At 46.4% G+C, this 71101-nt stretch overlaps 2 protein-coding genes and 1 long non-coding RNA gene across 6 annotated transcripts; 2 read left to right on the plus strand and 1 right to left on the minus strand.

Annotated features, from left to right (window-relative positions):
- The first annotated feature begins 28241 nt into the window (after positions 1-28241).
- olig4 (oligodendrocyte transcription factor 4) lies at positions 28242-29555 on the plus strand. The gene has a single exon (XM_076027459.1). The coding sequence runs from the start codon at positions 28423-28425 to the stop codon at positions 29206-29208; it is 786 nt and encodes a 261-aa protein (XP_075883574.1). The 5' UTR covers positions 28242-28422; the 3' UTR covers positions 29209-29555.
- A 3075-nt stretch (positions 29556-32630) lies between these two features.
- Positions 32631-39668, plus strand: bsdc1 (BSD domain containing 1). Of its 2 annotated transcripts, none has more exons than XM_076027573.1 (11): positions 32631-32771; positions 33323-33377; positions 33691-33807; positions 33942-34109; positions 34918-34972; positions 35216-35331; positions 35502-35570; positions 36032-36116; positions 36520-36984; positions 37595-37698; positions 38139-39668. In XM_076027573.1, exons 1-11 carry the CDS (start codon positions 32761-32763, stop codon positions 38166-38168), a joined length of 1275 nt encoding a protein of 424 aa, XP_075883688.1. In that variant the 5' UTR covers positions 32631-32760; the 3' UTR covers positions 38169-39668. The 2 variants fall into 2 exon arrangements, with proteins under 2 accessions (XP_075883688.1, XP_075883687.1); XM_076027572.1 differs by lacking the exon at positions 32631-32771 and adding an exon at positions 32834-32871.
- A 15059-nt stretch (positions 39669-54727) lies between these two features.
- LOC142889032 (uncharacterized) lies at positions 54728-59826 on the minus strand. 3 transcript variants are annotated; one of them, XR_012926785.1, is made up of 4 exons: positions 58894-59150; positions 56297-56535; positions 55950-56135; positions 54728-54766 (listed from the first exon to the last, which is right to left on the minus strand). It is a non-coding gene; the product is annotated as an uncharacterized LOC142889032 (long non-coding RNA). The 3 variants fall into 3 exon arrangements; XR_012926786.1 differs by lacking the exon at positions 54728-54766 and adding an exon at positions 59402-59826 and having other exon boundaries at positions 55939-56135; positions 58894-59000; XR_012926784.1 differs by lacking the exon at positions 54728-54766 and having other exon boundaries at positions 55939-56135.
- Between the last annotated feature and the right edge of the window lie 11275 nt (positions 59827-71101).

Below are 71101 nucleotides of genomic sequence, written 5' to 3' on the forward strand. Positions count from 1 at the left end.
TGCATCCTCCCGTAGCATCTGCCGGCCTCTTTTGGGTACTTTGCCTCATTAGCAGGCTGACTGGAACAGGACTTCCTCCATCTGGCAGCCCTGAGCAGCAGCACACAGCCCCCTGCTTAGCACACCACAATGCCCATTCTGAATACCCGGACGGTGCTGCAAGCATGCATGCAGCTCTGCTTGTGCATGCAGAGCAATGGATATCATGCTTGGGTTCACATGTTAGGCGTGAAGGCTCGAAAGAGGTTGCCCAGAATACAGATCCAGTGGAAATACAATACTGTTCATAATGCACCCCGCAAAATGTGTTGGTATTGCCTAATTATCGGGCAAATGCCCTTGTAGCTGTTGCAGCAAGCTCAAGGATGCCATCAATTGAGGCGCCACCCTGATGCTTCAGCAAAAGCACAAACACCAGCACAATAACAGCAGCTCGGGACATGTTGTGTTTCAGTCTTTGGGGAATTTATCTCCCGGTGGGGACCCAAAGTTTTGTTTTCCAGCATTACAGTTTTCTTAAAATGACTTCAGAAAGTTTCACAGCTAATGCACGTCAGTAAGGCAAGGTGACAGTAGAATGGAGCGGCCCTGTAATTGCAAGTGACCGCAACCATTCCATTTCTCCTTTTTCTTTTTTTTTTCCTCAACTGCAATTTGTCAGAACATGAGTGCCAATGCAACACCAGCGCGATGATTCTGAGCGAACGGGCCAAAGTCCTGAGCAGCATGACATGAGAGAACCCACAACGTGTGCATTTTTCCCGTTATTGCTCCCACCGAGACGGAGCCACCAAACCTGGCTGGACTTAACGACGTACGCTGCGCGACACAAACCTGCTTCCGTATGTGTTTTTCCAATTTGCAAATGCAGTATATTTGAGCTCGGGGGTGGAGGAGGGAGGAGGGAGGGGATGTGTTGCCCCAGCCTTTACCTTGAACAGCAATCTGAATGCCACATTCAGGGCAAATGACATGTCTGCTATTTTCTGCCTGACGCGACAACATTAATAAGGCGCTGAGGCAGACAAATGAGCCGCTCTTTTGTGAGACTTCTCCCTTGAATGGCTGCTCAAATCAAGCAGCTCATTCGGGCCTGTCTGTCATCCCACTCCTGCCAGTCGCCTATCACAGCATCGCAAAATCGTGTCTTCCACATTCTGACGGATCTGACGGCAACGCAGCAACTGTAATCTTTGGCATTTTCGGGGAAGAGCCGATGATCCGTGCAAATAACGGCGAGCAGCGGCGGCGGAATCGAATCAGCTCACGTGCGGCGGAGCATCGCGTTCTCGCGGCTTAGCTCACCTGCGAAGCTTTTAGCGCCGCCGTGTTTATATAACAGACATGACACATTTTCAGCCGGCACAAAGGAGGAAGAGAGGAGAGAAGACACAAGGCCCAACATGTGACGGCGCGGACAATTCCCTGCACAATTCATGTGACACGGAAGCAGGATTAGCGCGCCTCCATTCACTGAAGGGATTACACGCAGGGAGGCGGCGCAGACTATATCTGCCTGCGCCGCTGCAGAGACTCTTCTCACGCGCTTAAAAATGATTTATGGGCTGGAGAAGGTTGGGAGCAGCGAGCGGGGAAGTCGGCGCGGCCGAGGCGGCATTGGGAGGAATGTCTTGGGAATGGGACGGAAGTTCAAAATGAGGTTGGCTTGAGTGACGGATGGAAGGGGCGTGCGTTCAGTGTGCAGAACGGTCGGTGGATCCGGGCTATAATTACATACGGTGAAGGCATTTACTTCCTATGAATATTAAAGCGTATGATGACATCCATCTCCTGCTCCTCACGGTTACTTTCTTTGCTCCGCTCATGTGAGGAAGCGAGTTTTAGACACGGGCGTCAGCGTGTGCACATGTGCGCAGTGACGTGCACCAGGTTGCAATGATACTGATTAGCAGGCGTCACACGTGCGCCACTCTGAAGGTACTGGTTTAGCATGGCCACATTTTATCTTTTGTGAATTTAGCAGTAGGCGCTAAATACAGCAGGCTAATGAGAGTTTAATTAGCTCTGTGTCATAGACCAAAGCTGGAAATGGAACTTGTAATGAGTTTCACCCATAGCTAGCGTTGGTGTGTTATTGGTTTTCACACTCACTTTTTCTGCTCAGGGTGAAAAGAAGTCTGATTGGCTTGTACTGAATGTTTGTTGTTGAGGGGTCTCCAATTCCAATTAGATGGACACGTGAAATGTTCAACCAAGCAAATCTCTAGTATCAATAAAACAAAGGCAGTGTCGTGACTGGTCTCAGAATCAGAATACTATATTTATCAGTTTTGAGACCACTCTAACATGGTCTAGGTCTTGTCTCGCCCTCGTCTCGGCCTTGACACTCTTTGGGCTTGTGTTGGTCTTGAAGGCATTACTAATATCAGGTGCTGTTGCAGCATCAATATCATTGCACACTGTTCTTCAAATGCAACCAATAAGATGCATCTATTGCACTGAATCTTTTTGCTCCCATGGGGCCACTGTTGCCTAAATTCTTCTTCTGTCTGAGGTGGACTGTGTGTCCTGTCATGTCTTACAATTTATGCAAGTGGTTGCATCCGGTCAATTCTCACACTAACTCTTGACTATGTCTTGGTCTTGGTCATGACATGGTCTGTCTTGTTCTTGTCTTGGTCTTGGTCTTTCTTGGTCTTGACTATGTCTTGATTTCAACATGATCTGCTTTGGTCTTGATCTTGATTGGTCTTGGTCTTAACATGGTCTGCCTTGGTCTTGTTCTTGATTGGTCTTGGTCTTAACATGGTCTGCCTTGGTCTTGATCTTGATTGGTCTTGGCCTTAACATTGTCTGCCTTGGTCTTGATCTTGGTCTCGGTTTTGGTGTTGTCTCGTGTGTCTTTGTCTCAGTTAAGACTTGACTACAACACAAAAATGTCCAAAAATGTGTAAAGTCCAGGCTTGAATTTATTACTTGCAAACACTTACATGCAACTTGCATGCATATATAATTACATACTCATAATGACATGCTGGGATTCTTTTGAGCCTCTAAATATTTTAGAAAGGCACAAATCTGACATGCCACTGCACCATCCACCACTGCTTCAGCTGAGGAGTGGCAGGTCAGTGGCTCCGAGGTTTTTAACCCCTCCGCCTCCTCCTACCATTCAACACATCAAAAGGCCTCTGTGTTGGACACAGCCCGGATGGGTGGTTCCTTATTGATGAGCTCTTCACACTGGAGGAATGGATCGATAGACAAGGCAGAGAGGGAGAGAGAGGGAGAAAAACATGTTTCAGCACTGAATTTTGAACAGCATGTGAGAACAAACTGCATGATTCACTCCCTGAGAGCTTGTTATCGTGCACATTATCAAGTTAAATATTTACTGCCATGGATTGGCGGCCTCTGGTTTTCCTTGGCCTGTTCTGAACCTTCCAGCCAGTGTCCTCAGTGCTTCGGCACCAGGAGACCCTAATGACAAATTAGCAATTAGAGGAGAGCAGATTTAATGGCTTGAACAGGCCCACAGCCCTGCTCAGCTTTATTAAATTCAGTTAAGGCAGTGGAGCGGCCACTGCTGTTCGGTGAGTCCCGATCATTTATTTATCGTGACACCTGATAAATAAACAGACGTTCACTTTTAATAGAATTACTGACGTTTTTCTCCAAATGAGAGTTACAGACAGATATCTTTAATCTGTTTGGTACTTGGGATTATGCCACTGCGTCAAGGTTTTTTTTTTTTCATTATTAAATGCCGTTCATTGATCTTTCAAAAGCAGGCGCAAAAAGATTTAATTAGAAACGCTGCTCCTGTCACTGCTGGAAACACAATTCTGTGAATATATGGGACGTTGTGCCGAAACATGAAGTAGTTCCCGTACAATTTGAGAATAGGCGTATTGGTTTATGAAAGGCATAAACCAATACGCCTTAGGAAAGTCTGGTAAAACACAGTGGTTAAAACAGTTTTTGACAATAAGACGGCAAAATAAAGTAGAAAAGTCAGAGAGGATGCAAATGAAATATTTGGATGAATAAATATCCTGGGAGGAAAGTGTCTGTCTAAAAGCCATGCAGTGCAACGATCCACGTGAAACTGTTATGATAATGAAGAAATGTCCACATTGTTGCGGAAGCTTGCAGGAACAGCACAGATTTTGCTGTGTTCCACAATAGAACATGTGACAACCTCAAGGCCAGGTGTCATTTTATGCCGCCAGCAAAGCTTGAAAGGTGCAAGATTGAATCACAAGATGTACAAAAAAAGGAAAAGGTCGTGTTGAAGGAGGTCAATTTAATGAAAGTTTGCAAGAAAATCAATGTAATAACTTGTGCTTGGTGACATTTGTCTTTTTTAAACTCACCTGAAAAGTTTGATCTTTGATGGACGCAACCATGCAAGGTTTCTTCAATTCAAAGGATTTATAATAACAAAAAACATGTGCTTACTCTGTGTTTGCGCAAATACATTTTGAGAAGTTGAATAAATAACAATCAAACAACACGGCTACTGTACAGTTTGTTCTGGAGTTCTGGCAATCACACAATCTTACAGTTACAACTGGCTTTTTGAAGGCAGACGTGGCGGGGAAAAAACAAGTGTCACCCCCGCAGTACAAGTCTGTGCAGGAGTCCGGCTCTGGTCGATGATCAATTATCTCCCCTTCATCAGTCTATAGTTTGAGGTTGTGGCTTGTTGGTGTGTCTGTGCGATGCAGGCTGCTGAAAATCTCTCACAGTCAACTCAGTGTACCAGGAAATTGATAGCCGAGCGTGTTTTTCCTCATGAAAACACATTTACCACGGCGGGCAGCGCGGCCGCGTTGAAGCGACGACACGATGGAGGGGGCAGTTTTTCCACTTCAGCCATTGATGGATTTTAAAACACATTTGCAGACAAGTGGCTCTTTATTCAAAGCATGCGGCTCTCGAGCAGAGACGACAGAAGACGCACTTTGTCGTCCCGCTGGTCTTCATCCTGAGCTTTGACACTGGCATCGGTCGCGTGTGCACCAACATCCAATGGATCCTGTTTACACAACCATTAGTTGAGCATCTCCATGAGCATCTGTTTTGGTTTTCATCATCCTTCCAAATAATATCTGTTTTTATTGGAGTTTTTCCCTCCTGGGATCAATTCTGCCGTCTCAGAATGAAAGTCCTGCAGTTTAAAGCACTCACACTGCTTCATGCGTTTGCACCGCCACTGGATAGATAGATAACATACTTTATTCATCCCAGAGGGAGATTTCAGACATCCAGTAGCACACATACACACATAAGAAATAAGCTTAAACACTCACAAGGTACATAAAATTACGTTTAATGAAGACCTAAAATACCTTTAATGAAGACCAAAGCAGTAGCACATTGCAATGTCCATTTATTTCATAATAGTGTCAAAATACACGATTATAAAATACAAAATACAAGCAGTGAGAGTGACCTCATTAGTGCAAAGTGGTGCATTTTCTTCTATCACATTTAGGTTGAAGTCGTGCAGTGACTTCAACCCTAACGTGGCAGAAAAAAAACCCTTCTCTTGATATTTCTAAAGAAAAGCCAAATGCTGCCTGCAAAAACAGTGCTGACAAAAGCAAAAGAAACACCAAACAACAAACAACAAGGCTCATTAGATGTAATTTGTGTTTTTAAGCGACTCGATTTCACACTTCGACATCTGACTGAGCTTTAAACAGCTGATGCAGTGAAGGTCGATCAATAAGGCTGCAGGATCTCACGTGCTGGTGTGCAGAGTGAGCAGTTTGTTGTACAGTTACATTTCAAGACCTTTTTTAGTACATCTTTTTAATTTACTAGAATTGCTTTAATCATTTTGTGCAACAGAGTGAAAACAATACTCGGCTACATGTGAGGCATCTGCTGAAGTGCACACAAAAAAAATGTTACGATCACAGACAAGAATGAGCCAAAAAAAAAAAAAATCCTGCCGGCTAATGGTGCCATTTGCCGGACATCAGCAGCCATCACCTCTCAGCTCTACACCTGCCTTCCCCTCCAGGCCTGGTTGAAGATCATCTCTAATCATCACACTGCTCAAAGGCATGTTTGGTTCCCCCGCGGTTGGGAGGCTTCCAACCTTTCCAAAATAATATCCACCTCCCTCCATCCGTGGCAAATATATCCCAGCACTGACACTGTCATGAATTGACATTAGCCGAGATAAAAGAGCTTAAGTTTGGATATCTGGCCTGACAGTGTAAGGAAATGCATTTGCCTGATGTAAGAATCAACACATTTTGGTTTCTTATCGAACAAAAGATAAGACCACAGCGGAGTTTAGAATCCCTCCATCCACATGATCAGAGGCGTATTTGAGCCATCGCCGCCCTGACTGCAAATGTTGAGAGGAAGGCTGGTGGATCAGGCTCCACATTGATCCGACTGAACACTGATTAGAAATGTTTATGTCTATTTTTAAAGACACACCTGGGGAAGGGCACCAGAGCCAACATGATTCCTGGTATGTGGGAACGAAGAAATACATCCACTCTGTGTTTTCCATCTAGTTTCCTCCTCTTGCTGGAGTTATTAATGTCGGAGCCTTAATTACTTTGCTGGCCGCGGCCGAGTCAACACTTTTATCCTGAGGAGGGGCTCGTTGCCCCCCCCCCCTGCTATTTTGCCCTCTTTCAGCACTGTTCTTAAGCTGTCGGGCTTTTTCTATTAGTATGCGAGATGCTTTGTCACACCGCACTTCTCTTTGAGCGTTTGTGTGAGTGCCTTTCGAATTATTCACGAGTGACACAGTCATGTTATATAAATTCCCTGCCATTTGTAGCATAATGGATAGCCGTCATTAGCTGGCTGGGCCTAAATCACCCTCGGCCTGTGTAATTGTGGGGGTCCCGTGATGACTTTTGGCTACTGCATTACCACACAGCAGCGACCCCGTAATTATCACAATTCCTAAATCGATGAGGCGTCCATTCGGCCTCTCCAACCAACTAATCGACTCCTTAGCCTGCGGCTCACCCGCTCCTCCTGCTCTGGATGCTCCAGATGAAAGAAGAAGAAGAAGAAGAAGAAGGAGAAAGAAGGAGGAAAAAAAGACCCAGCTTTTCCCTTTTGTGCCACATTCTGTGTAATCTCCCCACTTCCACAGCTCCGGGGTGCGCAGCCCTTCCCGAGGAAATAGCATCGGATTGTTCAACCCGAGCATTGATGATGTGGCTCCCGGCTGCTCTCATTGGGAGCACAATAATTCCATTAAGGGCTCAGCTCCAGCATCAGCATAGAGACAGACACTGGCTTCCTCAGCCTCCTCCACCTATTTATCGCCGCCGCCTAGTGAAAAGATGCTCGTTCTGACCTCCACGCGCCGGCCCAGCAGGGACGCCAGATAAACGCACCTCGGTGGAAGTGGAAGCGGCCACGGTGATTAAACGGCACCTCCGTGTCTTTGGCGCACGCCAACTCAGTGACCTGCTCGCGCTGACCGTCGCCGAGTTCCCGGGGCTGAGCTCGCATTTTATTGATTCACTCGGAGCAGAGTTGGGCTTATTAAGAACCATGTCATGTTCTGTGACTGCAAAGATCCGGAGCAATTATCGTGTTGTTTCGAACCAGCTCCTAATCGAAATCAAACCCATGTTTTGCACGAGTGACGTTCAATTCATACATTCAACTCTCTAGAAGGACCCTTGTGCAAAGAAGAAAATCCTGTGAAATCATCCTGCAGCTCAGGAATCTTCTTTCTTTAACAGTTTAGTGTGTAATATTTGGAGATTTTGAGAACAAACAGCGACATCAAGTGGTTACGTTTTAGATTGCAGCACCCACCTCCCTCTCCTGAGCTTGTCAGTGGCCTGCACACACAAACCTGGATACCTCGTCCACCTTCTTCTTTGTTGGTTTATTTGAGGACACGAGCATTCAGGCAAGGCGGTCTGGATTGTCCACACCAGGCTTCCATAGAAATATGGTGGTGCAAGATGGCAGCTAACTGAGTTGACCCCGTGTGTTCTTAAAACCCTTATTTGCACACGTCGACAGACTGTATCGACAGCATCCCACTGACCCGGCCCTGTGTGAGTGTCGCTTTACACAGCGGCTAACATCTTGTGATACCGGCGCTGCAGATGGCTTATTAGCAAAGCTTTTGATTCAAAACCCCCGCTCCCCCTCCCCCACTGCTCCCCAACCCTCACCTCCTTCCCCCCCCCCCACCTCATGTGGTTGCGCTCCAGCCTGCTGTCGTCACCCTTTTATGTGTGTTACACTCCAGCTGTTTGCACCTGACAACCAAAATGTCTTCAAGTCTTTGCACGGAACAAAACAAGCTTCTTTTTTTTTCTCCATTATTTTAAACACACAAATGCAATAATTTTAAGATTTTCATTTCCCCTCCCCCTTCCTGTGCCCAGCTTTGACTGGCACCTTTACCAAGGCCACTCATCCCCGACTCTCAGCTGGATTCGCACTTGTGCTGTTAATGTCATACATCGTAAAAAGGAGTGAAAGTGCGCCTCGGACTGCGTGCTGTGCCGCAAGAGCCATAAAATAGTACGCTGGAAGTCTAATTAACAGTCCTGGCGGATTAAACACAGAAAATAGGCCGCATTAGCACGATCTCCGTAAAGTTTCCCTGCCTGCAAAGCGTCCGTGCGGCGTCTCGTCGTGCGAGATCCATTTTATCCTGGTGATATGAATTAGTCACCTGAAGGTTTTACGCCTCATGCGCCGGTGGGTTTGTCGGAAAACGGATTAAACGTAGCCATCGACGTCCATTTTTTTTATGACATCGGTAAAGCAAACCATTTTTATCTCACCGCCTCATTACTGATCACTCATGTCGGCTGTGTGCGGGCGAGCGCGGGCGATCCTGCCGACTCCTCCTCAGACAGATTTATCTTGGTCGATTTAACCCGGTCCTTGAGAGAAACATGGGCATGACGATAAAGACCAAGAGTTTGTCCTTCCCTGCCAGCGCGCTGCCTTTTATTGATCTCCTCTTTGTTTATAGTGTCCGCTTTATTACAACAGTATAAATCTCCTTTTTCCCCCCCCTCCGGCCATTACTAAAATTGATTCATTCATGGTTGTGTTGCGACGGTCCGATGCACAAAAACAATCTGCAGATGTTGCGCTCAGCCTGTTTGTGTCCGAAGAGCTGAAGATTTACATTGTCGCCGTGTTGGTTTCCACACAGCCCTGCAGCAACAATCTCGACAAACATCTAATCCCCCCCTCGATGACACTGACGTGATGGAGTTGCTCAATACCACATGGTGAAATACTCCCCTCTAGAGGCGAACCGCCAGGGGGCAACAAACAAAGTGGCCATAAATGGCATTTACACAAAAAAAGGCTTTTTTTTTTAAATCGAGGTGTAACGGTCAACGTCAAAGTGTTTCCATGACATTTTTGCGATCCACCTCTAAATTCCTCTCCTCTCCTTCCCTCCCTTCCTCCCTGTACTCAGAAAGTGTTGCCAAACCCTTGGCTCACCTTGAACTTACGCTGCACTTGGCAGTGGAGGGGACCGAGCCTTGACTAAAGGAGCTTTTCCCCTCAAGGGCGATAGAGGGTTCAGCGGAAAGTAAGCAGCGTTTCATTTTCATTCATGAATAACTGTGCGGCTGTTATGTAAAACATCTCCCCAGAAAAGTGTGCAGATGCAGTTGGTGGGCGGGGGGGGTAAACGAGTTACATAAACCAGCCAACCTGTGGGTGGCGCCAGGAAGGGGAGATGACCTTTTGCAGGACTGCCCTTTACTATCTTATCCCCTGTCCTGTCCTCCACACAGAGCCGCAACACAACCCATCGTCAGCGTCACATTTCCAGGATTTAAAAAAAAAAAATCAACTAATCTTTCAACTCAGGCCAAGCTGTCGTAAAAACAGATATTGGCCCAGGTGTTGCCATCACATTTACTGTCGCTGACGTTTGATCCCTCGGGAGCATTTGGTTTCCATCAATCAATAATTGCCGGCCGCCTGCTCACTCTGTACTAAACACCCCCCCCCCCCCCCCCCGCCCCCCCTCTCTCTTCAACATCGTCCCTGCTTTGCTCGACTGTCGGCAAATATGCCCGTAGACGAACTTAAAAAGCTGCCGACCGTCCTGGAAATTGACTTCGGCGTGTGTTGGCGGCCGGCGAGGGAGCGCCGCACTGATTCCATCTAGGAGGAGCGGACTGTTTGGGTGCAGGTAATGCGCCCGAGAGGCGGGGAGGGGGCTCCAGGGACGGCTTCACAACTGCATTGTTACGTTGTGTAATGAAAGCCTCATTTTCTCTGCCCCTGGACGGAGGGTGAGCTCATCCATCAGCAGGAGCCCATCAGTGTGACGCGCTGGGGGGAGAAAAGTGAGGAGCCTGTGGGAGTCCCTCTGTAGCCCCCTGTCCGAAAATGAGAAAACTAATAATAGGACACGGCCGGGCGTTATCGCAGATGGCATCGTGGTGTTGGCTGATTCCCTCCTGCTGGAGCCAGATATTGTGTGTCTGAGAGATGAGATGTGGTTCGCAGGCTGGATGCGACTGCCACGCTACCCCTCAACTTCTCCTGTACTTCCAACCAGCAATTTCTTTTCTCATTTGCTCAGGCATATTTGTATTTTTTTTTTTTTTTTTTTACTGTATTTTCGTCTCGGAATTCACGTGCAGCAAGCGGCTGCTTCAACACCAGGAGACTGTGTGAGGTGAGGTTGGAAGGAAAACCTGCAGATCCTGGTGGGAAAGTGATGGAGGGTCTGCTGGTAATGACCACTGGGTCGGCTGACAGGTATCAGCTCTGCAGAGCGCTGACAGTCACACACAGTGCAGCCAATTAGGCGCCGCAGAGACAGTGAGTTTGTGTGTCTTGCTCGGTCTGAGGTGGTATTGCAGTGACACCTAAGAACACAACTTCAGCGCCTGCACCAACATTCACGTAACAGCTTCACCCCCCTGCTGCTCAAGATACATAAAATGCGAAAAATGGCTTGAACCTTTCCTTCTCAAAACTATGGTTAGCAGCTTTTTTTTTTTGTTTTATTCTTTTTCTTGCTTGATTGTAAAGTTCTCTTTGAATCACGATTGGAGCAGTTGTGGCCGTTTTCATCAATATTTTCAAACCTTTGCGATATGAGAAAGACACTGTACCGTATCGTCACGTTAGCCCCCGAATGCCTCGTCAGCAAACTTCAACAAGTCACAAGTTGATTGAGTTTGAACCTCTACGGTGCCTCAGTGTGTTCCTCTGTTTCACTTTCACTCTGTTTCACACTTCCAATTTGAAACCGGTGTAGCTTTTGAATTTGCAGGTTTTCCTGGATTTTGATTGATTTCGTCTTTGAAATTTTTCATTTCTTTCAATTCACAAGTGTCGTTTTCAACTGTTTCCATCACCATCGTCTCGACTTTATGCCCCTACAACAAACAGACTGGAAGTTGCTCTGCTTTGATGCTTGCAGAGGAGAACATCACCATAGCAGACATAAAAATGATCCTAATCTCTTGCGTGACATTCTATATTTTATTCCTCCCATTTACTGCTGTGCTATCAATAACTGTAATAGGCCTGAAAATAACAGGGAATTTAATTTACGTGGCGCGGCAAATTGGCTAAGGTGTGAGCCATTAAACTGCCTCTCACAGACAAATTCATCAATGGAATCCGCCACTGGGAAGGTAGTCCTTTGGACAATAATGTACAACACGTCTTGTTATTTCCTTACGCGGCTGTGGGATTGAACGCTGGACTGGACGGCGCTGCGCTCCGCACATCCTCACACGGAGGCATGCAGGTTACTCCTGGGACACTTTTATCGGTAAGAGGCTTAAGAGCTTCTCCCTGGAGACCCATCTTCACCCAACCTTCACAGTCAAGCGGTAGCTCACGGCTTGAAGAGTTGTGTTTGAGAACAGCAGCGGACAGCTGAACATTCGCAGTGGGTTTAGATGCTGGTTGTGTTATGGCTCCCCGGAGACTGAACTGTGCATGAAAACTCATCGTGTGTACAGAACTTACAGTGAGCTTGCACTCCATCAGGTCCATTGGGAAACATTTTTTTTGTAGAATGCTCTCTGTGGAGCTAATTTTCAGTCACGGTTGTCTAGTGGTTGTGATTGTTGATGTCATCCTCTTGATTGTCACGACTGTGTCTTGTATGTTGCACTGCTGACTGAAGTTTTCCTTTGAGAGACAAAACTGAACTCCACCAAGAACTTTCTTTCATAAACATGAAACAGAACAGAAGTGGATGGAAGTAGGTCCAGGATAAACAGCGTTTACTTGCCTGCCTGACTAGTTTGAAGCCACTAATCAATACACGGCTGACAGCTGGTATTGCATCTACACCCAATTCCCTCCCTGGAAAATCTAATCGAACCGCTTCTTCTCTTCCTCTTCTGTTTCCCTCGCTCTGAGATGGGTTTTTTTTCTTTTCGCTCCGATTATTTATAATACGTCCTCTCAGCTTTTTGCTGCTGTGTTGGAAAAATGCTCTGCAGGAGTGAAGGGGTGTAAGCCTTCAGTTTTACAGTCCCATAAAGATAGAGGCGTAGTGGCTGTGTGACGCTAAGTGATTCGGAAGGGGGAGTTGTGATGAAAACGTGGCCTGACCTGGCAACATATCGAGCACCGGTGCAGAGGAACGACGCAGAGACTGAAAGCAGTCTTTACATCGAGCATCGTCCTCCTTTTTCAAATCCCTGAGGTCATTTCAGTGCAGGACTTGAAGCGCTGCCAGATGTCTTTAAGGTCAACCTGACTAACAGCTTTGCCTTTTCGGCTGAAAATCACAAAGAAAAGATGCAGTTCAACATGCCGCCCGCGTATAAAAGACATCACATTTGATTATTGTCCAGACCAATTTTGGTCAGAGAGCATTATAAAAAATAAGTTTGCCACCTCTTTTTAACCTTAACCATAAAATTAGGAAGACAAAGGTTGCAGGCTTGCGATTATCTTAATGGCTGTGGAACAGGGAAATAACTGGCTCGTATCCAAGGAGAGCTACCACCAAACTATGATTTAGGGACTACTCAATTCAGAAGGCCAGCCAGATTTGACATTAAGGGAAGTTTTCTTATTTACTGTCTTGTAATGACTAACCTGGCCCATCCTTCATTTTTTTTTAAATTCATCTTGCGTCTCTCTGGCCCATAGAAAGCCTTAGCGGAGGCAGAACTTGGAGGGTGATGGCCTGCTGTCTATCACATTCAAGCAGACAAATCAGGTTCAGGAGGATTTCTGTTCATGCAAATCTTGTCAACTCTCAACCTCTGCCGTCAGACTTTCCAGACCTCACTGTGGCACAACTGAGCGACCTTTTAAGGTCAGAGTCTTGGTGTTTTGACGGCAAGTCATTTTAGTGACAAGGTGATGTGAGAGCACGCTAGCAGCTCACTTGGCCTTGAGCTCCCCCCACCCCCCTTGATCTCGCAGCACTCTGAGCGTCTTTGTAACAGAAGCTGAGGCTCACGGTCAAGTCTTGCTTTTCTTCTTCATTCACTTCGGGCCTTTTTCCAGGGCAGCTCCAGCAGTCGCTTCCCTGTTTTGTTGCAAGCACAAAGACTGCTCATTTCTTTTGAAATCAAGTGGGTAAGTTGAGAATGCTTCCTATCAGAGACTGTGCAAGAAGGACGAGTGAGATGATGGGGTTAAATACGAGGCGATCCACTTGCTGTGCAAGATCAGTGCTCATGACGAGACAGCTTTGAGCAACTGTACAAGTCGGCTGGAGAAAACAAACACAGAAAAACAGAACAGGCTGCTGTGGTTGGCACAGATGAGCACATGAATGCTCGCTTCACAGGTATTCTGTCTCTTTCTCTCTCTCTCTCTCTCTCTCTCTCTCTCTCTCTCTCTCTCTCCCACACACACACACACACCACACACAGACTCTTTCAAGGGTTGTCACACAGCATGTGGCAGATTCTGATAACATGTCAGCTCTCTATCTGCTCCTGCTCACGTCGCGTCAGGAGGGGGAAGATCCACAGCGCCCCCTGTCTGTAACTGGGTAAAATGCATGATGTAGGAACACTGGGGTTGTTTTTCATCCCAAATTTAATGCTGGAACTGTAAGATTTGCTATGCATGCACGCATACGCATACGCACACGCACACGCACACACACACACACACACACACACACACGAGGAGACATGCGCGCACACAGACACACACGCGTGCACACACTCTCTGGCACTCCACCTTCAGCAGAAGTTCTTGGACCACCTCTCCATCCTCCCTGAGGTCAGTCAGACAGTGACTAATGTTTATTCGCCCATAAACACGCCGTAAAATAGGTCCTGGAGTCGGGATGGCCTCTGCAAAGTCAGTGTAACCTCGATGAACCAGGGCTGCTGACGGAGGAATGAGATTACAGTGGTGGTCGGGACCAAGGTGACGGTGCCGCTGACGTCTTTGAATTCTCTTATCCTGGTCCTCCTGATTGTTGTTTGGTTTAATGTGGTGTGCACCACACACACACACACACACACACACACACACACACACACACACACACACACACACACACACACGCACATTAATTATTTAAAAAACGACCCCTGCATCAAATCCTTTAGCGACCAAATCTGTTAATTCTGTGGATGTGAGCTGTATTTATTCACCTGTCAGCTACACAGCCTTTAATACGTTTAATTTTGACCCCCTATACTCAGCTGTTATCATGAAACAGCTGCAATTGCAAGCAAATCTACTGCAAAAGCCTATAAGTGCAGAAAGGGAGAGGAGAGGCCACTGCGAGCCCCTCATCAGCGTCTTCCTCTCCTCCTCATGGCTCTTCCTCGCAAGACAAACCCGCTGCGGTGGAGTGAAGCTTCTTTCTTTCCGGAGAGGAGGAGGAGGAGAAGGAGGAGGAGAAGGGAAAGAGGGAAGGAGACATTTCCTCCGCCCCGGGATACATGTGCCATTTCCCCCACAGTGGAGGCAGCTGCAGAGTTGTGGATGTGAGGATGAGTGTGAGGCGATACGGCGATGCAGTGGTGAGCGGCGTCGCTTCACAGCAGGAAGGTCGCAGGTTTGATTCCCAGGCCTGGGGCAGTTCTGTGTGGAGTTTGCATGTTCTCCCTGGGTTCCCTCCGGATTCTCCAGCTTCCTCCCACAGTCGGAAAACAGGCACGTGAGGCGCACTGGGAACTCTAATTTGCCATCGCAGCGAGTGTGAATAAATTTTCCTATGTGACCCTGCGATAAACTGGTGAGTTGTCCAGGGTGGGACCCTGCCTTCGCTGAAGACTGCTGCGATATGCCCCTCCCCCCTCCCCCCTCCCCCGACTCCCTCTCCCCGTGACCCCGAGTGCAGGAGAGGCGGGGATAGAAAATTAATAATTGAATGAATATCCACACATGAGCTTGATTCCATAATCTGTTTCTGCTCTCAGTGGGAAAGGACGGGCTGATTTTTCCCAGATACGAGCTAATAGAATGATGGTGGGGGGGTTTGCTGCAGCAGGTGGCGTTCAGGTCCACTGTGAGGGAATTCAAAGATCCCTCTTTTGTGTTCACTGCAGGTTCTTAATCATAAATACAAGAGATAAGAGCGTATGTGTTTATTTTGCCTTTGCAAATCTCAAACAAATGCCTGCAGAAATGATCCTCGCTGTTACCGCCGTATTCCTGCCCCCTGCTTGTTCGGCCACGCGGCTGATTTGTAATTTCCCTGCGCCCGCACTTCTCCCGAGGGAGCAGGTTTTCTACGCCGGCCGGCCAGCCGGCCGCCCTCACCACATTAGTTCATAAATGATGGAGGAGGCACGGGCTGACCTCGGCCCGGGCCACTTTGCAAAACCCACGTGGCCACTGTTGACTGGATATAAAAAAAAGAAAAAAAAACGAGGTGGCGTACAGTGGAGAGATGATGTCACCGCCACAGGGGGCGCTGCATTCAGACAACCCCGCTGTGCTTTTTAGCTACCTTCACCTTAGTGGCAGCGCGGCAGCGTCGTCAGACGCAGACCTGCGACTGAACCCTGTTTTTTTTGGTTGTCCAACGGAACAAAGCCTCTGGGGATGACGGAGCTTCCGCGCGATGATTCGCAGTTGTTGCTTTCTTTCATCACGTTTCGCGCATCCTCCCCTTCAGCCGCAGACCGTCCCGAGGAGATGAGTTCGGGCCCTTTGAGGTTGTCGACAAATTCGGGTGGGGTGTGTTGGGAGGGGGGGCTTGAGAGGTTGAGGGCGCGTTCTTCAAAGGGCCGGGCTTGTCAGACAGCCTCAGCCGCTTCAACTCTTATATAAGTGCGGGTCTGCCTTTTAACTTGACAGCCAAATGTGCCTCATCAGCTGCCTCCGCTGCATTATTCATGCGAGCAGTGAGAATGAGCGACTGAGATGCACTCCATCTACCTCCAATGGCTCGTCGTAGCCTTTGGCGACGCGCAGCGGGACCTCGTCTCCGAACAGAAAATAAGTGGCGACATCGACATAAAGCAAACACTCTAATAGTGTAATGCATAAATAAATAATAGACAAATCCTAGAATAAAATCTGTCTAAATGATGAACGAAATGATGGGTGCAACCAAATCATGAAAGTACAACCCTAGTTGTAGCAGCCCTGACTTTCCTGTTCTGTGAGCTGCTTCGTTGCAACCACTAGTGGGCGCATTCACTCCTGAAATTGTGCTCCCTCTTGAAGCTGTCATTGGATGGCTGTTTAGGTGCCTGCCTGCACTTTTGGCATTCAAAGAAAACAAGTGACTCACAACCTAGATGCTGCAGTAATGATGCAGTAAAAAAAAGAAAGAAAAAAGAATCATTTAGTACTGAGAGTAGCAAAAGTTTATCATTTTTGCAAATGTATCAACAAATGTGTTGTTTCAATAATTGCAAAAAATATTTTTAAAATTTTTTAAAGAAGTACATTTCAGAACTTTTTCCTTCTTACTTTTACTTGAGTAAAGGAGTTGAGTCAGAACTTTTACCCCTACCACAGTATTTTTTCTTTTTTACACAAGTATCTGTACTTTTACTTTTTTAGCACCGAATGTGATTACTTTTGCCACCTCTGCCTGAATCCTCCACTTTGAGCTAAACTGAGCTACTTTCTTGTGATCTGGAAAAAAAAGAAGAGGAAATCGTTTAGTGGGGAGTCGTTTAATCGAGCCAAGGTCATCAATATCTGGCATGCGCAGGTATTATCTGTGAACCTTGTTTGGCCTCAGCCGTGATCGTCATACGCATTCAGCGCGGCTTCATGTGGCTTGTCTCTCTGTGTGACTGCAGATGGTGTGTGTGTGTGTGTGTGTGTGTGTGTGTGTGTTGGGGGTGGGGGTGTGTGTCATGAATACAGAATCCTTTAAAAGTGCAGGACGACCAGAGTCCTCCTCTGCGTGCGAGATTATCCACGAAATCGTCTGATTCCGATGTGTCACAATCGCCGGGATGATTTAATACGGGCCGAATCTTCCATTGTCCAGGCAGATAATACCTTGATGCCTTCAGGCAACATTATGCTGGCGCGTGATGATGGAAGTGCTCGGCGTCTGAGAAAGTGTCTTGACTCGTCCCGCCGCCGCCGCCGCCCCAAAGTCTGTTTGTTTTGGTCCCACCCCGCTCTCCCCGGGATCCCTGCGAGTGACCTCTCCACCTGCCCCGCCCAAAGCCACGTACATTTTCTTTGAGGACAAAGGCAGGGCCTGCGGCTCACGCTGGCTCCGCGGCAGTGGAGCGGTCCCAGGGCTGCGCCACACTGGGCCCCCGCTCGGAGGCCCGCGTCCCTAAGGCTGCAGCATCAAAGGGCTGCCGGGTCAGGGGGCCGAGTAGAACCTGGTTTAACCCTCCCATGCCCTTTGCATCACAATGCGCGGGTACGTTCCCACTCTTTAACCCTCACTTTCCTCATGATATGCGTATATCAATGCAACCGTCCCCCTGCCAGGAGCCTAATGTGTCCCTCCCTCTGCTCTGATCTGCTACCTGACTCCTCTGGTGGAGTTTGTTTAAAATCTGACCTCGGGGTCGCGCAATCCAGCCAGTAAAACCAGGCAAAGTTTGTTAAGTTCTTCAGTTGGAAACGCATCTGAAATCGCCCATCGTGCACCGAGCAAATTAGCTTCTCGTTCCATCTTTGAGCGCTGGATTACGTCTCAGGATGAAGCTAATTCGCGGCGCATCCCTCACGCCGGATGACGCCGCACGTCGGCGGAAGGAGGTCGCCCGAACTTTTCTCGGCCAGCTCGCGGTCCCAGCGACCAATTTTACTCCATCCATAAATATGCCAAAGCATCACTAATCCCTTTATCTCTCCGCCATTTCCAGCAAGATGGCGATTATCCATGCAGAGCGAGACACATTATGCAACAGGGTAATAGACTTGCCATTCAAAGTTAATGGGATTATATTTTAGTCTGCGCTGCTCCATGTCTGGGTTTTTTTGCTTGCTGAGAGAATTTTTTTCCCCCCCAGTTTTTTTTTTTTCTTTTCTTCATGCAAGACTCCAGGACTTTCAGGCTTTTAGCAAACATATGTAATTAATATAGATACATTATAGATGTGGATGGGATATAAGATGCTTGATTTTATTTTAACCACAAAGATGCTTTAGTATGAATTCTTGACACTGCCTGGCATTAAAGGAAGTCTTTAAGGAGGTTACAGTTCCATCTGTTGTGTTTTTTTTTTAAATGTATTCATTTATGGAAGACTCAAGGACTTGGCTTTCAGAAAGTATTTTCAATTCATTTAGAGACAGTAAAGATTGGTCACTGCAGCTTAACCTGCTCTATAACAGAGTCCAGATAGTAAGAGGGGATGCAAAACTAAATTAAACAAGTATCTTTAAAGAAGCATTTGATCAAAAAGAAAAGTAGTGTTTTTTTTTCCCACAGAACTCACATCATGCATGCAAGTTTTCAAATGGCAAATTGGCAAAAGTAAAAGTTGTTGATCCTTACAAGTCAGTCTGTGTTGCAAAGTTCCACTGCAGATCAGCCAACATCAGATAGGCAAGACACTTCAGATAGTCACAGCTTTGACACTAATATATGACTCAGAGACCCCGAGGAGGTTCATCAAGGTTCAAGACCTTTGGATCCTTCTGACTAATATAATATAATATAATATAATATAATATAATATAATATAATATGATTATGGCCCTGCGATAACTGACAACTTGTCCGTGGTGAAACCCCGCCCTCGCCAAAAGACAGCTGGGCTTCAACACCACTGCCAAGCATCTTAATGGCCCTTCATGAGGTATTATACTCTGTGCTCACAGTCAAAACACTTTTATATGAAATATAATGGTGTATAGTATGCATCTAAAGAACTAAAAACTGTGAAGTGTGATTTATTATGATAGCTCAATCTTTCAGGAAAAACTCCACAAACACATCAACGGTTTAAGCAAAATTTAATTTAATGTAATTTAATTGATTTCAAACCAAGCCAAAGAGGCTCTTGCGTGAGTTGTCAATACTGCCTACTGTAACAAGGAGCCTTGGAGGAGTTTGCAGTTCCTCGGCAAACACAGCGATAATAGACTTTTTACATCACAAACATCCAATGAGTTGACTTTCCGGAGGCGGCAGAAGGCAATTGTTTCGCCAGGATCATCGATTCGGTCGCCTCAAATGGAAGGAGGAGCAGCGGAGGGCAAAGGGCACAATCTTACACGAGTTTCCTCTTTCTCCGCTGCCCAATAAAATTGTGAAAGGGCTGAAAGTGAATGGCTGGGACGGGGTCACCGGGAGAAACAATGCTAAGTGAGGAGAGAGGAAATCTAATCAGCTTGGAGATGCTAATTTTATGGAGCAGCAATTAAGGAAAGGATCTTTTATGACAGTTTAAAGGAAAACAAAACAGCGGAGCAGCAGCCCCCCCTTTGGTCGGGACCACTGGTGGAGTCGCCCACTGGAGTCGCCCCCCTTCCTCCTCCACCCGCCCCCCCCCAGCCTTAACCCCAGCCGCATTGAGCCCAGCCACTAATGGGATGGCACCTCCTTTGTGCCTGCCCTCGCCCACATTGGGGAAATGAGGCAGTGTCTGTTTGTTGTTCTGCAGGCCCTGCGCGTCCCGTTTATCACTGTCAGCGGCACAGAAACACACAGAAAGGAGCGCAGCGACTGGGGCGTGGAGGCGGGGGTCCCCTGTCCAATCTGTTCTGCTCTGGGCTTTACGACCGCGGGCCCCACGTGGCGAGTGTCCCACCCTGGACCCATACATCTCCATTTCTGCCTTTCGGCCAGCGACAGCCTTTGTGCCGGCTCACTCCGGCTGCCAAGATATGCGTCTGCGGCCGCTAACCAGGGGCCCGGGTACAGATCCTAACTAGACAATGACAGCAGATCCAAGACAGCCAATGTTTAACCAGCCAGCGGCCTACTCACGCCCCTGCGTGGCCCCCTGTGCTTTTGTGGACTCAGGGTTAATCTATTAAGAGCCGGCGCTGGGGCTCACCCCTGCCGGCCCACTGTCCTCCCCACCTCCCCTCCAAATATACTTCCATCCAGTCACTAGAGCTGTACTTTTATGGGACCTTTTGTTCACGTGCTGTGTACTTATCCTTTAAATCTACACCGCTCTACATGTTGTTATCGTTATTTTTCTGGGTTTTAAACGAACACGAGCGCTAGATCCCATGGAAAATGAAGTACACACTTAAAAAGCTGCTTTGTGGTCTCAAGTGCCAATCTGGGGAAGCAGATAGTTGAACATTAAAGACATCATTGCAGTGTGTGACAGCTTAAAGTGATACAAAATACAAGGCGAAGCAGTTGCCCGAGTGTCAGGTTATCTCACACCCTCCTCCTTTTCTTTTGCATTGGCTCCCTTTTACATTTCTTTCCTTATCCTTTTCCTCCACCTCCCCGTTTTCCATACCGAATCACATGGGGGGGAAATGCACAGAGTGGTCCTCGCATTCACGGCCGTGGCTCTGTATCGAGTATTTACGGGCCCTCGTAAACATGTATTGATATTTAATGCTGCACTCAGCAGGGCGGGCGGTGTCGGGCCAAACTTAGAGGCCTGTGCCACCATGAGACAGGAAAAGCAGGACAAAGAATAGTATCAATAACAAAAGTGCTGTAAACCCACATCAGGCCCACGCAGTGTGGAGGGGCCACACAGTCAGGAGGCCACGATGCGACTGAGACATATAGTCACACAAAATAATGAAACACGGTCAGATTTTTGGATGTGTTGCCCAGTCATACTTGCAAGGTGAGTGTTGAGTGAGTGTTGAGGTCATAACTGAGCCTCTTTCTACAGTTAAATCTGTTGTATAAGGAGGGAAAGCATGAGCGTTGTTCACTGTGAACAACCAAATGAACTCAATGCCCACAGGGAAAAATAATTCAGTGTTTGCAAGTTCTTTTCTCTAAAACCACTTTTCTGTTTTTCTTCCAATAGTGCTGATTGGATTGTCTTCACTCCTTTCTCTCAGCTTACACTTATTGATATGGAGATAAGGTTTCATATATAAAAGAATAGCAACATGCAATTAAATCAGCCATTGCAAAGCATTTGTTTATTGCAGCATGGCTGAGAAATCAACTCCCTGCGTTGAGTAATCATGTGGGAAATGATGTGGACTACTTAACTGGACCAGATTTAAATGCAGAAAACAGAAAGACGTGACAGCTTGACAAAACCTCAGTAAACGAATGGAAACAAAGGCAACATGTTGGATAAATGGCAAATGGAATGAATTATGCCAAACCAAGTGGTTTCTCATAGAGGACACAACGGGCCAATCCCACAAAGCCGTAGTTAAATTACAAATAAAAAGAGTAAAAAACAAAATGAAAAAAAAAACATGCTTGCGTTCCCCCATCACTGTTTCTAAACAGCACTGTAGTGCAAGGCAAACACTGCAGAGCTGATCATGTGAAAAGACACCCACATGGTGGATCCCCACTGATTCAGTAGGATCTGATGCTGAGGATCCACAGAGGACTTTTTTTGTGGGTTTTTTCCTCCCTCAGCCTTTTTACAGAAGGACTTCTCCTCAGATACAGCACTTTGTCACGCGCAGTGTAAATTTACTTTTTAATGCATATATTAGAAAAAATAGCAAGAGATCAAATGATGACAGAAAGAGTTTGAGCAGCTTCCTGATGCTGCAGCATACTGTTGCAACGCGATCTGACAATCATCTGACAATGGTGAGTTTTTTGACGAGGGAAAGGCATGAAGCCTCACCAGAATCTAGAGCAGCTGCTCATGTACGAATAATGATATTTCTAACCGTTGTATTTCATTGTGTGTAGATGTCGCTGCTGTTCACGGTGCTTCATTCCTTCAGCTGAAATTAAACAGTGATGCGACAAGAGCTTAAATTATTAGATTTGATGAAACACACACACACACACACACACACATACACACACACACTGAAACACCCTTGTTAAATAACAGGAGGTCTATAAACTACAGGGTCGTGGCCTGGCTCTTGTTTGAAAAGAAAAAAGAACAACACGGCCACTGTGAGCTTCTTCTTCATATTGTTTGGGAGTGTCAGTGTGTGTGTGTGTGTGTGTGTGCACATGTGCGTTGTGTTGTCTCCCCCTACACGGTAGCATTATCGATCTGCTTGGCTAAGTCCCCTCTGTGTCCCAGCCATGTCGGCTGCTGCTGCTGCTGCAGGATAATGTGCCACAGGAGCAGATCTCCTCATCGGGATTCAGATCCAGCCATATGTGAATTAAGATTTAATGTGCAACCATAATCGCACACCTGAGCCCTGTGGGCTGGCCTCAGTGAGTCACAGTCAGAAAGTGTGTGTGTGTGTGTGTGTGTGTGTGTGTGTGTGTGTGTGTGTGTGTGTGTGCGCGCGCGCGAGCCGTGAAAAGGGGGAAATGGCAGAGCGAGCAAAAGAGCAAGACAAGAAGAGAAATATGATGAGGTTAAAAAAAAAAGAGGGGACACGGCAAATGATGAAGTAGATTGGAAACATTTGGTTGGCACCTTGAGCAGCAGCCCAGTGACACACAAAGGCAGAAAATAATCATTGTGTTTATTAGCAACTGCAATCCAAGACAATTAAATCTCCGTCCAGACGTGGAAGTGTGCCCATTGAGCTAATTTGCCGTGATTCATTTCACCGCGTTAAGCCAACGGCCCAAAGAAGTCAATTGTGTGTCACTAACTAGTCTGATGCCTTCAAATGGCCATTACTTTTAAAAGCAGACACGCTCGATTCGACCGGCCCGCGGCGGCCACTTCAGCACATGTGGGCGCGCGCACGCACGCACGCACTCACACTCACCAATTGATCAGCTCGTCAATCACGCGGCCAATGATGGCAGCCAATGGCCACCAACACTCGGGTCATTGTGAGCGCTGACCCCGGGGTCGGCGTTAAGTAGCTGGAGGGGGACTGAGGCCCCTCACAATGGGGACGGCATCATGTACCGTCCGCATACAGTGGCGTCGCCGCTGGCACCCTTGTGAATAGACACATGGCGGGCCAGTCCACAGATGGGACTGGGACAAGGGAGGGTGCGCCTGTGTGTGTGTGTGTGTGTGTGTGTGTGCGTGCGTGTTGCCGTGGTGAAGCGGCACATGCGGAGGTAACGGGCTGAAACAATGGCTCTGATGAAAGGCAGTCGTGCCTGGGCTTTGGGGAGGAAGATTATTGGGGGAGCAGGTCTCTTGTTTTATCAGTCTTGGGTAGCAGGGACATGAGGTGGTGGTCGGGGGGGGGCGTAGGGGGTGGGGGGTAGGATAAAGAGTCTGCAGACCGCCGACACAAAGCCAACACCCCCCCTCCCGCACCCACCACGCCCCACGCATCAGTGAGCAGCCAACTGTTCGGAAGTGTGACCAGAACAATGCCGAGCAGATACACTTTGGGTCTGAGTGTGTGTGACTGAGTGTTGTGTAAAAGTGTGCAGGATCTACGTGGGCAGGGAGAGCGATTGATCGACCGGGATTCAAATCTACCCCGCCAGTGTTGTTTTCAGTGCACGCGTGCGAGCGCATGTATTGCATTCTTATACGGCAGTAGACTGACTGTTGTTTTATTAAACTAGCAGGACAGCATGAGTTGGAAAGGTCAGCGGGCCTGAGGAATATATTTCTGCTTATATTTTGGTGCCTTGCTCCAAAGTTGTCGAGGTTAATTGCTGTGCATCGCACTACATTAAAGTTGTATTATGGGGCAAAAATATTTTTTTGTTTGTTGTTTTGACTTATTGATGCTTTAAGTTGGCATTCAAACCAAGCACCAACTTCAGCAGCTGCGCCTGATTAGATAGACATGAGGCTCTGTGTTAAAAATGTACTTTTTAAACTTATTTTCAGATTTTAAGTCCAAATACACTGCAATGAAGAATTCTTCTTGCGTAAAACCCTCATTAAGTTTTGACTCAAGTTGGTGGACCCATGTGGTCCAGGGGCTTTTTTGAGTCTCTGTGGCCACCAAGAGTTCATCAGGGAACAATCCTTGGGAAAGGATCTGGCACTACACGCTCTACTAAAGATTTTCCCTGGGACATTTGCCTTGATTCCACTGAATCAACTCCTTGACAAACCACCCTTTCTTCAAAGTTGCCTTGTACCGTTCTTCTTCTATTTGGCAGTTAAGCCAAGCTTGACTTGACGATTGGTCATTTGTGAACCGATGTCCACGTCGTGAGAGCAGAAAACAGCTGTGAGTGCAGGATTGCCAGGCAGGTGAAGTATGTCATGGCCACACAGGTTGCCACTGTAGCCATGCACACCAGTCTGGACCCATCTGGAAACATGCAGGCCAACAGGGCCCTGGTTAAGCCAGGTGGGCCAATCATCCGCCCGGACCAACGTGCAAATAACAGAGACAACCTAGTGGCTTCTCACTTGGTCTACCAAAGGGACGATGATGAGGCCAGTTTTGGAACGCGGTAAGCAAGGATGCTTCTGATGACAATCTTCAGGATGCCGGCACCATTTAGGGTCCCTGCAACCTGAAGGCCGACATCTGGACCTGGTGCCCTGAACCGTCCGATGACAGTATGCTCGGCAAGCGGTTCTGCTCTTTCCCCTTTCACTCTCTCCCCGTCTCGCCCGTCTTTCCTCCCTCCCTCAGTGTCCCCTCGGGGTAATTGCGGGGTAATTTATGAAGTTGTATCAGCATGGAGTGGGCCAGTGTATGTGGCAGCCTGCTGACCGAGCACCATTCAGCTCTGGAGGAGTGGGCCCGAGCTCCTTTCATCCTGCCCATAATCAGCATCTCTCCCTGGACGCGGGTCCCCCCCCACCTCCACTCCCGGGCGCCCTGCAGCCTTCCACAGCATGCGGCCCTTCGTGGCCGCTTAAAGGTGAAGGGAAAAGTTATTGGACTCCTTAGTGACTCATAAACATCCCAGGGGAGTTTCATAGCACCTTTGTCTCTTTTTGTGGTGGCCGAGATAATGCAATTGTCTCAGACAGTGTAAATGAATAAATCACAGAGTGGTTTGTCCTGGCCGTGCGGTTTAACAAAAGACAGCACTCCGTGTTCTGAGAACAACACGTCGACCCGTTCAGCGACTTGGTGAAACAATTTTATATCTCTCGCGAGGCCAAATATCGGCTCTTGATCGCTCCACCTGCTGTGATCTTGTTCCCGGTGCCTTGAAAACCGAGCGGCAAGGGGGGAAAATGGTGGTAAACAAGTGCCGCTGTGCGCCCTATATTGGATCCGCTCCTGACCAGATGCCAAGATTAGAGGCCAGTGTGTGTGTGTACGGACGATCTGGCCACTGATCCTGTTAAACAATGACCAGCCGAGAGGGAAGGAAGCCTTATGGTACACAGAGCGGGTTTGCTCTTCAGCTTAGCGCTTTATTGAGCAATGATTGGCCCTAATCTAGCCTGATCCGTCGCTGCTACAAACATATGCCTGTGATAATGCCCTCATTTTCTGGTCACCTGAGCACTTTCATTGGTGTGCACCCCATGAGGCAGCCGAGAGGGGGTCTCTAAATCCTGAAAAAAAGTAGCGGGCCCTTGAATTTCGATGAAGGGTTCCGCCAGAGGACACCCAAAGAAGAAAATCAAACACTCTAATGCGGGGTTAAAGATTGAAGGATTATCTAGAAACACGGAGGGTGGCTACACTTTCATTCGTAAAATACAAAGCTCGGAGATCCTTGTGTCTCTCTGTGTGGCCCGTTGCCTCTGCAAACACATGAATAAGAAAGAGCATGAGTGGGAGAATGGGATTAATCTGGCTCATGCATATAAAAATGGAGTAAGAGAAGAAAAGATGATTGCACCTCTTTTATTCAGCAATCGTCCTAAATATTGACCTGTAGCCTTATTCTCTGGGATGGTTCTTCTGCACTGGCCTGTGAGCCGTTTCTCATTTTCCATATGCCCACTCAGTTATTACAAGTGGCAATCTCACTAATCTAATATGGCGTAGAGTTAATGGTTCACCCTGGCACATTATTCCTCAATTTATAGATAATTTATTAAGACCATCAAAGAGACATTATTGATCTTCTCTCTCTCTCTTGCTCTCTTTGCAGAGTGTGTAGAACGGAGCAAAAGCCGTGGCACCGAACCAACCGTTACAAGTTCTGCAATAGTGGAACATAATGAAATTTGGATCATTGTGTCCGTCATAGTTAATGAGAACCTGGCCCAATTAGAGGAGGATAGGCCAGCAGCCGTATTGGCTCCAAGCCTAACGATGGGAAAATCCATATGCTCCAAATAAATGGCCCATGTTGGCTCACAAGGATCCCCAATTATAGCATCACTGAGTGTTGGCCCAGCCAGTGTGCCCTGTGGGGTCCCCTGATGGAGATGCAGTGGGGGGTCCTTAAGTCCCTTTTGATTCTGACTCCGAACTTTCTGCAGGTGCCAGTGTGTCCATGCTCAAGATGGCTTGATCAAACTCATTGCTGATGTGCCATTTACGGTGCTGCCTTTGTTCATGCTGGAACGATAAATGATGCTTCGACTCCACAATTTGCAGCCATTCTTATGTAGTATTTTGAATTTTAAAGTTATTTGGTAGGAATCAGGTCACTCATTTTCAGTTTGCACAAATAACATGGCATTGAAGAAGCTATGAAGCCCCGCCTCTCTGTTACACCTCTGCTTTTCAAACTTTACACTTTGGTGTTATACACTATATTGGCACAGCTTTCAATGATGATACTTTTTTCAAGTAACAAAAATCCAAAATAGTTTTTGTATTGGTGCTTTCCTGTTAGATCCTGTCAGGCAACAAAGCTGAAACTACAGATACACAGTATGTAAAAATACAAATTGATATACTGAAGATAAGTATATGAAGACATTTTTAGAAAAGTGAAACATTGATGTTGTATATATACATACAGTATGTGTGTGTCGATATGTGTGTATATGTATATGTTTATATACATATGTATGTATACATATAATTATATATGTTCATTTAGCCTTTTCATTTATCTGGCTTGACTAGAAAGCCTTCTCAGTGTCTGTCAGAGGTTTCTCCACCTCTGTCCATCTTGTGCTCCCACCATGTAACATTAACAAGAAAGAAAGTATGGAAAAAGCACCTTAACAAACTGTGCAAAAAACAAACCTGAGAAAGTGCTTGTGGCTTCATGGTTAAATTGACGGAAGACAAAGCAGTGCCCACTCTTTAGTACCACTTTAACTACCTCCTACCCAACTCATGGACCCCCTTCCAGTGATAGCGATGTGATTTCACAGACTGGTTGGGGAGCCAAGTCAAATTTATCTGACCCCTTTTGTCCTGGGCCATTGGTTGAATTGTACCTAGTCTGCCATTAATGCTGCTCATACATGTTTTAGCACCTCATATGGTGCTTCATACCTTTCCCTGGTGTGTCTCATGGATACCATATGTAAATCAGGCCTTGTGGGCATCGTATATCTGGCGTTGGGGAGTCGGGCAATAAAACATGGTTTGAATCTGTCTCAATCACACTCTCACTTTCATTTAAATGTGTATGGCGATTCAACCAAATGAAATTTAATAAATAAATGAAGCCTAGAATAATCCATTGTTACCATGGCAAAACTACCTAATTACTCAAGTTATCTTTGATTTCGGTTGAACTCGCTGTTTGAGCCCTTACATGTGCTTCACAACATCCAGCACCGTAACTAAAGAGTTTTTACAAAGTTCTTTTAAACTTTATTGTAATATACCTTTACACAACATATTAACATACCCTCCTTTTGGTAAATGTGCAGGGTTGTTATCAAGGAGGCAAGTTAAATGTGGGAGTGGGTACTTGGTGGTTTAAGGGGGGTGAGAGTGTTTCCCCTCCTCAATTGGCCGTGGCTCTAAGTGTCTCATTATGCGTCCTTATTGTTCCTTTGTTGTGCCGGCTGTATAAATCCACCCCTGCAGGCCCACTGGCTGACAGTTGAGACGGACCCACTCCTGATGACAGACTGATCACCACAACTGAGCAGATCAGGCTTTAAACAACGATTGACTGTTTATAAGTGGGTGAAAAAAAAATCTTTTTGCATCATTTGCTAGAATTAAGCCGAGTTTTTGGAGAAGTTTCTTCTATCTGAACCAAAAATGGACTCCGACGCTGGCTCCACCTGCAGCCGTTCCTCATCTCCAGACCTGGTGGTCGACGACTCGGCCGGGAGCTTCTTCTCCAACAAGATGTTCCAGACTTACTGCAGAGAGAGCGGATCGGGTGGAGAGGCCAGCCAGGACAGGAACCAGCGCTGTGGCGGCGGCGGCGACGGCAAAACGAAGGTCAGATCTGAGCTCAACAAGGATGAGGTGCAGGACCTGAGGCTGAAGGTGAACAGTCGGGAAAGGAAAAGGATGCACGATCTGAACCAGGCGATGGACGGCCTCAGGGAAGTCATGCCCTACGCTCAGGGCCCGTCGGTCCGCAAGCTCTCCAAGATCTCCACGCTGCTGCTCGCTCGCAACTACATCCTCATGCTGTCCAGCTCCTTGGACGAGATGAAGAAGTTGGTTGGTGAGGTTTACGGCGGTGGTGCCGGTCTCCAGAGTCGCACGACGCCTGCGCATCCCGCTGTCACCCCGGCAGCGCCTGCGGCCCACCTCCCCCTGCATCCTCTGACCACATCCCTGCACTCTCTGGTGGGCAGCGCAGCCTCCGCCCTCCAGCATCACACCACCTCCGCAGTTCCAGCGCCGGTCTCGCACTCCCCTCCGTCGGCCAGCTTCCTGGGTTTCCACGCGCCAGTCCAGGGCCTCCTGAAAGATCCTCTGCAGCTGGCCAGCTCTTTCAGGCACTTCCCCGGCATGCCCTGCCCCTGTTCCCTCTGCCAGCCTTTAGCCACCACTAACACCACGCTACACAGTTTGTCCATGATAAAGTAAGCAGGACTCTCATGACTACGCTTCATTTGTTTGGATCAATGCACGAGGCATGCAGCTCAGGAAAGACTGAACAATTGAACTGCTGGCATGATGCCTGGTGTCCGGACCTGTATATACTGTATATATAACCTGCTATCCAAACCGCTGCTATGCTCTTTTATTTTTCATTTTTGAATTGCATCTGTCATACATAAATATCTAAATGCACTAGGATTTTTTTTTTTTTTAAATCAGAAATGTCATATATGGTAATTTATCTATTAACCATTGTGGTGAAATATTGTCAGAAATGGAACTTGTGTGTTCTTTTGTGCAGGATTTCTATTTTTGTAAATTAAAAGAACATTTCAATAACTGCACTTGTCTTTGTCCTCTATTTTCAATTCTAAATTTTCTTCTGTATTATATTTTAAACATGAATCAATTTGTTTGTTTGTTTGTTTGTTTTGCCTTGAGGTACAATTGAGGGGGATGCCAATATTTTCTTTGTGACATTTGATTGCAGCTTTCGCACAACTGATTAATACATAATCCAGCAATTTAAGCATTTATGCTGCAATCAAAAGTCAGTCATTTCTCCAACAATTTCAAAGGGTTAATTAAAGTTCAGGGGAGCCGGGGAAATTTTTTTTTAGAAGTGGCTGTCATTGGTCGCTAACCGGCTTTGGGCAGGTTGACCTCTTTAGAGCTAAAGAGCTAAAAAGGGACAGATGGAGCAGACTTTGTGCCAGCACAGAGGCCGAATGTGGTACTCTAGAGACAGGGGACCATCCATCTTCACCTCAACAGGGTGTAGGAGATGAAAGGACGACACAGGCGCCAGGAAGGCGCGTCACTTTTGTCTACGGAGGCAAAGGGACACAGCCATGTCCTAACCATTTGTCTCTGTCTCGTGAGAACAGGGATATTTGCACACAAAGGACAAAACCAAAGAAGGACACACAATTCGCTCAGGAATATATCGTGCATGTGTGAGTTTTTTTTTTATGTTTAATGACGGGACAGTTTTTCAGGCTTTTAGATGTTTTAAAAAAATCAAGTTACTGGCTGATTCATGGCTGACCCTCATTCACCAAAAAAAAACAAACACACACACTATACACACTGATTTTCATGGACATGATTTGGTCAAACAGGCCAACAATGGCCGGCCCTCACTTAGCAACAAATCAAGCATGTAAAATACATGCTTATCCTCCCACGTCTGACAGATGATTTGGAGATCAGGGGAGAAATGAAGAGATGTAACTCATTCTCACCCACCTCCCACTTTCCCCACCTCCTCCTCCTCCTCGTGATCGGACCTGAATGGGTCCGAACAATAGACATGCGTGGGACACAAAGCCCGGGGGGGAGTCCAAGCCCTCGTGCCTGCAACACAGACCCCATCCATTCAATCTACATTTCATCATGGTAACAAGCGCTGTCGGGCCAAAAGCCCTGACACCCTCTCTCGCCACAAAGGCTGTTAGCTCTAATATATGAGGCTATTGACACTGAAAAGAGCTCCTGTCACTACTTGGGGACTGTCAGCTGTGGGATGTCTCAGTGGGGGGAGGCAGCTGCCAGCCAAACCAAGCAGCGGAGCTTCTGTTGTGGGGGGAACCGGGGCTTCGGCGTCACCTGGTCCCTTGACACCGGGACCCTGGGTCCTCCCACTAGGCCCCTCCCTTTCTTTGGGCACAGGTGGGAATGGGAAGCAGAACACATTGTGGAGATTAGTGGGGATCCATTTCTTTTTTGCTCTAGGTAGGTGATTAGAGACAGTGACTTGTGCAAAGCTGGTGTTTCCTGATTGACACCAGATGGTGTGAACCCACGGTGTGGCATCGGCAGTCTGGAGCGTGCATGTGTGTGTGTTGCTGAGTGGAAGGGTGGGTGGGTGGGTGTTATGTGTCATGGATATGCTCCTTAAATCATGCAATATGGGCAACTCCTCAGTGTGTTATTACGGTTAGCCACTGCTGTCATCATGGCGCTCTTTAGCATACGCTAACTAGCAGTCAGAACACAGTAGGAGTGCGGTCATGTTGGCATGGGAGGAAATATTCAGATTCTGTGCTTGACTGATCTTTCTTGCTGCACAGTGAGAAAAGTTGAGGTGTCCAATCATTTATTCTGTCTCGAAGTTCTAATCTTTCACTGATCAAGGCTCTGTATACATTTTGGTATCAGGAGTTTGTGTTCAAGCAACTTATTTCCAGTATGTTCACACAGTTTGTCAAAATAAACAAAACGCAACAACTATCAAAGGGGGAAGGAGGGTCTTGTGCTGTATTGAACCATATTTCCAACATAATAATATTGCAAATTAATGGATGTGAATTTCACACATTCAAATCAGGACATATTTCGGGGTCAGTGTTTAAATGACAATGCGATCAAACAACACACACAGGAATGACACTTTTTTCATTTTAATGTTTTGCATCTGCTTTTACATCATGACCTTCACATGCACATAGACAGATGGATAAGTTAACTGCCTCAGATACTGATAAATAAGAAAGCACTTGTCCCAACTTGGCTCTGGACAACAGGCACTGACAGAGTTAATTAGGGGACTGAAAGACCCAATTAAGGGGATGGAGGGGCTCGACACGGGAGACATATTGCGGGGACATAAGCACACGTTGCGCAGCGTCTGGATAAAGGGGAACTTCAATTAAGGGAGACCTCCCTTCCAGAGACTTGCTGCTTTTTTTTATTATTATTATGAAGCCTCCTTTTCATCACCCAGAATACTGATGAGGGGAAAGGCACAGCTGCTTGGGGTTGACACGCATATCCAATATGGTCGGCACATATGTTCTCACGCGTTTCCACAGACGTACTTAAATCAGGGTTGACGAGGAGTTGAGCTGATTAGTCACTACAATCACTACTGATCCCCCAATTTGAAACAATTCCATCGAATTGATAAAAAAAAAAAAAAAATGGACCATGTAAATGCACATAATGTCTTTAAGAAGTATTGTTTCTAGGGTATATCACATATTTCCAAAGAAAACACAAGAGCTTGAATGGATCATCTGACTATTTTTATCCAAGGATGAACTTGATGTTTTTATTCTGTTCATCGCAGTGGATTGTGTCCAGTTAATGTATGGAGTTGACACCTACATTAGGGTGTAGTTCGATGAAGTACATCTATCTATCTATCTATCTACTCAATGTATCTGTTTTTTGTAAATTGTATAAAAATATATAAACAAAAATAATTATTACTGTAAATTTAGGTGGTTTGTGTTTGTAGTAAGATCATTATACCCTCTCCAGCTGGCTCCGTTTGCTTTGAGCGTTGCTGTGTCCTTTGATCCTTTGAATCCACCGTAGACAGACGCATGCTGTTATCCTGGCTGGCTATAAACTTTAAAAGCCGAGGCGCAATCATTAATATAATGAAAAGTTATTGAGTCTCCCTGTTGGAGTTGAAATCAGTAAATATTTTGTGGAGAGCAAGTCATGTTGTGTCACGTGGTTCCGCCCCCCAATACTGCTACGTAGTCGGGGTCAGAGTTCGGTAAATACTGATGATGTCATCGACTGAAGATGGCTGAAGGGTGAGCGTGAACTCGCAAAATATTTGCTTTTGTTTGGTTTAAAATATAGACCCGCTGGGAACGTGGACGCGGTCGCAATGTGTTCTTCGGAGTTTTGCGTGTGTGTTGAGATTTAATGGGGTTATTTTGTGTGTTGTGCTGCTGTTCGAAGCCACGCAGTCAGTTCAGGAAGTGCAGTTGTTTACCAAAACATTGCTAGCTTAGCAAAACCTCGACAATTATTTTGTTTTATTCGGTTCGCGTTCCACGCGAAAGAACTGTTACGGGGAAGCGTAACCGAGTGACTCGCACTCCTGATTTTAACGTTTGAATTTACTTTCCGCCATTTGTGTCGTGTATTTTGACGAGTTAGCTCGGGTGGTACTGCTAGCTGACGTGGCTAAGTAGTTTAGCCTCCTTGTCTTGTTATTGCACATTGCTCTAAGCGTCACACGTGCCCTTTTAATACGTATTGTACATTGCATCCGTTCATCTACGGTGTTATTCTTTTGCAAATCCCTCTTTCGATCTACTGTGTAACAAAGCTAACTTCTGTTCGCCTCCATGAACAGAGAAGGATGGTGGGGAGGCTGGCTTCAGCAGAGCTACCAGGCCGTCAGAGATAAGGTAGACAATGTGCACATTTATTTATTGTATGTGAAAAGCGTAATAATAAAAATAATATTGACAACAATAATAAAAAAAAGTTTAGGGCGTTCAAACTGCCAGGTGTTAATGAACGCTTTTGAAAGTCAAAGGTTGCAAAGATGAACAATCTCATTTTCTTATTTAATGATTTGAACGTTATTTTCTATTAATTCATACTCTCGATGCCTGTGTTTTCCTTATATATATTTTTGTTTTCTGCAAGAATATTCTAAAGTAAGTGAAAAACATTAATCCAACGTTAATCTTGATTTAATGAGTCTCGTTCTTGCAGTCGTCTGAGGCTTTGGAATTCCTAAAGCGAGACTTGGCAGAGTTCTCCACTGTGGTGCAACACGACACAGCATGCTCAATTGTGGCCACAGCCACAGCTGTCAAGAACAAACTTGCGGTAACTATCAGCGCCTCACTCTCTTATTGTTAATTTACTTGTCAGTGTATTTGAGTTTTACGCACATCACATGCAGTTCTCCCGCATGGCTCACGGCCTCCCACTAATGATCTCACCAAACCTGTCTGTATCAGGTTGAAGGTTCCTCTGAGACCACAGAGAAGGTGAAGAAGAGCCTCTCGAGTTTCTTAGGAGTGATAACAGACACACTCGCACCACCTCCAGATAAAACCATTGACTGTGACGTCATCACATTGGTGGCGACACCCGCTGGCACGACAGAGGTCTACGACAGTTCTAAGGTAGGCAGTAGTGCTACTCTTTGGGTTGTGTTTCATCAGTTTCAACACATACGGAACAGCCATAACCTTGCCTTTTTTTTTGGACTTTCGCATTACGTTAATTCATGAGAAAAGTAAAAAGAAATTCTAGAATACTTAAAATGCTGAAACATAGACTGAAAGAGAACACTTTAAAAGGGATGCACAAGTATACAAAGTGAAATGCAAAATACTGTTTGTCTTTTATGTTTGGAACTAATGGGACCTCTATATATTCCACAATTCATACTTCCTTTAGTTCTTAATATTTTGCCATCATTTTGTGTGACTTCTCATTTGTTCTCTATAGTCAAGAGTCACATTGTGAGATTTCTTTATAAAGACTTTTAAGGCACCCTTTACGTTTTGACTTTTTACCATTAGCTTTTCTTAATAACAATATCAAGCAGGTGCCAGTGGCAGATCTACATAAACCTGCATGTCTTTGCCCTTAAAATGACAGTTTTCATGTTGTGCGAGTTAAAAGATTTACTCAGGACCCTGGAGCCAAAAAGTGATCATAAATGTCAAAGCTGCGTGCATATATACATGGCAAATACAACAACACTGTGTACACTCATTTTCTACGTAACTGAATGCTGATGGTTTGTTAGACATTGTTCTTAAAGTGATCATTTCAACATACATCATTTTTAAATGGGTCATAATGAAGCCAGTGACTCTTTAAGGCGGCACCACACTAGAATGTTGTTCTTTTTGTGTTAACGGCAGCACATGACGTGCATGTGAAAGCAAGGCCTCAGCAGCTACGCATGTGTTCTCCCTACAGGCACGTCTTTACAGTTTGCAAGCGGACCCTGCAACATACTGCAATGAGCCTGATGGTGAGTCAGTGCACAGTCAAGTCGTTCAGGCCTCCAGCGGGAAGTTGCATGTTTTTCACTCTGTCAGTGGAAATACTGAAATACTATATTTGAGATTTTGAGAATATCTTCTCATCCTGACTTTTGCTTTTTCCGAGTGCGTTTCCAGAGTGCTTTGCGGACAATTGAGTGTCCATTAGTTTGGTTGTCGAGCCACTTCTTGGTTAGTGTAAGAGTCGTGTTGCTTTGTTGTCGTTTGTGCAGGTCCTCCGGAGCAGTTTGACAACTGGCTCGCCAACTTTCGACTGGAAGACAAGAAAGGAGAAATCTCTGAGCTCTTGGTCAACAGTCCATCCATACGAGCTCTTTACACCAAAATGGTATTGATGTGCTTTTGATAGGTGTTGCTTTATTGAGTACTGCCATTTTACTCCATAGACGCCTTGTTCTTTCTGGTGTCACAAAGTATGTGCAATGGATCAATAGCCAGGATTCAATAGACATAAAGCATTGATTAATTTCAGTCCATTGAACTATTTTGTATCCACAGGTTCCAGCAGCTGTAGCCCATTCCGAATTTTGGCAGCGGTATTTCTACAAAGTCTATCAATTAGATCAGGTAATTATACTTTTCAAAGTTGATTAGATTGCTCCACAGCTGTTTTTTTTTTTTGGCTCATCTGGGGCCATTGGTGCCACCTGCTGGCTGGCTTGGGGTGGGACAAACAAACGTGGATCACTCGGTACTAGCTGGGTTTCGATTACCCTGAAAAATGTGCAATAAAAAACTGGTAACTGAAACACTTGAATTTTGGAAAATTTACCAAATGTCACTAAAAGGTTTTGATTTAGAAATATTTTGCAAAAGTGCAATGGAAACACTTTTTTGGTGTTTAAATGACACAGGAATTATGGTTGCACTTTGTAGAATTTTATTTTACACTTTTCGTTTTGACAAAAAGCTGTACTAGAAACCCATAGGAAAGCTTTCAAAAAAATTGTTGCCCTGAACACAGCGACATGACCGTCAACATGTTCGCTATTGAAAATACAGAACTTTCCTTGTCTTGTTCCTTTCAGGAGGAGGCGAGGAGAGTGGCGCTGAAGCAGAGGGCAGAGCAGAATGTGCACACTGAGACGCTGGGCTGGGAGGAGGAAGAGGAGGGTACGTGTCAAACCTCCTATAGAACATTGTTTCCGTACATTCTCACTGTAACTTAAAGGCCCAGTGTGTAAAATTTGGGTTGAGATGTGATTTTTGTATTGGTAAAAGCTTAACATGCTGCCCATAAATACATTGATAATACTGTGTATACTTGCAGAACAGTTAGCTGCCATCTTGCCTGACAGAGCACTAAACATGTCAGGTAGACTTCCTTCAATAGAATAGAATAGAATCTTTATTAATCCCACATTGGGTAAATTTGCATAATTACAGCAACAAAAGTAGTGCAAAGAGAAGGAAAAATTACATTGAATATTAAGAAATAAAAAAAAAAAAATTCTTTTCTTTTATTTAAAAAAATGTACACACTTTAATGCACTTTCATTCCCGCTGTCGCCATCAGATGACTTCCTTGGAGCCACACCGTCAACTCATCTCAACCCAACGACCCGGTTGGACAGCAGTGCGAGCCGCCGGCCCGCGACTCTGACCACGGAGTCTGGAACGGCCGCCCTGAGCCCCGCGGTCTCCCCCGGCGAAGACGCCGCCCTGTCGGTGAGCAGCGACAGCGTCAGCCTGCCCACGCAGGTGGAGGTGCGATCGGAGCCCGGCGCCGCGGCGCTGGCCCAGAAGCTGAGCGAGGCCAGCCTGGACGACGGCGGGGCCAAGGCGCCCGAGGAGCCGACGGCCGAGAAGAGCGACTCGCCCCAGGAGACCGAAGCCGCCGTCCCGACCCGGCCGGAGGTCAGGGGTGAGGCGGCCCTGCGGTCCCCGGCCACCGCCAGGGAGGAGGGGCCTCAGGACTTGAGAGTGTTTGAGCTCAACTCTGACAGCGGGAAGTCCACGCCCTCCAACAACGGCAAAAAAGGTAGAGAGGGATTTTTCAGTCATTGGAATAGAATTTCTGAATAGGCGATGGAAAAAAAAAACAGGTCGAAGGTTGAAGGTCTCGCTGCATTTGAAGTAGCAACAGAAGTTGAGTTAACCAAATATTTTCCATCATTGAGGGTTTTTTTTTTTGTCGGTGACGGAAAAAATCTGAAGGCCGTCAGTCATTTTGACAGGTTGCAATTCACGCCCCTGACCACTTGGTGGCGATGAGCTTATTGCAATGGCCGCTTCCCACACACTGCAAAGCGCTCTCTCTCTCGCTTCTGCACTCTCACACACCCACACCCGACCTCAGCCAATCACAGGTGTGTTGCCTTCACAGGACAACGTTCACCAACATGACAAACATCAAATAAACACAGAGCAGAACAGAACACGAGAGAACGCAGTCCAACCTACCGTCACAATACTAGTTGAGTGTCAGAAGTTTCTGGAAAAAGCCCAAGAAGCCTGGTATCTGATGAAAATTGATGCGTAATCAAAAATGAATGGAAATTCTAATGAATGTCTCTCTTTGTCATCACTGACCGACAATGAAAAAGTCAAGCGGGACCTCTGAGTAGCAACTGTCTTCTTCCTGCCTTCAGGGTCCAGCACGGACGTGAGTGAAGACTGGGAGAAAGACTTTGACTTGGACATGACAGAAGAAGAGGTCCAGATGGCTCTGTCAAAGATCGAGACTTCTGGAGAGGTAGGCGTAAAGTCGGAAGTACGGAAGAGGATGAGGGCCACAAGAAGATATATATATATTTTTTTTTCAAGTTTCCAATTTGAGAATGAAATTTAAATTTTGAGAATAAAGTTGACTTAAAAAGACAAAATTTCGTGATCGAAATTTTGTTCTTAATGTGAATGTGAAATAAGTCAAAATGTTGAGAATAAAGTTTTCACTAGTTTACTACTAGTTTACTTCTAACTGTGGGTAACTGGCGTCATCCACCCTCCACTGTATTCACAACATTTTGACTTTATTCACAAAATTTCAACTTAAAACTCGAAATGAAAACTTCAATAAAAATCTCCCCCCTGTAAAATGTTCTTCTCTTGTTGTGGCCCTCATCCTCTTTCATAGACAAGCATGTCGTTCTTATTTCACGTTGATTTATTTTTCGTTTTTGCTTTTGCTGACAGTTGGACGAAGACTGGGAGAACTGGAACTGAGGGCCGCACTGGACGGGGACTTTGTCCCCTGGATGATGCTTGTTCTCGGCCGACGAACCGCGCTTAATGTAATTTGAGTCCCTGTCCCCACCGTCACCACGTCACGATCAGCAGGAGTTTTTCCAGCCAGTTTGGACCACACTGGTTAATCCGTGGAACCCGACAACGGAAAGGATCGAGGCAATAAGTATCTTGACTGCTCCTTTAGTGAATGACAGGCCACCGGTTAGAGGACTCGTGGCTTCTTCTTCTTTTTTTTTAAAAATTTTCCCTGAAGGAAATTCTGACGAGAGGGCAAAACTTTGACTGTAGGACAGACAGAGGACGAAATCTTTCAGTTTCGGGACGGTGCGCTTAAAAGATGATCCGGGGGAAGGAGACGCTTTTCCTGTTCCTTACGCCGTTCAGTACCATCATGTAGGTCGTGAGTCTATTTAGAGTCGGGCGATGACTTTAGCGCAGGCTGAGAAATAGCCACAAACACGTTTCTGCTGCTTGCCAGCCTTCCAGGATGAAGTAGTCTAAAAGTGAATTCTCTCTTTCTCTCTCTCTGAGTGGGGACTGCGGATTCATGTAATTCCAGCGCTACCGCTTTTTCTTCTTCTTTCATCTTTATTATGCAAGTGAATCTTCAAAATGAGGAAACAAAAAAAAAAAAGTCTTGGCCTTTGTTCAGAGAGCACCTTCGTTTTTATCTCACTCCCTTACTCTAGATACATGGCCTTGGTGAACACACGCTGGTGTGTCAATGTTCTCCAGATGTTTTGTGGTTCTCTCACTCTGTCACTTTTCTGTCGTTCTCAGCGTCCCGCGTTGTTTTGTTGATCCGTCTCCAGCTTTCTGGTTGAGGGGACTCGTTCATCTTTACTTACAAGGAGAGAGGCTATATTTGCTTACTAAATAAAACATGATACACGGTTATAATATATGGAATTCTGTTTTGTCGTATCTTTAAAAGACGAGCGAACGCGGCCTCGCTCACGGCCTGTGTTTGACCGAGTGGCTCAGCAGGTCGAGTGCCAAGCAGACCAGGGAGCGACGCCGGCCCAATGCCGCTGCGCTCTCCTCCGTCTCCATCACCTGCTCGGTAACGCAAACAAACAATCATCGAGATGTAATATTTATACTTAAATGCTTAATTATTGTGTTCGGTGCGTTGGATAGCATGTCAGTGGTGTGTGGGGGGGGCGCGGGGGAAACATGCAAAACATTGTGCAGATGGTCACAGCTGCCAGGTTGTACGTTTTATTCTTTTCTTTTCTTTTCCATTGAGACATGGGCTGTTGTTTCCAGGTCTCTGTGTTCAGACTTGTTGCATGTCTTAAGACTCTCGCCTGTGTATTCCCTTCTCAGCTGACACTAACGCAAGATGTGATGCACATGTCTGTTTTTTCTCAAAAGCTGTCCAGTTCTCTCTTCTTCTTCTTTTTTTTTTTTAACGTCAAGTGTCATTCTATTTTTCAAATGAACATTGTCATTAAAGGATTCATGGCAGATGGACCTGTGTGTGTCATGAGTTGCACAATATTCCAAAACAGCCCCTTTTTTTTTTTTTTCTGCTCACGCAAACACATAACAACTGAACAGGAACAAAGGAAAAATACCAGACACATCTGTTGAAACCAGGGCCGGCGCCAAAAACACTGTCATTAGTGGAGCTCTGCACGCCAGTGCAATCACCAGCCACAAAACAACTCAAGACATTTTTCAAAGAGTGCGTCAATTCTGTGCATTTTTGCAAACTAAATGTATGCGAAAAAAAACTCCAAATTTCTTTGAATAAAGCACTGGCGTCACTTATTTATTGGACCTGTTGCTAAGAGATTTCACTGAAGAGTGATTGTCACTAAGGTGTCTGTCAGTGGTGACTTTACAGCGGAAGCGCCAGACTTATAATAGGTTACTGAGAAAAGGTGTTTTCATTTGCATTCTTGGTACTGCGTCGGCTAACTTTTCAGAACTCGGTGGGTGAAGACTCACTCAGAAGCTCCACTCTTCCATGTCCTGTATTCTGTTTTCAGAAGGTTGTACTCTTATCATTTTTGGAGCAATTATTAGAATGAGTCGCTATTTTAAAAACACTCTTCTTAAACTGTCATTTTACTTGCTTGTGGTCCGAATAAGTTTCAAGTCTGACATTTGCTGTTTATCTGAAAATTGCGTGTCCCAACACTTTCCTTATTTTCAGGCGTTCATTGTCATACCAGGCTCCTGTGGAGTTGCTGTTTGCACGGTTATTTTTTCCCCCCCAAAAAATTATCCGCAGATCTTCTGAAAACAGCATATTTTGCCCATCTGTTTAAAAACACGGGACTTTAACTTCCTGCCAAAAGTTGGTTTGTTGTACTTTCCACATGCTTGGAAAGCAGACGGAATCACGGAAGAAGATGGGAATTTTTTTTCTTTTCTTAAGTTTTCCCTCATTCTGCTTGAGGGTGTTGCTTCAGTAGTGCAAAACCCTTTGAGGCAGATCTTGGGCTGTATAATTAAAATTTGACTAACGATTGGAGAGAGAGAGAGGGAGAGATGGTGGGACAGTTTTGCTTTACAGCAAGAAGGTTGAGGGTTCGATTCCCAGCCTGGGGCCTTTTTTCCTGTGTGGGAGTTTGCATGTTCTCCCTGTATCTGCTCGGTTCTCTCTAAGTTCTCCGGCTTCCTCCCACAGCCCAAAAACATGCATGAGAGGTCCGCAGGTGTGTGCGAGTGTGAATGGTTGTTTGTCTCTGTGTGGCCCTGTTGATGAACTGGCAACTTGTCCCCGGTGTCACCCTGCCTTCACCCTGTGACACCTGGGAGAGGCTCCAGCAGACCCCTGTGAGCCTGAGTGCGGGTATTGAAAATGGATGGATTGGAGAAAGCAAAAATAATGGCATGAAAAAGCAAAAAAAAAGTGGTTTTGTTTCATTCGTCACATTTCCTTGCTGGCGATTGAGTGACATCACGAGCTCTGCAGTGCATCCTTTTGGCCGGATGACGGCACTATTGCTCCATCCAGACAAGACAACGACGAGCAGCCACTCCTTTGTGAAGGAGCGGCAGGCAGCATCCATCTCGCAGACCTAAACTAACTGGCCGCATGTTGTTATTGTCCAACACCGGCTCGCTCAGCAAGTCAAGTCTGCCTTTATTTCATTCATTCTATCGTCGTCATTATTATTTTTCTTTTGTCCCCCCCCCCCGGACAATCCCTTCAAAATTTTGCCCGCGAGAGATTCGGCCGGGCGGAATGCGCGCGCGAGCGAGCGAGTTTCGCTTCGCGTCGTCTGCATCAGCTGGGCTTCATATGTAGGTCAGCGCGCGTGCAGAGAGCGGCGACGCAACACCTGTGCCGCGTGCTGGGCTGCTGCCGAAGATGGCTGCTGCCACTCTGGTCTGGCTGGATGTGCGGTGGCTCGCTCGTGCGCCGACAGCGAGGCGGCGCGCGCCCACGAGGGTTTGTGGGTGTGGTCGACGGGAGCGCGGACGGACGGACAGTCAGCCTGCTGCTCCAGCAGGGTCGAGGCTGAAACAACACAAAAAGACGTCGGTACAAGTGATAGAGACGAGGTTCATGTTTGTCATTCACGCCTCCACGGGTTGGTTGTTTGTTTATTTGTTTATTTATTTATTTGGTGGGCGGGGCGTCTGTATGCATTGTCGGAAAACATCCCATTCCGACCTCCATTTGAAGCCTCGCCCAGCTGCAAAGCTCAGTTTTACCTTCTTGCAATGAAAAAAAAAAGAAAAGATGAATGAATAAATGAAAGAATGCTTTGCTTGTAGGTCAAGCAATGTAGGTCGCGGGCCAGATTTGGCCCTCAGTGTCATCATATTTGGCCCACGAGGCAATAAAAAAAAATAAATAAATCACTACTAGAGCTGCTGGCCCGCCGCTGTTACACAGCACATGTACTGCTAATACTACAAATCCCAGCGAGTCAGTTTTCTGTCAGCGCAATTAAAGGTGCAATTCAACTGTCAACCTGAGAGGCAGCACTCTGCAAAGAGCGTTTGTCCAGCCTGCCAAATAACAAGCAGAGAGGAAGGCATTTTGACTGGTGAAGTCCTCCAGAAAAGAAGAATTCAGATACTGGTAAACCCGATGACCTACAAAGTGGCCATGGATGTTGCTGACTTGGCGCTGATGAAGATGTGAGTAGACTTTGACTCATTGACTGTGCCAGTGGTTTGAAGGTCTAAGCTGACAATGTGGTAGACTTCTGTTAACGTCGCTGCTTTGTATTAGTCATTGCCTTGTGTTTCTTTGAGTTGGCATACTGCATTCATTCACGCACAACCATGTCAATTCATTGGGGGCAAAACACAGCATCTTGAAGCGGGATGCTTCCTGCTACTATGCTCGGTGCAAATCAAAATCTGAACACTCAGCATTTCTTTTAAATTTAAAAAGAGAAATGAAAAACAGCAGAGCTGAGCAGCTCTCGGCAGCAAGCAGTGACAGTGACAGTAATGGTGGGTCAGCTGCAGCTGTTCACACATGGGGGAAATATCCAGATAATTATAGAGTGGATCCACTAAAGTCAATGTTTTGTTTGGTAAAATACCGGCATTATTGGCACTTTTATAGTCATTGTATTTTTGATTGCAGTGCTTTCATTTGTTTTTTTCGGCCTGCCTGTTGGTGCTGTGATTCACAATACCTTGCACTCAGGTTGTGATTTGTAGGTCTTTGTCTTAACATTCTTTTGATAGCAGGTACTTAGAACCAAAAGGGGGGGAAAAAACAACACAATTACGTGGCCGGTCTGTTGACAAATGCTTAACTCCAGTCTGCCACCACTGCTGAATTCATTGCCCCACTTGATGGAAATATGACCGCCTCTTGTTTCCTGCGAGTTCATTGACACGTCGCAGACACATACGATTAGTAAAGCAAACACTGAGTTTTATAACACAAAAAAACAAACAGGAAAAAAAGTCACCCCTCTGAACCAGTTGTAGTTCAATTCAAAGGTCTGCAGCCTTTTCCCCAGCTTTATACCCGCTTATTTCCCTTAATGATGCCACAGCTGTTTATCCAGAAAGTAGTGGCCTCACACCTACAGCGCAGTGGCTCGCTTACACACTGGACCCCCAGAAATAACAGGGATCCCAATATTACATTCTTTCTGACTCTGTTCCCACTTGAAGGGCCTTAGTCAGCAGAAAGACTGTGAAGGAATTTCCTGTTAAAGCCCAACGCTCCCTGGGTCGGTCTGCTTTTCTTTTTTTCCCGAAGTGCGGGCTTCACGTTACTGCCAGCTCTCGCACTCATCGTGTCCACATCCTTTCTGTCCTGCGTGGATGAACAACAAGGGAGGTGGATGTGGACGGGACAAGGAGGGGGAATCTACTCATCTCCCGAGGATCCTTTTGGCCTCAACTCCTTCTTCCCTCGTAATCCATCTTTGACCGACCGCCTCCCGCTTCTTCTTCATCATCCTCCGCCTCTCTGACTCTCCCCCAAGCTGCATCGCTGCCCTGGTTTGCATTCTGTTGCACACTAACTATTCACATTATCTTTCCTCGACTAAGTAAGGAAAGGCATCATGAACGTAATCCAACATATTCACATTCTATTACTGAAGTAAATGTTTGGATCCTTGTTTTAGATTAATACTCTGCTAAAAGTAAAAGTACTGTAAACTCCTTTACTCAAGGAAAAGTAAGAAGTGCAGGATGTGAAACCTACAAGTAAAAAGTAAAAATGATTTATTTTTTTTGCCATAAAGGAAGCAATACTTCATATTGAACTACACAACTGCATAGTTCAAGTAGCTGCACTTCAAGCAACTAGACTAACTAATAAGTGAATTACTTATAACAGAATTGTGTCTCCTGTTTAAACACCAAAGTTACAAACATATTTTCTCCAATGTAATCAAATCCAAAGTAGAAAGTACAAATATTTTTGTAGGGAGTTAAAGTAAAAAGTTGGCAGAAAAACGAAATACTCAAAGTACAGGTACCTGAAAAATTGACTCAAGTACAGTAACAAAGTATTTGCACTTTGCTGCTTCCCAACACTGCGCACCCCTTTAGCCGTGCATACTCCTCTGTCCGGTGTGCGTGCACATAACGGGAGTCAGGATGAGGTCATTGTCCTCGCAGCGGACATCGGGTATTATTCCCGGCACCCTAAAGGGAGAAACCCTTTAACCGCCCTCTGCTTTTCACTCAGCACAAAAGACTCCCTTTGAGGGAGGGGGCGGAGTCCTATGGAATGCGTTACCAGGGGTTTTCTATAATGACTTGCCCTCAAATTCACACCCATTCCCATTTTTGTGCGAGCGTACGTTGCGCTACGTTCCGGTTTTTCTGGTTCGTCGGAGAGTTGCTGAGCAGGCTGGGAATTTGCAATCGGCAACTGCAAAAACAAAAAAAAAAACAAATAAAAAAGCATGTGTGCGTGTGCTCCTCTGATTCCCATGCGCTCGTCCGGACGCTTCTCTTCCATAGGATATAAACGAGTGTCTTTTTTTTCTAAGTTTACTCCCCTGCTTGTGCAAAAGGGAGAAAATGCCGCTGCTAAGTGCTGAACTCGGCTTTTGGGGGTTTGCGGGGGGGGGGGGGGGGGGGGGGTAAATACCCGCCTCTAAAGGACTCTTGAGATGCCTGTGGATTTTTCCATGACAAACCATCGTGTTTCCCAATGTCAAGCGGTGGGAACGGGCCACTTTGTTTGAACGGAGCAGTGTCTGGGAGGAATGCAGGGTTCAGTCCAGGGAGGGGGGTGGAGCTGGGATGGAGGGGGGGGGGGGACTGCACGATGAGTCCCCACTCCATTCAGATTTATGGTCAAGATGGAGGGGCTTCTCTTGGATGCTTGTCAGGGGAGCAGAAGAACAGCGGCCCTCCACTCCGAGCTTTGCCAAAGCAAATGTTGAACTGAACAAGCCATTGCTCTTCTCTCCATCCTTCTCTGTCTGTCCGTCCGCACCGTGTGTCTCTCTCTCGCCATCTGTGAACTCACTCTGGACCAGTTTTACAGGGAGTTTATGTTTCTGACTGGTGTGAGAAACTGCGGTTTTAGAATGGCTTTCCGAGTTGCATCGGGTTTGACTGAAAGTGAGGTGCTTGTGAGGGTTCAGGTCTGGCTCTGTTCTCATCCTCACAACCTTTACTGTGTCAGTTTGTCTTCTTTGATTGGCCTCCTGCCAGTTGCAAGGTTATTTCTTGCTGCCTCACAATATGGTGACGACACCTTGAAAGTCTGACCTTGGACATTGGGACAGGCGAGGACAGACTAAAACCCTATCAAAACGCATTCTGTGCTATGCGAACTGCTAGTTTGTCATTGGTTAAATTTTGAATGGTCAGAATCACTCATGTGGGATACATGGGCAAAGATATTTCATAGTTCATAAGTTTTGGGCAACCTTGCAGTAGTTTACATACAGTAATCAGGATATACAAAGACAAGTATCGATCTCATTACACTGATATTGATTGATACCGATACCAACATTGGTATCAATGTTTTTGCTATTTGAATTGCTATTCCCAACACTATATTGCACTTTAAAACTTAAATACGGATCATCTCTAAACCAACTGCTTGACCAGCCATTCTAAAAAAAAGTCCTTTGAGACTTGATGCGTCCTCTTAATGAACACTAATTTAGAGTTTAAATGGGATCTTGCACCGACACTCAGACCCAACCTGGTCAGATCTCATTATGATTGTGTATCTTAACCTCAGTTCCAGGCTTGGGGCCCCTGAAATGATTTTCTTTTGTTGTCCCTTCATCCGGTTTTAAATTCATCTTTTGATTGAGCAGCGGATTACTTCATCTAGTTAGTTCCCAAGGGGTTGGACGGTGGAACTCCTAGAAAACGTTGTCTGATTTTTCTTTTTTCAAAGCCATCTGCACTGGGATAAACCCATTAGAAACAATATGGTCCTCCAGTGTATTCACTCCACTACCACTCTAAATATCCTTTGCCCTTCCGTCCCCTCTCCCCTCCACCTCCGCCTCTTTTCATTACTGTGCCATTCATCCATTCATTTACTCCCAGCCTTCTCCAGGACACCAGTGGGCCCATTCATCTCTCTGATTCTCCCCCTCCATCCGGTGTAATCGGGGGACCGCAGACTCCCTCATCTCATCTGGTTCCTGGTAATTGAAGGTGAGATCGTTTTGGCGGTGGAGTTGAGGCAAGGCCAAGGCGAGTTCGACTGTCCGCAGCCATGCAAATTGGACTGTCAAAACTTCACTGCATACTCCATTATTTCCTGAATAAAAGCCAACGCCTTCGCCAGGCCCGCTTACATAAATCTGCCTTGTAAATGTGGAGCTTCGGGGTGGTGGTGGTGGTGGTGGGGCGTGGGGGGTACTGCAGAGCGCGCTCCAAAGACTAAAAGCAAATAGCAAGAGGAAGATTTCTCTCGAAGTTTTGTAGGTTAAACCACAGTCCTTCATACTGCTGCAAGGTACATGACTATTCTCTCTTTTTTAGAAACATTCTGAAGCGGATTGGCTGGGGCGCTACATAACTGCTTCCTCTCTGTCGGCATGTGTCCTTGTTGAATAAAACAGATGATCTGCAATAGAGGAAACATCTGTAGCTCTTGTTACTTTAATTATGTAACAAGTGGTGTTAAGTTGTCATGGGACCATGCCATTGGGACTTTGTTTCCACGTCTGTAAGATGCAGAGGTGGGAAGTAATGAAGTTTAAGTCCTCTGTTGTTGTACTTTAGTAGATTTTTCAGGTTTCTGCAATTCACCTCAGTTTTTCTTTTTCTGACTTTTTTTTTTTTTTTTTTTTTTACTTTTAATCCCCAAATTTGAAAACAAATGTCTATACTTTCTACTTCTTGCATTGGAAAAACATGCCATCTACATTTGTCTTCAAAAGATACAATTTCTGCTCAAAGTAATTCCTTCATTATTTGTAATAGTTGTTATTGCTTGAAATTGAGCTATTGGAAATATGCTGTGGTTTATTTCCTCGGCTTTGGGGGAGGGGGGTACTGTTCAGTGCATTTTCAGTACAGAGAAAAATCAAAATGTAGAAAATAACTTTGGATATTGTTTGGTTGTGCTGCAGTTATCCAAGTATCCACACACTTTTGCTTATGTGCAGAATGTGAGCACTTTTGCCACCTCTGCTGAGACGTTAAAACTGCAGTCTCGTGAGAGATGTGATTGTCGTGCATGAGATTCTGCAGTTTGCGTTGCGGGTGCATAAAGCCAGAGACGAGCGCGACGGGGCAGCGCTGCCCACAGGTTTCTGGGCCAATCCTCTCTGTGTCCAATGTCAGCCAAAACACGCTGAAAGTCACTGAGGTTGACATGTTGCCCGGGATAAAAAAAAAAAAAGGGAAAAAGGAAAAAAAAAAGGTGAAAGGACTGTCTGGTCCGGTGCTGTCGACAAACCTAACGTGCTGATCCTGGCGGCGAACTCTCCCGGCCCAATCCAGGAGATCTGAGCGGTGCTGTCAGCGCGCCATCTGCCCCCCTCCACAAGATTACGCGGCGCGACAAAGCGGGCCAAGAAATCCTGCCGCACAGCAGATTACATATGAAATATAGGGCAACGCAACGGTCGCGCCGGAGCTCAGCTAGTTTTAGCCGCGGCACGTCGTGCCAAAACGGAGCTTTTTTTTTTCTCCCCCTCCCTCCCTCAGGTGAGTCTAGATGCTCTTTGTTTGCCGTTTATGTGCCGATTTCTGCTTCCAGACAGCAAACGCACACCGTCCGTCTTTTAATCTCTGGGTCTCGCCTTAAATCGCCAATGAATGCAGTTGTGGGGCCCACGAGAGTTTTTCCTATGGACAAGAATTCTGATTTCTAACTTCAGTTTATTTGTTTTGATTTCACTATTGCTGTCAAGGATTGTAATATGTTCGTTTCACTGGCAATTAGAGAGAGTAGCCTTTGGTGTAGATTGGCTATTGGTGAAGTGTTGCCCAGAGGCACTGGTGGCAGCTGTAGTTTGGAGGAAGACACTCAAGTCACGGATCATGGATGTGTTATAAGAACCGAATACCAGACTGGCAATATGGCGGCGCGCCAATCTTTCCCAGTGGCCAATTGAGGTACTGCAGCAGAAAAATCCCATGGGCCCAAAAAGCATTTCTCCCATAGGCCATACAAAAATAAATGCCTTTAAAGGGGTTGACAGGACGACTGTGACCTGAAATGCGATTCATAGCAAATCTTAGCAAATTCCCTCCTTGTTTTGCTTTATCTGCGCTAATATCGTTAGCGCTCAGTTTGGGGAAAAGAGAAAAAAAATTATGTTGAGGGGGGGGGGGAAATGAACAGAAAATTGAGAGCAGGCAAAGGCAACCACTTGGTCTGAAAATGGTTACTATGGAAACTGCCTCCCTCCCCTCTCCTCTGGTCCATTTGGAGTCGCACATTTTTTTGTGTGCGTGTGTGTGTGTAACGGTGGGTACAAATTAGCAACAACCTGCCGCCCTCATTCTTCCACGCAAGCCCTGGAGCAGCAGCAGCAGCAGCAGCAGCAAAAAAAAAAAATCTCTCAGATGCTCATCCAGCGCGTTGTGAGTCAACTTCAAGTTTTGCCGGCCGGGAGTTTGTTTCATGTCAGCAAAAAACGGCTGCCTCGCCTTGTGTCTCATCTCAATGGTGGGGCTCATTAATATTTCATGGTAACGAACCACAGCGAGGCCTGTTTTAAAGAGGGCCAAGAGCCATCCACGTGCCGCACCTCCCTCCTGAATCCTACTGCCAAAAATTTTTGTGTCTCCTCTCTGTTGTAAGATCGAGTGTCCCCTTCCCATGCTGGGTGAGGTTATTTATTTATTTATTTATTTTTTTTTAACAATCGTCATTCTCCACTTGGCTTGAAGAAAACCAGAACTACAGTCATAAGCTTCATAATCTCCACACTCAGAGAGAGGTGTGTGTGTGTGTGTGTGTGTGTGTGTGTGTGTGTGTGTGTGTGTGTGTGTGTGTGGGTGTGTGAGTTTTTTTAAAACCACCCCATGCTTAGCGAGTGAGCCTCCGTCCTACAGTGGCACCAAAAGTTTATTTATTCTCCCCCTGAAGGCTGTGATTCGCCCGGTCCGCCGTCCCGGCCACCCGTGAAACCTCTGACTCGCCAACTTTTTGGGATGCCAGGCTGTTTTGCCCATTTGTGGGTTTCTTAAGCGGACATCATGTGGCACAATTGAATTACCAGCTTTCTGCAGCGGTTTCGCTTACTGCCGAGACATCTCGGAGAATGCTCTTTTTAACCAACATCGGTCCCGGCAAACAAAGAGACCCTTCTCTGTTACCCGTGTTGCCCCCGGGGGCCCTGCTGCTAATGCAGCCTTTTAACGTCCTGTATGGGTGATGTCCTTTCCAGACGAGAGAATGTAAGACATGCAAAGACAGGGTTCTGCAGAGGAGCTCAGGAATATGCTGAACAGATCCTTGTTTTTGTTTTTTTTTTATGTCCGTAGAGACTGAAATGCAACTGGACACTGCAGAGTTGTGGAAGGTTTCTGACAAACAGCGTTAGTTTATGAATTTTAATGCAGACCTTTCCTGGGATCACTGGGTGAAACAACAAGGAAAAAGAATGCTGTGGAAAAAGGTCAATATGTTTTTGTGCCAGATGTAAATTTGTCTAAAGGCTTTGACCAAACTTGGCAATTGTTTTGTGTTGTGTAAAGCACAAATGCAACCTTATTCATTAGTGTTTGTGTTACAGCAACTGGGAACCTTCCTAAAGTGCAGTAATCAGGTTTTGATGAAGTGCTGGTGAGATTTGGTGTAAATTAGCAGGTGTGGAACTAATGAAGTGGAGTGAAACTCATGAGTGGAATAACTTCTCGTCCAATCAAAACACTTTGTTGAAACTGAGTAGTTGAGTGTTAAGACTGACATTTTCAATTCTGTTTGTGATCAAATGGTAACGCTGAGGTTACAGTGGGACAAGGAAGAAAAGAAAATCCAAAGTTTGTTCAAGTTCACAACATTCAGGCAGTGCAAAGTATGCAAATCATAGACCCAGTTCTTTATTTTTCTCTTTCTCCCTCAGGCGTTACACCCTTTTTCCCAGCCGAACAATGCGGCAAGTTAGAAATTAAAATGCAAAGAATGAAAGAGGGATGGAGAGGTGGGGGGGACAGGGGTGGGGGGGGGGGGCAGGCACAGCGGGGTCCTCCGCCTCTTGAATACCTGCTCATTTCCCTTCCCAAAATGACAAATTGATATTCATAGCGCCGCTACTAAAATAAATACCATGTCCTTTAAAAGGTTAATGAAAGAGCTGCGTCTCTCTCTCTCTCTCTCTCTCTCTCTCTCTCTCTCTCTCTCTATGCTACCTGTCGACCGGCCCGCCACCGCTGCCGCCGCAGCCGCCACCGCTGCCGCCGCTGCCTGCCATGGCAACGCCGCCGCTGTTGATTAACGCTGCAGATAATTAAGAGGAAGAGACGACGGAGCTCACAGGTGTTGCACTGCGGTCGCTCCTGCAAGCACACAATCTCTCCTTCTCTTCACTCTCCTTCACACACACACACACACACACCTGTATCCACACGTGCGCTGTCTCTAACTCATACATGCTGTGCCATGGAAACTCATTGCGGTTGTGGTGCTGGGGGGGGGGGGGTTGTTTGCTCTCCAGATTTAATATCCAATCCAATTTGGCAACTTCAGTCGATATCCTTCATTCTCATTCAGCCTGGCAACCGAATCTCAGCGCAGACTCACTCGGCGCAAACGCACAGGAACACACACACACACACACACACACACACACACACACACACACACACACACACACACACACACACCTCTGTCCGCCCCTCGTCGTGGGTGGGCGGAGCCAGTGAGCGGTGGGCTTCCTCTTCATCCCCAGCGGCTCATCGCAGGTGTCGATCAGACACCTGCCCCCCCCCGCCCCCCCCCCCCAGCCCCTCCCTTCACCTCAGGGTCTCATTCAGAGTGTGAAACTAATCCCACCAAATGGGCTTCATGGAGTGAAATGGAAAGGTAATGGTATCTCTGCCACTTAGGGCCCCTAAAAGTCTCCTCCACTCATTTTCTCCTTTTTCTTCTCCTCTTTTTCTCGCCGCCGCCGCCGTGTTTCAGCGGTTTCAGATTCCGGCAGAAAACCGAGGAGGAGGCTTCGGTTGCGGCGAGCGTTACCGCTCTTTGCGTGTTGACGGAGGCCCCTGGTGGTGGGGGGGGAGGAGCATGAAGAGTGACATCGAACAGCAGCCGTGCAGCCTGGGTGCTGCAGCGTCACCCGGCGAGCTGCACGCAGGCTCACGCACCCACGGCTGTGAAGGCCCAGCAGCTCCTCCTCCATCTGCTGCAGCTCGTCTTTAAAATGAACCGGGTTCCCTCCCGCACCCCTCCACCAGCACTCCTTTTACCACTTGACACCCCCCCCACTCCTCCCTCCTCACCCCACATACGTGCTTCACCCAACGTTTGCAGCCCTGCGCAGGGAAAATGACGGATAGCAGCGTGAAATCGGACCTCACTGACTCACATTTCTCCTCCTCTAAGACCTTCTGCGCACTTTCTGTGGGTGGATGTGAGTGAGTGCCTTCCAGCGCGCACGTTTGCGTGTGCCTGTTTTGTGTAAAGGGGACACAACAGGGGAAAAAAGGAATCTTGGTGGGGAAGTTAGTGATTGTTTTTTATTTTTCTCCGTAGAGAAAACTTGCTGGGCTACTCTAAAGTAACCTCCCTCTGAAATATCAACCACTTTTAAATTTAGCTACACAATAGCATAGTTCAAATAGGTTAGTTCAAGCAACGGCTATATTACTTATAAGTCAACTACTTTGAACATAATTTGTATGTTTTAAACACAAAAGTAAAAGTGTGTTTTTCCAGTGTAAGAAGCAGAAAGTACAGTTACTTGTGTACAAAGTAGGGGCGTAAAAGTAAAAAATCATCAAAGAATAAATAATCCTCAAGTAAAGATACCGGAGAAATAAACTTAACTACAGTAACAAAGTATTTGTGCTTTGTTACTTCACACCTCAGGGTATAAGAAGGTACATTTTCGTTCGCGGCATATAGAAATTGCTCTGTTCAAGTCAAAGAAGTTTAAGAAGATTTCATGTGAATTTTAAAATGTTTCTTCTGTGTATTCTCATGAGCCAAACAATACAGTAAAAACCACCCCAGCCAGTTCAGCGTTCTCTGCGGCTCTCAAGAGTCCGTGGTGAAAGAGTTCCGCCCACCCTTCCAAAATATGGATAACCCCAGGAATTGTACACCTGGTTGGAAATCACAGCCCTCAGAGGAAACTCATGACATTCCAGCGGGAGAACTCACTCGGACTGTAAGTGTTACTCCGCTCCTGCATTAAATAGTCATGTGCGGGTGGATTTAATGCACCCTTGTGTTCCAGATGTACACACGAGCCGGGGGTGTGTTTCACACGCGAGGGCCTGGGATGCAACACGTTCCCCTCTGACGGCTGACATTTCAACAAGATGGGGAAGAAAAGTCACTGGGAAGAGAACGGAGCAGAATTAGTGGAGCCCGGGAGAGAACAGGAACTGCTGGCTGGCTGCAGGAAAAACTGCGTTCCGAGATGTCCAATGGAATCCGTCCGTTCAAACCTAAACACTGAGGCCACCCTGACACAAGTCTCGTTACTGGCTGACGATGTCATGAACAGCGTTATTGGGATTGCTCCATAAAAGTAATCCAACTACTGATTACTCATTTAAAAAGTAATGTAATTACTTCTTTAACTACTACTTTTTTTGAGATATGCCTTTTATATGGGTACGTCTGAAAAAGCTTTCCACGATCAGTTTTTCATTGCAATATTTAGGTTTTGCGCAATTCTAGGGGTCATGGAAACGCAGGAATAAAGAGAGTAAAGAGTAAAAACTTTATTCTTCCCCCCCACTAAGACTCTCCACTCTTTTCCAAAACCCTGAGGGAAGAAAGAGCGGAGAAAGTTTGTCTCCTGCTCGTCTGAGCCAACTTACAACCGAACGAAGCCTTACGATGAAAATCTCCCGCTGCTCTGGAGCTCTGACCCGTCTCTCCCTGGCGGCCCACCTGCTTGCGCCTTCACAAGAGGCCCCCCCACTCCCCCACCCCAGATAACAAGCACATCCTCCTTCGCTCCCGTCTGATGTTCGCAAAACTTAAGGCCATTAAGACATCAAAGCTCTGCCACCCAAAAACCGTCTCGCACCTGCGCCTCCCAAACCTCGGCGCTCCCACTTCCAGAATAAAAGCGTCCTGCGCTCCTTTAATCGCTGGGGCCTCACGTCCTTGACCGCTGGAGAGCGGAGAGTTTTAAGGGGTGTGGGGGAGGAGAGGGGATAAATAATAATAATAAAAAAAAAACGTTTCCCCACCCCGAACTCCCTGCCAAGCCGTCATCCATCTACTGTCCAACTTTGACTTGCCTCTCCGGTACTTTCCGCCCGTCGCTGCACCTTTCTCCATCCCCTCACTGCCAAACTATCCATCCCCACGTGGACACAACGGCCGGGCTGCCGATTATGAATCATCGCAGATGTTTTTGTTTTTGGCTTAATGGGGATATGCCGTTTTGCGAGGTCCACTCCTTCGCATTCTTCACACACATATGGAAGATTTTACACCCGGCGGGGGAAGGAAGCAGAAAAAAATAAAAGCCCCGTCAACTCCTGGGAATAGAACGCTGGATGATGAGGGGATTTGCATTTTTCCCCCTGCTCGAAACATAAAAAAGATGGAGGGATGTGCTCATAAAGATGATATTCCTGCACCTGCATGTGTTCTGCATTATGGCCCCCGCCCCCACTCTGTTTTGACTCGCCACGCCTGGCCACCTGGAACGTGCTCATCCGCTAGCCGCCGTGATGACAAATGTGAAAAAGATATCAGTATTATCACCTTCTAAATCCCCTGTAAACCCTCCTCCTCCCTCATCAAGCCTCTCAAATCTGGTTTGCAGCGAGCGCTTGATGAAAGACGAGGTCTCGTCTCTTGCGCCGGCCTGTCTCTGCTCACACTGCACTTTCTGAGACGCGGGGGGGTCAACTGTGGAGCAACTTGTCTCTGTGGGAGAAGAAGAAGAGGAGTCCGGGTCTCCACTGTCACATCAGCTGTGGTTACATCCACCAGCTGTCTGCGTGTTTAGCTGAAGCTCACTTCCTCCCTGGCCGAGCGTGGCAGCTTCCACCAGAGGCGGGAAGTAACAAAGCACAAATACATTAGTTACAGTACTAGAGTAGATTTGATTTGTCAAGTACTTTACTTTAGTGTTTCTTGAGTATAACATTTTTACTTTTTACTGAAGTACATTTAATAACCTGTACTAACTTCCACTTGACTAAAGGACTTGAATATGTACTTTTACCGCAGTATTTTTCTTTCACACAAGTATCGGTACTGTTACTCAAGTACAGAACGTGCATACTCTTGCCACCTCTGTCTATCACAGACAATCTCCGTGATCCCATTAAGCGGAGCGAGGTGCCCGGAACGAGGCGAGTGATTAACACCTGTGACCTTTGCTTTGTTTTGTTTGAGCGGTGGCGCGGCACCGCAGGGGCTTTGTGTGAGACGTCCTCCAGTCGCGCTCGGTGCACTGAGGCACCCTGGGTAAACCGGCTAAATTCCTGTGACCTCCATGCTCCATGCGTTGTCAGTTTATCTAACATGAGTTTTCTCCAGGGCTCTTTGGATGGAAGGGAAAAAGAAAAATAATGTGTCAGAAAGACTCGCGCCAGACCTTCTTGACTATCTGTCTGTCTGTCTGTCTGTCCATTCCAAATCACAGCTGCCTTGGCCGTTTAGGAGGGAGGGAGGTCGTAATTGCAGGATGTGATGAGAAACAAATAACACTTGCGCAGTTCTCTCCGGGCCTTGGATTAGGATGATTGGCTGGTGGGCGTGCTTGTGACCAACATTTTGGGAAAAAAACAACACATTTCTGGCCGGTTCTGTCAGCCAGAGGAAGATAAGAAATACCATCTGCACCTTCTGCAAATCTTTAGAAGGTCTGATTAGATTGCAAAAATATGCTTTTCCCCCCCGATGCTGATCCAAGCACATTTAAAAGAGAGATTACCCTTCCCCCGATTAGCTGCAGCCGGTACGGATCCATATTCTTGGAAAAATGCCATTAGTAGAGGTGCTGCTTCAGCCACCGTACAGAAACCCACTCATTTTTAACCTTCTCTTCTGCTAGAAGTTGCCAAATCTTTTCTCGGCCCGTCCATGAATTACAAAATGTGCGGTTATGGCACTTGAATGTTGGAAAATCCAAGCATCACTCTACACGAAATGTCCACCCACCAACTCAAACTCAGCACAACGCTGACACTAAGTGTTCATAAATCGAGAGATAAAGTCATGCACATGTGTAATCAAACGTTCCAAGGCTTTGTAGGAGTGGTCCAGTCGTCTCAGTGAGTATCACTGACACAGCTGCAACGGCTGCAGCGTATCTGTTGTGTCTGTTAAAACACTGACATGATTTCCACTTCATATTCTAAAGTTGCAGATAAACTCAACAGTCAAGCAAAACTCCTCCCCAACTAAACTTTTCACAGACTTTCTAAAGGTACACACATACACATACACACACACACACACACATGCAATAAATGAAGTTGAGGTGAGGTGTAAAAAGTGATTACAAACATAATTCTTCAGTGTTGTTATGTCTGTTTCACTTTTACATAGTGTATTCAATTCAACACAGGTTATTCCACTGGAATTGCTGTATATAAAAATTCTTCTTCTTCTTCTTTTTCTTATTATTACTATAGATAAAAATCAAAGGAAATGCCAGGTGTGCTGTTGTCATGAAAACATATGTCACTCCTCCCGTCGAGCGTCTCTGTGTACATACACACCCTTGTCTGTTGACAGATCCCTCTGGTTTCACTCTCGGCATGTTCTCTGCCTGGGGGTGGAGTTGGTCCTGTGACGGGTCAAAGCAGCTCCAGGCTGCAGTGACAGGTTTCCCTCTTTTCTCCTCGGGAGGTGTCAGACAACGCAGGCCCCTCTCGTTATTGTGTGTCAGAGCTCCAGGGTAGTTTCTGCAGGTTAACGAGACCAAACTGAGGAAACATTGTCATGCAATGTTTGCATTTTGGATGTTTAAGACCAAATGTTCAAAAGTTGTTTATTGCTTCATGTTCCTATTCACATTTAGACCATGTGCCTCCTGTCACATGAGTGCAGGAATAAACAGTTCTACCTTTTGTGGTGTCCTCCGCTGTGCACGTACAGCTACATGTGTAAACAGTAGTCCATGTGCACGGGGAGCAATCGCAGCCCGCTATCTCTGGTCGGGGAACTCTCATAAAGCAACGCATTTTCCAGTGGCTTTAGTGCGACAGAGGCCAGGACACTTTAATCCTTCAGTGCTTAGAATTAATTTGATGTTCCTTGACTCCCTGGCTCAGAGCAAAAGGGCCAGATGGTACAGTCTGTCCACTGCGGAAGGCACAGTATGAAGCAAAGGGTGAAGCTCAGAGGAAAAGGCATGTCAGTTTAGAAACTTGCAAAATATTGATTCATACAAAAAAAAAAGGGAAATACGGTTCTTTTTTGGTGTACTGAATCACTTGAAACAGTACAATGAAGCATCAAGTGTCCCCACATCTCTAGGACAAAGTTGAGTTTTGATCCTCATAGACTTGCATGGCATTAGGGTTACGATTAAGGCTGAAATTAGGGTTAGGAGTTCTGGGTTCCTCATGAGCTAGAAGCCCCAAATTTGACGTGGGTGTTTCTCAGGGGCTCCTGATGAAGCATCAAGTGTCCCCACGTCTCTAGGACAAAGTTGAGTTTTGATCCTCATAGACTTGCATGGCATTAGGGTTACGCTTAAGGCTGGAATTAGGGTTAGGTTTTCGGGAGTCACGGAACACACACTTTATGTTTATGTTATGTTTATGTTTTTTTGCTGTTACACACACAGTCATGTACCTTGTGGTAAATGACTGTGTCCGCTTACCCATTTTTTTCAGTATACGACATACTTTTGCTAACAACCAATGGTGGAGAGGTTGAAAAAGTTATCGGAAGCTAAATGCTCAACCGAACTAAGAAACAAGCAATTTTTTTCAGGAAGTGAATCAGTAGAGCACGTTCAGGTAAACAGTTAGCCCCTCTGAACGAAATGGAACAACGTCACCTGTCAAAGTAACGATCCTCCTGCCACAGCAAGACATTTTTGACAGACGCTGATCAGCGCTGCTACTACTACAAGTAGTGAATAGACATCTGACACCTGGGGGGCAGTGGGCAAGAAGGTGGTGGCGGTGGTGGGTTGCCAGTGGCATGTTGTTGCTGCTGCTGCTCCGCTGGGGGGGATCAGACAATACGACCTGCACCGTCACGACAGGAAATCACGTCGTCTTAGCACTGCAGATGTTAATGGAGCGTTTTTTCTTTATCGGCTGTCATTAAGTGGGTGCTGATTTCATCACCATTTACTAATGAGCCCGCTGGAGTGAGTGTTACAAATATAGATCTGCATGCCGGATAAGAGACCGATGTGCTACAGAGACTTGCGTCCTGCGGCTGCTCCTGGCAGCGCTATTATTCCACCGCTCGTCGCTATTTTTTGCGAGAAACAATGTCGAGGTGCCTGATTGTGATGGAGCGAGCAGATTACAAGCCCGACAAATGACACCATTGTCTCCGGCATCACTTCACCTGACGGGATAGAGGAGAAATCATCTGTATCGCGAACGTGTTTTGTTGGACATCAATCAGGCAGATAACTTCTCCCCTCCCCCTCCCCACCAAGAGCCTGTCAGGTGATTGCAAACCACATTTATCAGTTGCGGGCTCCCGTCTTTCTTTTATGACAATCGCTATTGTGTCTTACAATCATTTGGTGCTGATTTGAAGTCCATTGAAGGGCTCTTTATCACAGTTAGTTGTTTCACTAGCATATTTTCCTTTAAATGGCATAGAATGTCTTCCTTAATCTGATCCTTGTTCTCTCAATCTCTTTTCATTCTTTTCATTCGTCTCCGTAAGCACTCCTCTGGGAGACTGGCTTCGCTGTACTTAGTGCTAGATAAAAAGGAGATACGGTATCGGAAGGCAGCGGGCCTGCAAATGGACTGGAGAGCAAGGGCATCAGCAGTATTTGTGTGTGAGTGTGTGTGTGTGTGTGTGTGTGTGTGTGTGTGTGTGGGGACTACAGATCTGATTGGGCAAAAAAAAAAAAAAAAGAAAAACCAGGGGGATTTGCTTTTTTTTTTATATAGAAGCAAATAAAATATGCTTAATTCTACGCCCAAGCCAGCAGAGGGCTGTCTCTTACGATTTCACCAATTTTGACTCATTGGGAGTGAGGCGGGATGCTAAACGTTGAGCAGAAGAAAATCGAAAGAATTCATTTTCAGTGCCATCAAGTTAATATACAAATGAGTTTAAAACCAAAACAAAAACCAAAACCAAAACCTTGCTTATTGACCCGCAGGCCCAAATAGCAGTATTTACAGCTTTGTCCTGACAGAGAGTCAGATGCCCTAGATTAGCATCATAGCCGCTGTGAAGTTAATTGATGCTCTTTTTTTTTTGTTGTTGAAAGAGTAATGAATCGTAACCTTCACAACTTGCAAATGAAACACTAATAAAGTGAGAGACACTTTTGTAATTGGTCAATTAGTTAGTCGGTAATTAAACTTGGTCATGAAATAGCCAAAACATTTAATTATAAGATAGCTCATCCAGCGTTCGCCCACACTCAGAACGACAAAGAGCATAAAGCCAGAATCTGCATTAGCCCAACAAGTCACAATGCACAAGGTCTCGTTCACTATTTGATCTTACCAGAGTCCATTTCTGCCAAACTATTTGAATGGAAACAGGCGTTTTCCGCTTGACGCCGACTAAGAGAGTACGGAGTGATGTGGAGTCACTCCAACAAGCAACCTTCACTGAAACAGAAAACAAACCACAAAGTCTAATAAAACCAAAGTGCAACACATAGACATATCTTTGAATATGGGTGATGCTGCGGGCGTTGCTAACACCACCCTACGACCCGAAGCAATGGAAGGAGCGTTAGTCAAGCACTGATTTTCACTATTATGGGGTGGTGGGGTCCAAACGACTTGGCCCATTTTTGAGAGATGGAAGAAGTTGAATCAAAGACGAGCAAAGACAAAGGCACAAACAGGGAGAGACAGAGATGGATGGTCTACCAACTCCTGGTACAGGAAGTGAAAATGGATCAGATAAAGGTGAAAGAGGAGGACGCCTACGTCGATAAAGTCAGGCGGACAGCTTCTGTTATTGGGCCGCTGGGACAAAGTTAGAGAAGAATCACTTTCCTTACCATCCTTTGGGCCTTAAATGTTTGCCCTCAAACACACCACACAGTTTCTTCTTCTTCTTCTTCTTCTTCTTCTTCTTCTTCTTCTTCTTCTTCGGAACACCAGATGCCACTGTGGCTTCATCATAACCACACAGAATAGCATGACCTATGCTGGAACACACTCTCACTTCTCTCATACACTTGCACTACGTCAAACAAACTGCACCTCTTGAACGACTCATTCCCCTCCTCGCCTGTGGTGGCGCTGCGTTAAAAAGGACCGAAGAAGAAGACAGGAAACCTCTCTGAGCTGCTGGTGAATGCAGTGCAACTTGACCGACACATACGTTTTTAGGCAACCTGTTGAGTTGGTTTCTTTACTCTTCGTCAGGATATTAGTTGCCCATTCACACCTCTTCAAACTGGACCTGGTGAGAATTCATCCTTCAACACCAAAACAATTTTTCTGTTTTCATAATTAATCTGATTACATCTTTTATGTCCATTGCTGGTTTGCAGATCAGCTTCAGCTCAGCTTCTGGATTGCACAGAGGAATTTCCCTCCTTCCTTTCCTGCTGTGGGGATGGGAAATCATACAAGTTATCTGTAACCACTTTCACTCCACCGTTCCTAAGTAACATTTTTGTTTCCGCTACTCCACCTGCCAAAGAGCTTATTGCACATGGTCCCAAACATCTGCTTCTGCAAAAACTGCTTGCTCAAATAAAAAATGATTCATCGTCCTATCCAGATGATGGATTTCTGACATCAATCTCTTCAATTTCTGACATCGATGATTCAAATGAAATTATTAATTTTTTTCTATTCGACTTTGCCCAATGACCACAGGCCACTCAACCGGTGCAGCTCGTCCTGGCCTGCTCTAGTTCTCTGCCCACTGGCTGCCAGCCACGGCGTCCTACCGAGCCCACTTGTCACCCTGTCATTTCCCTTGCAAGCCTTTGGCAGCTGGGACACAGGAACAGTTGGAGAACGGGTCCTCTGGCCGCGTCCCATGTCGTTGAAGCACAGCTTGACTCTGGAATCATCATCATCATCTCAAGGAGAAGACAGAAAGCTGCCTCTTTGTTGAACCCAAACACAAAAAGCTCTTATCTACCAAAGCCATCGTGACATGTTTGGCTGTAGCGCACGCATGCAAAGTGGCTAATTATCAACGCCGCGCTCACTGAGACTCTTGTTCTCTGGCGTTGTTGATTCGCTGGAGCCACTCGATCTGGAACTGGTCTGTCGGCGGCACATTCAGCTGCCGTCTGATCGTGATGTGTCGGTTGCTACCAAGTCTGGTTCAAAGAGCCGCATCTGTGAGCTGTTTGTGTTTTCCCCTGTGAAGTATAACAAGGCAAAATGATATGATGAGCAGCAGTGGCTGGCGATGAGCAAATGCTGCAAGCTTCAGACACATCACCACCATCTCTATTAACCCATTCTTAGTCCTTGGCTTTGAATCCAGTTTTGAGGCTGAGAACGTTTTGCTTGGGATCAATTTGGCACGAGGTGATGAGGCCACGGTGAACATGAAGGAAACTTGACTCATTTCTTTTGCATATTCACAGGGCCGGCAGTTGACTGAGTGTGAAACTCTTTGCACCAAAGACACACTAACTGCCCCACTCATGGGGTGCGGAGGAGGGGAGGCGGACGTCTCCCACCACCCAATAACAGGTTTGATTGGAAAGTATCTAGCCCCCAGCAACCAATCCCCAGCAGTACCCCACACACACACACACACGCACACACACACACACACACACACACACACACACACACACACACACACACACACACGGTTTCTATGGCAACAGTGGTGGTCGGGGCAGGTTTGCAGAGTGAACCAGACAGTAGTGATGAGGGGATGAGGCCCCCCACCGGAGAGTTTCAGTGTGTGTGTGTGTGTGTGTGTGTGTGTGTGTGTGTGTGTGAAGGTGGGAGATGGAGGGAGGTAAGAAAAGAGGTGTAGCGTTAGTAAGTTGGTACCAGAGGGATTTATGAACAATACTAATATGTAAAAACACATTAGACCTCTTACCTGTAATGCTCCTATTGTGTTTTGCGCTGAATCATGACAGTGTTGGCAGAATGACATCTAATGCGCTCAGTGAAATGAGCAAAACTCAGCGTTTATTACCACGACTGTTAATGCGACAAATAAATAAAGGCAATTATTATAATGATAAAGAATGAAATAAAGACATTCCATTGTATTGTTCATTTAACAACAAACTTAAACATGGGGGAACGTAATTAAAAACAAGCTAATTAATGAATGGCAGGTGGGCAGGAATAACAACATGGGGCCATGATGCGTGAGCACGGCTTGTCACACTGATTGAATACTGATTCCGTCTTCTTTGTTGAATTCAGGACTCTATTTTTTTCAAACCTAATCTCTGTGTGGCTGTTTTTCCTGGCGCCATCGCTCGCCTCTGAAATTTAGGACTGCGATGGCCGACGATCTGGCGCTCGGACTTGTTCCACTTGGAGCCGGATGTTAGCGCGGCTTCCCAAAATCTGGGCTTTTTGGAGATTACCGAGTCTGAACCAGTTCTCTCTGGTTACTGGAACGGGATTAACTGCTGCTGCTGCTGCTGCTGCTGCTGCTGCTGCTGTGTGCATGTTGACGTCTCTGTGTTTGTGTGAAGAAGACTGAGACACAGATAAAAGGAAGGGAGAGCGCAATAATGTGTGTATTTGCTCTTTCCCAGCATCCTTTTGTTGGGGAAAAAAAAAAAAAAAAAGTGGCTTAGCCCCGAATCGTCTGTTTAATCTTACCGCCATTTTGTTTGTGCCGGTGTCCGCGGCTCTTCTCCGTGTCTCTCATGGCAGTCAGAGCGGCTTAACTTCCCAGAATGGTAACCATGGCAACGCCGGCAGAGGTCTACCAGTGGCCGCGCTGGCGGCTGACGCACCCAGACGTGCAATGGAGATTGTTTTGTTTTGGGGTTTTTTTGGATCACGGGCTAGGTGAGAACGGCGAGAAGGACGCCCAAGGGTGCACGAGCGCGAAACATAGAAAACTTAAAAAAAAAAAAAAAAGAAAAAAAAAAGATTCAGTCTGACTGTGGAACGCTGCCTCTTGCAGCCTGGTTGTGGTTTTGTGAACGTGTATTCTGGCATTTTGAACGTGAGGCTGGTGACGATTTCTGCCTAGTGCCAGTACATGCTGGTGTGCGTGTGTGTGTGTGTGCACGTGCACACACATGCACGAGACAGACAGCTTAACTTGCAGCCCAATCAGCGCCGTCTGGCCTTAAGAGACTCAAATCTCGCCTCTCCTCCGCCGAGGTGAGAATTCTCCAATCAATTCCTCTGCTGCTGTTTCCCCCCCCCCCACGTCGAAGAGATTGGCTACCCCCCGCCCCCCCAACCACAACCCTCTCAACCCCCCCACCACATTTTCTCCTCGGCCGCAGCAGCCGAATTGTAATTTAAAGGGAGAAAAAAAAAAAAACGTTTGGTGTAAATACTGCTATTGTAGGAGGCCTAATCAAACATTCATGAGGGGGAGAGGGATCCGGGGAGAAGGCGGCGGCGGCGGCGGCGGAGAATCTAGGTCACGGATGTGCTCGCGAGTCTCTCAGACCGGCGCTGGTGCTGAGCGCTCGCCTCCCGCTTTCTAAACCTCCTCTTTGTCTTCACCAGCTCTCTCTCTCTCTCTCTCTCTCTCTCTCTCTCTCTCTCTCTCTACTCGTCCACCCCACACTCACCTCTTTCTCTCCTTTCCTCTCATTTGTATTCTTCCCTCTCCTTCCTCTCTCGCCTCTCTCGTCTTCTCTCCACCATCTTCACCCTCACCATCATGTAAAAAAAAAAAAAAAAAAATCCTAAGGGCGTTTTTTTGTACCTCATTCGAGCACAACTTCTGTTTAAAAAGAAAAGGAGCATCTCTCTTTTGATCTTTCCCATCATGAATGGAGTGGGGAGGGGGGGGGGGGCAAGGAGGTGGTGAAAAACCACCAGTGTGCAACGACCCACCTGACCACCATCAGTCAAGGAGAAGGTCATGTTGTCAGCACTTTTACAACCACCGGTGGAGCGACTGCGGCGCGCTGGGCAACACATTAGCAGGCGATGACCTTGCGAGCAGCGTCCACGCCGTTTGGCGAGGGCGAGTCAGGCAGTGGGGGGGGAGGGGGGGGGGGGCGTGGAGAGCAGTGGCTGCCATGTGTTTGCTTGGCATACGGGTGAGTATTGTACGATGTCCACCTGCAGACAAGTTGTCGTGCCACTCGGCTGGTTGTTCGCCGCTATTGGACGCAGGCATCCGTCCCGCTTGAGCGACTCGCAGATGGAATGTTGTGTATTTGTTTGGTCAATAAGGATCCACATTAGTTTTCACCAAGTGAAGACTATACACTTCCTGGGGTTCACACACAAAAAACAGACGAGAGATCACAGTAATTGACAGAAAACATTTACCGAAATAAAATAAGTTCAAAACAAAACAAAAATTAAATAGCCAAAGTCAAAACACAAACGTCTTATGTAATAATATTTTCTCCTACCACCGGATCTGCAGCCAATAATGAAAAAACGGAGACAGTTTTGCAAAAATGACACCCATTTGCAAAGATCTTCATCAATTCAATTGCATCTCTTTCCTTTGTTTTCCCTTCAACACACGTCACACTTCAGAAGTTGCAACAAGACGACTCTGATGGCCACAGCAACTAGACAAGTTGTAGGCATCATACCTATACAATTCTAAATGTATAAACCACCTACAGCCCATGCTAGCGTGACTAGTCTAGCCTTGCTAAGCCCACCACATTGCGCTATTGCAGCATTTTGCCCTTTAAAACGACACCAAGTTCAAACTTTGTTTCGTTTTTTTCCCTCCACGATATCAAGAACCAAAAATAAAAGTGAGCCGCGTGAAAAGTCTGCACAAGCAACCGCGCTGAACTTTCACCGGGACACCAATGTTTGTGTCCTTTGTGAACTTTTAAAAAAACACCCAAAAAAGAAAAACATTTCGTAATATTTACTTGTGCTGGTGAGGCCTGAAGCTTCAACGCTCTCGCTGACAGCCTCAACCGCTGTGTGACAGCAGCGAGCGAGCGTGTGACAAGTCACATACACAAGGAGGGGACATGATGAAACTCCTGACTTTGGCCTCTCCAACTGTGACGCAACCAAAAGTCAACTGGTGGAACTGGCGAGAATGCACAGACGGGACAAAAAAGGGATTTTTGGAATTGTTCAGTTTTACAGAGCAAAATACAAAAAGAGCCGCCGATTATTAATTATTCAGGGAGGGGGGGGGGATTACACATTGAAACCGAAAAAAAGGAATTGTTGAAGAAGTAGAGCCGTTTGTGTTTCATGTGAACGCCTCTATGATGCAATGGAATTGTTCGATATAGAAATATCAAATTGAGTAAATACCCTTAGGTTAAGTTGACAAACATTCTTAACTTTAAAAAACATTGACATTTGTTTACCGTTCATCTAAAAAAAAAAAAACACCCTAAAGAAAACGAAAAACTTCTTTACTTACTTACTTTCTTTAGCGGGTGAAATTATTAAGTTATTAAGTATAATATTGTATTATTAAGTTTAAATCTGAGAGCCCAAAGACTTAATGTGTCATTAGTCCTATTTTCTTTTGTTCAGAGAAATAAGTTGGGAAAAAGAAAACAAGAGTAATCTACCAGTGAAGACAAAATGAACACTTTTCTTCTTACTTGATGTGTCACTTTAAAGCTTCGCAGCACCCTTCCCCCTCCCCCGCCCCCGCACCCCCCTGCCGAGCTGGATCGCGTGTTTTTTGTGGTTTTGCACTTTTTGTGTGCGCGCCTGTGCATGTTTTCCGCTGCCTGCCTTTGTGTGTTTGCATGCCTCCCTCTGTTGGTTTTAATACTGGTCCCGCAAGAGCCTAAATCCCTGGATCCGTCCATCATCCAACCCCCCAAAACCCCCCCCCCCACCCACCCACCCACCCATCCACCCCTCTCCTCTCCTCTCTGCTGGTATTAGAGGGTCTGAGTCCACCGGCGACTCCAAACCCAGCAGACCCACTGGCGTTGAACTCTCTCCAGCTAATCCATTTGTATGTTTTCAATTACACACGGGGAGCAAGTGGTCAGTAAGCTCTCAGCCACTGCCTGGAAAACGCTGTCCCTTCCTGACCTAAATATCAAGCTAAAGGAGGGGGAGGGGGGAGGAGGAGACAGAGGAAGGGAGGATGGGGGGGGGGGGGGGGGGGTGGCGGGTGGCGTATGTGTGGGGGTGAAACAAACAAACAAACACACACACACACACACACGCACACATACACACAAACGCACGAGTACAAAAAAAAACAAAACTAGGTCATGTTTCCCAATTCCAGGCTGCAGAACTGGATTGTTGGATTGTTGGGGAGAAATGATGCAGTCCATGTTTGACTGTGACAGGCAGGCGGCCACATTCCTCCCGGTCATCCTGCACCGAGGCCACTGGCTGAGGGGGGGTGACTCAGTTTTCTGTGGTGAGCATTGGTGGAGTCACACGTCTAAAAACCCCCAGACAGCAGAGAGCCAGAGGTCCTGTAAACTTGAGCCGTTGGAAGCGATTTCTCAAAAAAAGAGGGAAAATAAATCAAATTTGAAGTGAAACGAGAAAATTTGATTTCTCGTTTCATGGCTAACGCCATGTTCCGAACATGGCGTCAGCTCTGCTGCGATACTTGATTATTTTCTTTCAGCCTGGACTCCAGCGGAGGAGCCTGATGCATGATTAATTATCTGAGAATGTCATCTTGTTCTCAGCAAACAGCCCACAGAGCCCTCTGCTTGCAGCCCGCCGCAAAGAACAACAACAAGGCTGGGCGTGCACACACATAACCTAGGATGTGTCACTGCAGCCTTTATGACATCACAAGGGGTCTAATTATGAAAAACGTGTCTTAACACAGACTGTGTGAAAGTGGTGCCTTTTTCATTATTCACTCCATTATTATTATTATTATTGTTATTATTATTATTCTCATTCACATTATGAGTTCTGCCTTTTCCACAATGCGGGACCTTTAAAGTCACCATTGCGTCTTTGTTTACCGACTTACTTTCCTCCGCTGCTGCTCCAACTCTGCTTGCTGCCTTTCACTTCCCTTTTCTGCTCATCATCCGCAGCCGATGAGGGGGAGGAAAAAAAAAAACACTTTTGGCTTTGGCAGACCTCGAGACGAACCCGTCGCCTCACCTCGCGCCTCCTCCTCTCTGCCCCCCAGGTGCCTCGGCCGCTCGCGCAGCCCTGACGAGGAGCGCCTTCGACAGGTCCATCAATAATACAGGCCGACTTAAACACACCCACTGCTTCAACTTCACAGTGAGAATGAAATGCTAATGCCTTTTTTTTTTCTTCTCCTCTCCTCCTTCACATTATTCCACTGTCAGGAGCTTAAAGCCGTCCTGCTGTGCCCCCCCGCCCGCCTCCCTCCCGCCTCACCTGTGCCACCAGGGCTATTTCTTATTCCTTGCTTCTCCTCTGTACTCCTTAACCCCCAACCCCCCTACACACTAAAACACAAACAGACGCACACACACACACACACACTCCCTAACACACTCTTCATCCAACCACGGTGCGCTCCATCAACCAGTCCTGAAGGCTGGACTTTAATAAATGTCACATCCAATCAAGCAGAGCTGCGTCTGTGGAGCAGACATGCCCAAAAGGAAAGGGAGCGAGGGCATGCGTAGAGTGCCCCCCCCCTGACGACACACACACGAACACACACACGCGCGCGCTGCACACGCACCAACGCACACATCACTGGACTGGCTTCAGTATAAAGAAACATGGGGGTGAGGGGCAGAGAACAGGATGACAGTGCAATTAAGCCGTCTTCCTCTTCGGCTCTTCCCATGAGGAATTCTACTAGTCTGCTCTATTTCCGTGTGACTTTTGAACCTCATTGTTTATCCCAGAGTCGCTTAGTTGAAGTGTAAAACACAACAAACAGAGCTATTTTTTGCATGTTCCCACTTAGAAGTGATTTATAATGTTTCCTTTATCCTTCTTTCAACTGACTGACTGTCGCTTGACAAACTGTTCAACCATGTCGGAGGGCACTGAGCTCACCTTCTTTAGCGTCTATACCCTATGATGCATATATTTAAAAAAAAAAAACATTTTACATATAAAACACTGTAATTTTGCCAGATTATTTTGCAATATTGCTTATTGCTCGTCTTGCGCGTGGCTCTTATGAATGTTACATAGTTGTGAAATCAAACTATTTACCCGTTTCTCCATTAGACCCTTGGCTACTATTAAAATGATGAATCATTATTACAAACTCTCCTCTGTTTCTGGTTGGCGTCGCTCTTGCAGAGGGAAGTGGTGAAAGGCGATGGAGAAGTGTGAAGGAGGGAAGAGGCAACGAAGGTCAAAAAAACAAGTAGAGAAAGTGTCCCCGGCCAAAAGAAGGAGGGTCAATAAACTCTGCGTGTGACACTGAACTCTGAGTTGACTTTCCCTCTGTTGGAAAAGTCTTCAGTTCCAGAACTGCTGCCTGTACAGTCAAACCTGAGTAGGTCAGGCTGCTGCAGGACAACCATAAAAGCCAATACTAATCACCGTGGCAACAACTAACTGTTGTGGCCCTGCGATGAACTGGCGACTTGTCCAGGGTGTCACCCTGCCTTCGCCCTAAGACAGCTGGGATAGGCTCCAGCAGACCCCCGTGACCCTGAATAGGAATAAGCGGGTATAGAAGATGATGAATGATGAACAACTAACTGTTGTCACTGCGTAGGCATAAATTGCCTTCAGATAAAAGGAGAAACCCTTGAAAGTGTTTTTTTCTGTTTCATTGCACTTTGTTTGATACGGATATTAAAAAAGAATCCAAATTGAAACAGTGTGTCTGGCCATCGAGGGGGGAAACAGAGAGAAACTAATTCAAAGTTTAGGTTTTTCCACTTTTTAGTGACTTCATACAGGTTGACTCTTGGGTGACTTCTCGCTCATTTCCTTGTCTTCGGCCTCTCATGTAACAGCCTCCTCTTCTTTTTCGTCGGCCCTGCCATTGTAAACGCTGGTCATAGAGGCCAGCTGCCCGCTGAGACCAGGTCTTGTCAGATCTGGTCTTACGAGGCTGGTCATTGGCCAGGACACGCTAAAGCTGGGTGTGCAAAGAGCCTCATTATCCCCGCAGCTCATCACTTAACCATCACAACAACTCCAGAGCTGCATAATTATAGTAAGAAATGTTGCATAGTTCCTCTTTAACCCTGCATACTGGGATTGAGTGACCTCCCACTTCAGACAACAAGACATTTCATGGTTAACAAACTCAGTTTTTCTCTAAACCTCCTTCCTGAACTGGAACTCCGGCCTTTTGGTGAGTTCATCTTTGTCTACATTCAATTCACATGTAGACGCTTCCCCGTATTAAGTGCATTTTTTTGTTTGTTGGCATTCCTCTTGTACTCAGGAATGCACATGCTTGGCTGCAGGCAATTGGGCACATGCTGCAGCATTTACACAAAGCCGCTGCTTCCTGCATCTCATCGAGCGAAGCCATAAACAGAGATGAAACAAAAGAGATCAAACAAAAAAGTTTACACTGTCACGCATCAGCGCGTCTCTGTCCGGTGAGCGCCGGCGGGCGCAGCAGAGTTCCTCAAGTCTGGCATTGTTTGCAGTGCTCTTTGGTTGTAGCTTGTGCTTTTGTAATTGGTGGTCCTCAGAGTGCAGCTCCATGCAGCGGCAGCGAAGGTTTGACCCAGCGTGGCCTGTACGATACGGCCTCAAACCTCAGGGGATCTATGAACGGTGGTGTGACACCGAGAAGTCACTCAACCTGCAGGGTGCATGTTCAGTGTGTTTCAGTTTGGGGCCTGGCAACTTGTCCAGGTTGTCACCCTGCCTTGGCCCAACGACACCTCGGATAGACTCCAGCAGACCCCCAAACAATGAGCTCGGGAATTAGCAGGTATAGAAAATGGATGGATGGATGAATGCAAAATCTCAACATGTCCAAAAATGTAAAAAAAAAACAAAAAAAACAAAAACAAACTGAAAATTAAAAGTTTTCGGGGTCAGCTTGAAACTCACTGGGATGACAGTTGGCTCCACTGGTTTCCACTGCCAACCACGCCAGGCTTAACTGAGCAAGTAAAGTTCCACCCAGCCAGGAAGAGGGAGTCACATGACCTCTCGGCCCCTCCCCTGTCCAATCCAACCAGTTAGTTGAAATGCCAGGCAGTGACGGCGGCTCCTCTGTTTATCTTGTGGAGGAGATACGAGACAGTGTGAAGTATGCGGTCACGCGGGTTCGCCCTGGGCCAAGCCGAGCGAGCCCTCGCCACCTGCACAGGAAAACGATTTATTTTTTTTGTTAGGGCAGCGTGTGTCAAGCGGTGACAATAGCGCTTCACGCCATGCTGCCCTGTGGCTGATAAGGCAGCACCTCGGACTCAGACCCGCTGTTCCGAGCGCCTGAGCCTGCTTCGTCAGCCAAATCGATTCTGCCACGCTCCACAGAGTGTCTATTAGGGTCGACTCTTTCAAAATGATTACCTCCCACTTTGCCCATTTTGAACGCGTCAATTCTTAAAGGTTCAATTTGTAACTTGTCGGACTATTGAGTCTCATTTCCTGGTTATTGGGTTTTTGACATTTCTGGGTTTCCGGTGGCCATAAAATCTGTCGCAAGTTGATTGGAAATGAGTGTCAGGAGTGGCCACTTTTTCAGGTCAGTCATCGTGCGAAGGACTCGCTCACGGGTGGGACAGTGGCAAAGGCCCACATGCACATTGAGGCACCGCAAATCAGCCAGGTAGCTCAGCGGAGCGCTTAGCAGAACCAACAGCAGGCGAAGGGAAAACAAACACAGGGGCCAACCAGTAAATCACCTCCATCCGCAGCAGCTCAGCGGGGATTGGATGGCACTGTGGGACGAGGGTAGCAGTGAGAAATCATCAGCAGGGAGGAGGACTTACAGGACCTGGGAGGTGATGAGGGAGGACCGCCACCAGTCTGAGGGAAACCTTGGGAGTGATTGATAGTGTGGGGTGATCAAGAGGCAGCAGAGGGCAGAAACCGGACACCCACATTACCAGAGACTTTCGGCAGGACTCGGCTAATTTTTCCAAGAGGAGGAAGATGGAGGAGGACAGGATGGGTGGAGAACAGAGAGAGAGAGAGAGAGAGAGAGAGGGGGGGACACGGTCACAGCTGTACCAGACGTCTAAATAACATCCCTCTCATTCTCAATCCCCAGACTCCCCTTCCTCTTCACGCCCCTCCAATCCCATCCAACCCCCGAATGACAGGAAGCGGAATGTTTGCCCTTTGACCCGTCAGGAATGCTTTCCTCTTTCTGTCCCAGTTGCAGAGGGCGCGTCGCATCCCCAGCCCGAATGGAGCGGAATGTCCTGCACTGTACGTCGATCCACATGTACAGACAGATCATGTGCTCTTTTTTTTATTTTTATTTTTTTTTATTTTGGCAACCCAACTGTTCTTAACTTAAAGTTTTGTTTACATGGTCACTTTTGGGTTCAATCTCACTGTTTTTTTTTGAGGGAAAACCAGATTGTCCTGTTTACATGAAGAGTGGATGGAGTGACTGGATTTGATTTGTGGATTCCCTGACAGTGACGCAGCCTGTTTGTGACCTGATCACATGATCCCACGAGTATTTAAAACAGATTTATTTCATTTAAATCTAATTAAGTTTGACTTGTCTGGCACCTCTCATATAT

The sequence above is a fragment of the Nelusetta ayraudi genome, unplaced genomic scaffold, assembly GCF_046127955.1.
Source record: "Nelusetta ayraudi isolate G7.1 ecotype Tasmania unplaced genomic scaffold, CSIRO-AGI_Nayr_v1 ptg000021l, whole genome shotgun sequence".
Taxonomy (NCBI): Eukaryota; Metazoa; Chordata; class Actinopteri; order Tetraodontiformes; family Monacanthidae; genus Nelusetta; species Nelusetta ayraudi.

What these genes read in the sequence shown, in the direction of transcription:
- bsdc1 (XM_076027572.1), top strand. Translation starts at nt 32,849, where the DNA reads ATGTGTTCTTCGGAGTTTTGCGT. An exon ending in TGTTCTTCGGAGTTTTGCGT is followed by an intron (nt 32,872 to 33,322) that starts GTGTGTTGAGAT and finishes CTCCATGAACAG; the next exon opens with AGAAGGATGGTGGGGAGGCT. An exon ending in ATACTGCAATGAGCCTGATG is followed by an intron (nt 34,973 to 35,215) that starts GTGAGTCAGTGC and finishes TCGTTTGTGCAG; the next exon opens with GTCCTCCGGAGCAGTTTGAC.
- olig4 (XM_076027459.1), top strand. Translation starts at nt 28,423, where the DNA reads ATGGACTCCGACGCTGGCTCCACCTGCAGCCGTTCCTCATCTCCAGAC.